The sequence below is a fragment of the Hetaerina americana genome, unplaced genomic scaffold (genome assembly GCF_022747635.1).
Source record: "Hetaerina americana unplaced genomic scaffold, ioHetAmer1.1.p SCAF_2, whole genome shotgun sequence".
NCBI classification, from domain to species: Eukaryota; Metazoa; Arthropoda; class Insecta; order Odonata; family Calopterygidae; genus Hetaerina; species Hetaerina americana.
The window spans coordinates 56,428,265-56,500,353 of record NW_027286763.1 but is presented as its reverse complement, the minus strand read 5'-3'; positions in this window follow the sequence as shown (position 1 = coordinate 56,500,353).

Below are 72,089 nucleotides of genomic sequence, written 5' to 3'. Positions count from 1 at the left end.
ATTTCCTCTATGCTTATCACCATAAGAACGATAATTAGGAACAATATTTGAGGTGGTTTCCCGTTGTCTTCCTCTAAATTGTTTTTAACGTGACACCATCACTCAATAGCCGCCCCACTGGGGTCAGACGCCTTTACAGTCGTCTCACTGAAGAACAGATGCTGCGCGAAATACTTGTCGTCTGGCTCCTAAGCTAACCTCTAGGGAGTAATTATCATAATTCTCTCGCCAGTAAGCTCTAGGGGTCATCGAAACGCACAATCCCTGCCACCACATCAAGGATGTATTCAATCGGAGAGGTTGCAGACGTGCCTCTATCCCCATCGTATCTTGATATGATACACTAAGTTTTACCAAAGTAATTATTGGCTTTCATGATGAATATTTCAACAAAATACAAACAGTGTTTTATCTTAAGCAATAACTTTACAGGCGTTCACAATTTTAATAGACATCAAGCAACCAACAATATCGTTCTCTACCTCCCTCATCCCCTCCTTTCTTTTTGTACCCCTTTTAATGCTTGCTTAAATTGAATGCAGCCTTTAAATTATCTTTTTCATTCACTTTCCGGCCTTATTAGAACTTTCCTCGACTAATTCTTTTTTCCTCTTTGTGTAAACTTTTAACTCCCAGTGCCTCTTCATCCGCTTGAACTTCCTGCTCGTTTATAAACCTTCAATTTAAGCTCACAATATTTTAGCTGAAGTTTTCACCCAAACAACACAACTACGCACATAAAATTCCCGATTTATAGTTTCCTAATACTTTCCCTGGTATACTCGTACGAAAAGTAACGCTGTAAAGCATTAATCCCACGGTTCGATCATAGTTTGCTACGGTTGGCGCAGCTGATATGGTCACGGTTTTGAGGTAGTTCAGGTAATTTTTCACCTAAAAGCTTTAGCAAGAATATGAACTCCATGGTAGTACAACCCCCATCTGTTACCTATCATCAACATTTAGTATTGTATGCGTACATATTTTGCCTACTATGGCAAAAAATGTGGCTGTGGGTCGGCGATCTAAAACGCCACTACCCACCATAATTCTTATCAAAAATAATTTAATTATCAATATCACCTCACTTATAATACATTTTACCAAGATCTAATTTGAGTATCCACTACCACCTAAACATGTTACAGTTTTCAATCTGTATGCCCAGACTTATCCAAAGATTATACGCTGATAGCATGTAAGTTTCCAAATAAACCTAAGTGATCCAAGGATTTACAGATTTAATTTGTATTTTCAAGATATCATTCACCTATCATTATTATAAGATAAAATTTTATGATCATTTTTGAGACCATTGAATAATATAGCCATGAATGATGCCAGTTAGTGCTTAGAATAGTTACATCGTGATTGCATTCTCATGAAGATACCCAAGATATTAATGGCGATCATCACTCGTAATGGCTTAAAACCCATAATAAACATAAAAAAGAAGAATTTAAAGCTCATACTCCTGGGAATTTCGCTAAAAAATCGTTATACTTGCTTCCGACGTGTGCAGGAAAAAACATTAGTACACAAATCTTGTATTTTAAAAACTGGCCTAGAATAAGTGAAACAATATAATGATCGGCATCTGAAAATAAGGTAGAAATATTTCTAGTTCAATCTAAAATTTTCAAAAGGTTTTCAACTTTGCAAAATCTTGAGCAAACATAAGAAGCATCTCACTACGGGAGGGTTTTCTACGAACTAAATTCAAGATTACCCAAGAAACAAGCAGAAGGAAGGAGGATTAGCCGAGAAATCTGGGTACATTCATGAATATAGGGAGGGGATTATGAATACTCTTCTAAGCCATTGCCTAAGGAGTTAAGGAAGAAAAATATTAGGAACTCGGTTGACCCTATGGGGTTCAAATTCAATTACGACATTATCTATGAGGGAGCGAGAGAAGAATTTTTATAGCATCGAAATATTGAGTTAATCTACGAGTCCTAATTCTCGTCACGTAAGAAGAGCAACTTCTGCACTGCAAGATTAAGTGGTCAAATATTCAAATTTTACATTGGCCAAAAGGATCAGGATCCTTTGGAAAGACTTATTTCCACTATTCCTCTCAATAAGAATGATATCAGATAAAAATGTATCAATGATAAATAATAAATACAAATGGAAGAGTTCCTAGAAAATATCTGGAAACTTGCTGAAAACGTCTTCCTCGAAACGGGATGCACTACTTTCGTCATTTTCATCACAAACTTTTCATTTATATGGAGAATTAACATGAAACAAGATACTTTGTTGAGCTTTTCTTTGCGGACTAAAAAACACATTTCGTTGTCGAATTCTGAATTTTCCAATTATTTTTGCATAAAATATTTTAATCAAGTAATTTTAATTGAAATTGGTCCGTAAAAATGTCAAAATCATTTACATAAGACTCTTTATTTCTTGCCAGTAAATATTTATAAAAAAAGTCATGAGGCTCATTTCGAAATGCAACATTGCCAGTACATGACGGTAATGGAGTTTTATTATTATCACAACTACAAATAAAATCGAAAACATGCCGCAAAGGAATTCAATTTTGAATTCATAGTAAGTTGTTTCTCATTTCATCATATTTTTACGCTTTTACCAGAAACCCATGGATCAAATCCCGACATCCCTGGACACTATCGGTTTTATCCGACCAGTGCCATCCTTCCAAGAACTGATTCCTCGAGTAAATCGCTCAAGAAAAAGAGCCTGGACGCTAACCTTGAGGTGTGAAATACGCAAGCCGTAGCAACTTATAACGTGAGCTGTTAGACAAAATTTGGAATTAATCGCTTTTGATGGAGGAGCTATTCAAATATTTTAAGAGACTTGTCTATATATTGGTTGACTGAAAAATGGAATGTGAAATGTGAAAAGGAAGAATTTTGAACTCGGCAAATATTGATTATTCAAATCAGCAAAAAGTGTTTTTGCTACGGGTGTGTTTTCAGCTCATTTGTCAACAAACTGCAGCAATATTCAGCAGCAAGACGACCGACCTAGTGTGGTTTGCTTTTATAAAATACAATAACACCACCATGTACGAGGAAATGTAAAATAATTGCTAATGGGGAGTAGTTCACGTACGCATGCATAGACAAGTTTAAAGCCATAGCTAATAGAAAATTGAGGGACCTTAAAATTTGGGAACAGATACAAACTAATCCTGAAAACTCAATGCCATAATCATTCATTATTCGTAGTTTGACCGAAAGGGATATTTTCATTTCCATGAGATAACGTGTAAAAACATAAATTTTAGTTAAGAGGTAGTGGTATTTCAAATTATTAAATATTGAACAAAATGCCCTTCCTCTTAAGGAAAGATACAATCATTGAGCAATCATCATTTTACCCTTTACTATCTTCAATTCAGCATTTATTTACAATATCATTTTTATCCAGCTATCCCTTGAGTTTCACATTAATTACGTAGCTATATAACCGGAACTAGCTGAGACCATGGGTGAAAATGTCATTCGATTGGCATTTTAAGATGTATGTCGAACCGCTTAACGCAGATCAAATTTCAATCATTTGTAATATAGTTTATTTACCCATTTTACAACGTACTAAGGGAATTAAAGTGATTTTCGGAGGTATGAGGATGAGACGCATACTGATTACATTATTTATCCAATTTACCCAATTATTCAGAAACTCCTTTACCTTGTTAAATCGGGAATTTCAGGTAATATTATCTTTTATTAACATTCCACTAATTATTGCTTTTATTAAAATTCCATTAATTGCTTTGAGTAATGAAAAGTCATTTTTTACTTATTACAGATATTCAAACATCTTGACTAACAATGTGCCTCTCGATACAAAAATCATAGGAACTTGGAATCTGATGTGAATCTCCAATATACCGTCCTCAATCACGATAAGGAGAACATAAAAATGCTTCATACTCTGTCAACACAGATGTGAAGACATCGAAGATTTTATTTGCTCTCACAGTTCGTATCTAAACCCTCCAACTCCATATTTCACCTTGGCCTCCTTACGAGGACAACCTGCGAATCGTAGATTGCGTCCCTTGAGCAAGTGAGGGATCCGACCACTGCCTCCAACCCCGACGGGCCTTGGGAAGCATCGGAGCATTTCGTATCGATTGCATTTTATACGACTCTGAGATAGTGGTCTGGTGGATCGAACCTATTCCTACCGCTCTGCTGGAGCAAGAAAATCAGGAGGGAGAGAAAATATAGCCTTGTGTCCAAAGGCTATTATTTCCTATTGCTTTACTGTCTGCTTTTCCCCTTGTCTGTCCCAATGGAAAAAGATAGGCTTCAGAAAAAATGTGAAAAAAAATTTCCAAAGGAATTATCATTTGAATTTAATCATTGACATCGACTTTCTCTGGCTCACTGAGTTCAATTTTTGTGCTAAAAATGTCAGTTACAGAAGCTTTGATTGAAATTAATACTCACATTACATGTTGAATACTCTCGTTATACGAAAATGTATTTGTTTTCCAAGTTAATGCTTTTTAAAACGAAATTGAGTGAACTTTTTATATGAATTTCAATTTCAACATGTGATCATATAAGTCACCATCAAAAATAAAAATTTGATTCTCCACAAATGTTGAGCCAGAAACCATCAACGAATTGTGTCGAAATTAGTCTAAGGCAACTATATGTAAATTACGTGCATTTTTCTTCTTACCTAGCTCAGAAGCAATCGAAAATAACATTTTCGTTACTTCAAAAGTACTAGACCAGTAGTCAAAATCCAATGGGCTACTCAACTGAAAGTTTCTGTTTTCAAGGGATTGGAAAGGGCTCAGTTTTTTTCGTACTGCGAGCATTCTAAACAGCAATCCGAAGACTTGTCCCCTTTTAAAAAAATCATATCCATCATACTTACTTCATGGTGAGTTTTTAGATATATGCATACAAACAAACACTCACCTTAATAAAAATGCGGTAAAATGGGGTCAAATGTATGACTTAATGACAAAATTCATAAATACCTTTTGCATTTAAAAGATGTTTCTAATACGCGATATTCTGCCATGGTGCAGAAAGCATTCATGATATTCCGCTGTTGTGCATTACTCACCTGAAAAAGTAAAAAAGAAGGATCTAAATTATCAAATTATAATTTAGTTATATAATAAAAAAAGTTTGGGATACCCAATTTGTTTAAGGAAATGCATCATATTTTGCTGCAATTTTTTCCAATAAAGACTTACTAATCAAAAACAATGAAGGCACCAGACACGACATGTTTAATTTTAACTTTCTGGCAGATAGTAATTGTAGCTTTTCGGAGAGGAAACCATTGGTCATTTACTTGAAGTTATTTGCTTCAGTACGGATATGCGGGTAATTCTTTAGGGATAAACATTTCAAGGATTTGGGGAAAGGTGGAGAGAAACCTCGTGTCGACATAAACCTACACTCAACAAAATGCGGCAAGGGGTCCACAATTTAACGTCCCATCCGCCGTTCGGCGTACTCCACTTGAAGAGCGCTCCACATAAAACCTCCAAGTAAGAATCAAGACACCACGGAAAATTCCTGCCGCCTCCGGCTTTCATCCTGGATCCCAGAACCGTACTTGTCAGATACCCTATGCTACACTGAATATTCGTTTCATGAGATTTATCATATTCCCGTGTTTGACGTTGAATGTTATACACTAAATTATATAAGCGATGCTTTGATGACACCGCATCCACTTCACATAACTAGTAAGATAAGCATTATGAAAGAGTTATAGTTAGATTCGTTTATCACTGTAAACAGAGCAATGAAAAATTTCTCTTTTACCTATTTTATTCACATAAATAACCTATATTTTTATCAGATTTAGTCATATTTTCTTTTAAGCAAAAATTACCAGCATAGACAGCAAAAAATATGTAATTGGATAGAATATGCGCGTAGAACGTCTGGCGAATCTCAGTACTAACCTTGCAGGGCCGACTACTAAATTCGCACGAAAGTTTATAAAATTAACAAAAGAAAGCCCCCACACTTCCTCTTACTGAAAACGGCGACGAATCATAATAGGTCAGCGATAACGAGATGTTTCCTCATTAGAAACACTAATGAGGAAGTCATGAGAAAACACCTCAATTAACCTCTGATAAAAGCTTAATGGATTCATTATCAGCACGACGATTCCTAAATACAACGATTCTAGGAACAATTGGTTAGTTTTGGCCATAACGGGGAGAGAAGAAATTAGCGGTAAGGTGACGTATTCTTACATTTTGGAATCGAATGCCGCAAAAGCAGAAAAAAGATTAGATATGGATTAAATCCGGAACAAGTTAAATCCTTGGATGCTCTCGTACATTTACGTGTAAAATTTCGTGAGGCACATAGTTCAAAAGACTTTATTACGAGAAGTGCTATGAAAGAGTAATCAAGAGATGCTAATTCGTATCAGTTTTGTGCCATTTAAAACAAGCGGAAGGTATCTAGGATCCGTTGAAAAAAAAACTTTCATCAAGAAATTCATCAAGAAACTTTCCGAAAAAATTCCGCTAAGCCGGCCAAAATTTGCTGCGAGAAAATACTGAGCGCGTCGAGTACGCCGGATTGGAGTCGCGAAAGTCTAGAAATGAGCTAGCTATATTTAAATAGAGGGGTAAGAGGTCAATCGAGGTCACTAAAATAACCGAGGGAATTTTTTTTAATAGTCCTTCATTACATTACCTGATTAATCACCAGAATAAAATAAATAAGATATATGAACTAGCACTTACAGATAAGGTGCCAGTTCTTCCTTCGCAAGGCAGATGGATCAGAAGAACAAAAAATACGTGAATACTTCTTAATTTTTAAAAAATTTAAAGCTTCAATCGAACACACCCATAACTGTATCTCCATCCGTACAATACACCGCAAGGGCGTGTGGCGGGGGTGTAAGGTCACCACCCGTAAAAGGGAACAAAACCACGTTCAAAACCAACACATACATGCAAACCTATACCCACAGTGGCGTATACATTCATGCAAAAATCCTCTTATTTTACACACATACAAATACACATACTATCAACTAACAAATAATTGTACCTTAGGATGCGGTAAGAAATTTATTCAATAACGTGCAAGCTGGAATTTGGTAAGCAAGAAGATGTATTTCCACTACCACAAGAATACGCAACATACAACGGTCTCCTCCCCTAAGACACAGGTAGTGAACTGTCGGAATTGATATGAAGAGTTAGGCAGATGATTCAGTTTCAAATCAGTCAATGACCGCGGTAATAAAATAAACAAAATCTAAAGGAAAAAAAGGTTTACCAATGGCTAAGACTTACCTCAAATGCCACTACATGAGTAAAGAACCAAACGTAATAATATATCAGGAGATATATAATATAAAAATTATATATTATGAAAATTAACTTGTTATGAAGGTGTCCTTTTGATTATGATAATAAATTCAAATCAGTTAGAGATTCCCGGATAGTATAATTTTATGGTTATAAGTTTTCATTTTGAGTTGAAAAAATGAAAAAAGGGAAAAAACTTATGGAAGTTAACTATGTAAATAAAACATCAAATAAATCAAATAGCAAAATCGTTAACCAAGAAAGGAGTTTGGAAAAGTTATATAAAGTATTGATAACCATTATAAGGACAAAACGGAGCAGTAGAGAAACCAAGAAGAAACAACATTACATATGATGGAATGAAACGAATGGTGATGGACAACGGTATGTTGGTAGGAAGCATAAAAGAGAAAGGAAATGAAAATACTTTCAAGACTTGAGGAAAAATACTATGTAAACAAATTTAAATAATGAACAAAGATGAGGAGCCAACAGAGAAAAGAAACGAAAAAATGGAAAGAGCAATAAGAAGACTTTGGGAAATATCATCGACAAAGGAAAATGTAAGAGCGCTAGGCAAGATTTCAAACACAGTAAAATCGTAAAAACATTTATAACAAAGCACGCGGAAAAAATTATTGGCCGAAAAAATAGTGATTCAAGGAAAACAGAGAAAATAATTTATGGTAAAAACTGTTCGCTGAGTTATTTTCAAAAAACATTCTGTTAGATACAGACGCGCATTGAAACAAAAATTAGAATATTGAATATTAGATTAGTGAGGGAATAACAAGAACGGTTGTAGAAATGATTTAGGATGATGAAATTCAGCTTGCTTTTAGGAGGAGAATGTTTGTGAATAAAATTTGCTCCTTCAAAACATTGTGGTTATCAATTGCACTTCATTCTTGCGAAAACTTGAACGAACCTCCGCTAAAAAGTCACACGATCCGGGTTTCCGTGCATGAGCATTATCATCAGATTATGAAAAGGTAAGAGCAAAGTTCCTTAAGACATAACTAGAAATAAAGGATAAAGAACCTTCAAAAAAACTTATTCGCCTTGTAAGGTTTTTATCAATTGAGTGCAATGAATCCAATACCACCACGCCTACATTATCTCATTAAAATGAACTAAATAGTATTAAATGGACTTTTGGTTGAAAGTAATTGTCCTTAAAATTATATTGCATGCCGGGGAAAGGTTAAAACACATGGAAAGTACTAAATTTAGGAATTTTTTCGACGGAACTGGTTATCCACGCATTTTGGAGCAATGGATGACAAAATGCTGATAAGCTAATAGCATATTTTTTTTCAATCATCGATGAGATTATTACAGAATTCTCAACAAGTGAAAAGGGAACGTTCAAGCCACATAGAGGCATGAAGCCTCTATTGTACATAATAGCACATTAAATGTTTACCTTCTGAATATAAGAACTTTGCAATATTTTAAGTATTAGCATGTACTATTTTAGTTAAAAATTTTTACTAATAACCCGGAGTGTTCATTAAAATATACACTGGTGTATTCTACCCAATTTGTAAAATTAAAGACCGGATTTTAAGGAGATGACTCTCCACCAATTTAAGATGAGACACCACCCGAATCAAAGCGGTGAAAGATGCCAATTATAGTAAATAATATTAAGGCATGGAATAGCAAACGTCATCAACAGTTTTATGAAAATAAAGTAATTTCAAAAATCTCATGAAAAATAAATACCACTTGAGATCAAAGTAAGCTCAAAATATTCTCCGTATTTATTCTTGTCGAGTAAATGAAAGTAATGTGTACAATCTCAAGAATTCTCAAGCAGGAACCAGCACTAGGCACCTTCCCACAGCAGCAATTTCTTTCTATGCCTCTCTTGGCCCACAATCTTCAAATTTGAAAGGCTCTGAGGGGTTTTGAGCATTTTGTTGACTCGCATACTCATTACTTTTTTTTCGAGGGGCCACTATGAGTTCCTTATCCTTTTACCCAAGAAATAAAATTGACTCTTTCCGAGTGCTGTTCACAGGTTGGAGGTACCGCAACAAGAGACCGTCCGAGTGCACTGGCCGCGAAGGGCACACGCATCGAGGCGGAAGAGACGGTCTTCCATCTCTTTCGCCTTTCCCTTCCTCCTCAGAGTGTGTTGATGGGTGAGGACCCAACGGCCTCGGGCACTGAGAACGCTCGCAACTGCCGTCGAAATAAGGATGAACTGCTGGGTAAATGAAGGAAATGGTGAAGCGCTCTCTTAAGGAAAAGTAGAGGCCGGCTGAGACGAAGGTGAGGGGATGGAAGAACATTAAGGGAGAATCAGTTCGTGTGCATAAAAGGAAGATGGGAAATAATGCGAGGGGTCAACAAACGTTGGCTATCATTTTGGAGTCAGAATCCAACGGGTATCATTAATTTAGTGCATGCATGTCGTTACAGAATCATTAATAGTATCGTGTCAATTCTCTGCAAGTATTACGTTTCATAAGCTTGACTTTTTCTCATATTTTACCTTACTTTTTTGCATGGAATAAAAAAAACATGATATTTCCTTTGCGCCCTTTGGCTTGTTGAATCCAACAGATAATCTTTGGTCTAATAAATAATTTGGGAACAAAATGAAAACTACTATCCGGCGTTCGAGAAGATTGGGTCTCAAAAATCATTCAAGTCATCATTCACTTAATTATTTTTCACTTGAGAAAAGTACATAGTTGCCAGAATATAATGAGCCGATAAACGTTAAGTGAATTTAAAAAAATATCCGACGAAGAGTCATTGAACTGGAGATCCTGGGCATTCACAAGAATGAGAGAGTATTCCGAGTCATTATTTTGGCGAAGTAATTCTAACACTGAAACCATAGTATGCTTAAACCTTAAAACCCAGACTGGTAATCGAGAGAAAACTGTGCTCGCCGTAATCAAGGATTGAGGCAATAACACTTCACGTCGATTGAAAGAAATTTCCCCATCTGTCTTCCATTACCGTGGAGCAAATTGGGAAAAGCAGGCTTAAAGCAACCCCAGACATGGTCGGAAACCATCGCCGTTTATTTTAATTCCGGGAGCGACTGGAGGTCCTTTTAACCCTGCCTCCCTTCGACCCTATACGCTAAAGAAACGGGAGATTTTCTGTACCCCAGTTACAGTGGCGCACAAGAGGGAAAAGAGAGAGTTCGGTGGAAAGCAACAAAGGGGGGAGGATGCCACGTGGATGGAGGATATCCGAGGTTGAAGGGGAAAAAAAGACTATCTCTGAAAGCGAAATAAGAGTAGGGCGAGGAGTGCGGCGCGTTGTGGAGTAAAGGCACGAAACGAGGAGCGTTGGCCGTGGCCAGTGGAAGGTCTGGAAGGGGAGGAGGGGGGAAACGAGTGGGGCGTGACGAGAGGGGTCGCGTGCACCGTGAGAGGGAGGAGGCGAGAAAGAGGAGGAGGTGGAATTATAACCCGAAGGGGTCATGGCGGCGAAGGAGAGGGTTGTGGGGGAGGAGGGAGCGATTTAGCGGGGCCGTAAAGGAACCACTGCGACGGAGGGGAGCTCGCACTCGAGTTTTGGATTGCAAGACCAACGGGAGAGGTTAATGTGGCTTTAGGTAAGATCGCGTGAGAAGATTCCGAATTAGAGTAAGGGGCGCGGGAGAGGCCAGGAGTCCCATTCGGACCTTCCGAGGGGGTCCATTTTAGGGACGTTATTTGGGCAGTACTTGGATTTCCGAGGTTGATGTTTCGGCATTACTTTATATCGACCCCACCTCCAGCATTTTCGGCACACACTCCACTCGCCTAGATTTTTGGTATTCACCACAGGAAAAAATAATACTGGCGGCGGTGTCACATCATCGTTCTTATATGGAAAAAAAATTATAGGCTTCAAAGGCGGTTTTTTTATTCAAACGGCATCATTGGATTGAGGAAAAAGCGAGTTAAGTTTGATTGATGCAAAACATTTGATAGGAACTATTTGAATTTGTCCATAAATAATTATGATTTGAAACTGATAACCTTAAAATACCAGAGTGAAGTATTTCAAATTCATGCACTTATTTCATCATCATGGATTTTAAATCCGAGGGCTAGTTCGTGACGGCACTCTTTTAGTTAGCCTGCTACCTGTCAATCTCTTCAATTCTTAATAGTTCCATGTGATGACGGACTTTCTCACCTGCCTCTCCTAAATTATCTCTATCCTTTTCTTGCAATACTTCCCCTCCAAGAGTCCTTCATTGAATATACTTATCACGAAATACTGAAAAACGACCACCCTTTTCATTGACTGATAGAGTCAGTACATTTCTCTAAAGGAGATAAGGGTCAATTTTTCTCCCATTCGATACTCCAAATATTATATTTTCGAAGCGTCAGCGGAAAATCAACGATCCACCGCCTCCATCGTTTCACTCGAACTGGTTGCTCCGCGAGTGAAAAAAAATATTCAAATTTGATACCATGGAACAAATGAGTCGATTTTGTTGCAGGCATGATCACAAAAATAAGCAATTTCGACAAAACAACTCTAATACGCTTGAGTGCCTTGGTTTTTATTATTCCGCGAAATTTACGGAACCTCCGCTGTATATGTATCTCAACGTGGCGTGAAAAAAAAGAAGCAACCGTCCGCCGAAAAAGTCATTCCGATGTACTTGTATTGAACTCTATGCAAATGGCTCCCGTTTCAGACAAAAGGCGGACCGGGTTTGTATATGAGAGCGGAGAGATCTTTGGTTGATTGAGATTTACGCACGCACTCACTCGGAGCTGCTGAAGCGTTCACGCTGACGGCTTTTGTAGCTATCACGAGCCTGTTCGATGCCGTTCGGGAAAATTTGATGCCAAAAGTGGTTATTGAGTCGAAACGATAGGACAAAGAAGTTAAGCATCGCACATGCTCACCTTTTTTATCCCCGAGCGTTCCGTTTCATTTAAATACAGTTTTGTATGGAAAGTTGTGAAAACAGAATGCAAATACGTAGGCGCGGATCTTTGCTATCAAGCATTCATCGTATCGTATATCTCAATTACTGAAACTCCACGTTCAAGTAAAAGTTGAAAGCGAGCAGCAGTTATGAAACGGATTGGAAAATTAAAGCAAATTATAAACGCATATTTGCATATGGGCGAATAAAAAAAATATATATATATATATATACATACATGTATATACAAACGGGCTGAAAACGTTCTAAAAATTGGAACTATAAAACTGAATAAAATGGCTTGGGATATAAATTGGGCAATAACGATTGGTGAGGGCGTCAGTTTTCGTTGCAGTATTGAGGCAGATACGAAGAGGGGAACTGATGACTCCGTGGGTAGATGGATGGCTAAGCTGTAAACCTTTGACCCTTGAAGGACATTAATCTCTCCATCGCTCTCACTTTGACTCCTCTTCGCCAATTACCTCCGAAAAGCTCCCTCTAACTTCGGTGCATTCACCTTCATAAATTCGCTCTCTTCCCAATCTCTCTTCCCGCCATACTCTCCTCCCTAGACCCACCCCGCAACATTCACATCCGATCGTGGCGCCGCGTTACTAAGCGAGATTTCATTCAATAAAGAATGGCGGACGAGGTAAACGAGAGCTTACTTTTCGAAACATTTTCGTTGGGACTCGGTTGTCTCTCCGATCTCACCTTCTCACCCCCACTCAACTCTCCGCAACTTCTTCAATCTATCTTATTTCACAACAAACGACCTTTTACAACTTATGAAACCGTTTAATCGATTACCTGGTGAGATTTGTCACCGTACAAACACAATGAAAGAGAGCAATTGCACAATTTACATTTACTCTCATGGACCACGGTCGGCATGACCTGATGACAGTGATAGAGTGTAACGCAGATGAGGATAGTTAAGGTCCAAGCATACCTGATTGCGACATTGAAAGGACATTAAGTAAACTGAAATCAAAATAGGCCGTGGGGATACATAGAATCCCCGCGGTACTACTAAAGGGTCTTGAAAAACGTGAGGGAAAGAATTTTCTGCGATTGATTCGTATAATTAATGAGAGAGGAATTTTGAGGAAAGATTCCGTCTGATCGATGTTTTATTTCCCTTCCCAATATAAGCAAAGCCAGCCATGTATTAGGGCTAGAGAACATTACGTTTCATTTCGCACGTGGCTTAAATGGTACTTGGATTCATCAATACGGAGATAGAGGGGAAGGCAAATGATTACACAAGGGATGATCAGTTTGATTTCAGTAAGTGGAGAGGCATGCGTTATGCCAAAGCAGTAAAGGCGACTAATATGGAGAAACATACTATAATACAATCAGAGTATGTTTGTTTCATAGATTTCGAGAAGAGATTTGATAGAGTGAATCGGGTGGAATTATTGAATATGTTTCAGAAAATAGTATTAATTCCAAGAATAGGGAATTTATCCTAAACCTTTACATATGCTAGACTGCTTAGGTGTGAGTGGTGGATGGAGAGTCGTGATGAGCAGTATTAGGAAGATGTGTAAAACGGATGACATTATCGCCTCTGCTTTTCAACAAGCGTGGGGACATTTTCGAGGAGGCATGAGGGGAACTGTAGATAGGAATGAAAGCCGGTGTAAAATTCATAAAATTGGTCAGCCTTGTGAATGATCAAGCTTTATTTTGCAAGTCAGCCAAGGGGATGCAAATATCGCCGTGCGCATCGGTAAGTAAATACGATAGGAATGGGATGAGAATAAATGTGAAGAAAACAAAGGTTGCTTGTTTTCAAAGAATGAAGAAGGCTAAATTATTTATTAAAATACCATTTATGCATTTAAATCAATTAAAATAACATACAAAAAACAAAAAGATGTGTAACGGGGGAGAAAGCACTACGTGGAAATGGTAAGAGATGAGAAGGGGCGTTCAAGGGGTGAGAGAAAGGGAAACAAATTCCACTTGAGGTCTCTTAAAAGGGCGTGCATGGTGGCGGATGAAGAAACATTCTTGTTAGCCATGAACGTACAGTAACTACCCCGCATTTTACGTGGAAAGAAGGGGTCCTTGAACCTTGTAGCTCCGATGTCTATTCTTTGAATTCTATACGTATTCATGATTCAAACGACCAAAGTGTTTTGAAATGACAGTAATTGACCAGACCTCCGTACTGAAACAAACGGCTATAAGTGTATTTGTTGTGTCCAATCTAACGTTAAAATCCTTTTCTCTAATGATACCCAACCCAATTCTAAAAGCATTTCTGTGACACTTTTCGTTTTATCAGATTAGTTTTAATAAATTCTTCGTATTCGGCGGTCATCAACTAGAGTAAGTGGAACAGTTTAGCTGTCTCGGAATAGTTTTGGACCAAAATGATAAAAGTGGTAGGGACATAAGGAGAAGAATGGCTTAAGGACGTTGAATAAGAATGTTAACAAAAGGCTCGTTAAAAGTTTGACATGGAGCATGGTCATGCTTAGAAAAATGGTCATTGAAGTACGATGATAGGTATATGATTGGAGGCATCCAATGTGGGTGTGGATTGGAATGCAAAAGTTGAAATATACAAAAAAGAATACATAAAAGGAGGTGCTAGGCATGAGGGGAGAGTAGAAGGGATCAATGGGAAAAATACAAAGGAGACAGGAAAGATTGATACGGAGGGTTTTTACTGGCGATAGGATTTGATGACTCTGCAAAAGGGGAAAACGTTAGGAAAGTGATGAAGGGGTAGGAATAGGATAAGCGTGTTGGACAGAATAAAGGCAAAAAGTATGCGGAATTGAAGAAGAGTTTTTGTGGCGTAGGATGTCTGGTTGTGTTTTCTTAGGAAAGGATAGGAATTACATCGCCTTTCCCATCCTAAACCTACCTTATTCGATGGAATTCCAGTTTAAATTATTATCATTACATAGTTTCAAATATATTATCACAAAAAATTGCATACATATTTTACATCTGAAATAAAATGATTTGGACATATTAATTTACACCTACGCTTACTTATTGGATTGTTATTCTGCGAAGATCATGGAAACTTTCCGAGTTCCCTTACATCTCCTCCCACGCGACGTCAAATATACCCCATTTCCAATTTCAATCTTGTTATCCTCTCTTACATGCCATGAAATGTGTATATTTTCTCCCAAACCTTTTTGCCAAAGCAGCGCGGCAACACATCCGGGAGTGAAAAGAACATGACGAAGGGCGATACACGCAGAGAGTTAGGATAACGTTTCCGGCTTTGTGATCTCCTGATCAGACAGTGACGTGGGTGTTTCTTTTTTTATTGATCCTCCTTTTTCCTCCGCCCACCTCCTTTCCTCTCCCGCCGCACCTCTCCCCCAAGCGTGCGCGTGCTTTTGAGGGAAGGCTAGGGTTCAAGGAGTGATCGTATGACAATATCCCGAATCCCATTCCATACATCTCCCTCTCCTCTTCTCATCGTAGGTCTCTCTTCTCCCGTCTCTTCTCAGCCTTCCACAATCAAACCTCCTTTCATACGAGGTTTGTTCAATAAAGACTGATCAGATTTTTTTATTTACATAATTTAAGTTGGAAGAAATAATATTCGTACTATAAAATAATCTCAATTTGCTAGGCTTATTTAGTACAAGTTTCATCGATTTGAATTCAGAATTGCATCAGGGACAGTCTTTCCTTAATTAATTAAAATTATGCTTTCTATTAAAGCAATCTACAGCCGAGGTCTTCGCAATGCTACAGGAGGCCTACAAAAGTCTGTTGTTCTCCATAGCACAGCTATAGGATAAACTATTGTTTAAAGATGGGAGAAAAGCAATTTCAAAGGAAGTTGAACAGGGATCACTGTCACCCATCTAAAGGAACGAAATACGATTGACATGATAATTTTGAGAGATGTTTGTCAAATGCAGATATCAAAAATTTTATTCTGGGCCAACCTTACGCTGGTAGCAGAAAAATCGCACATGAGACGTACTTGCGCACATTGTGTTCCTAGACTACCACACTCTCCTTGTCCCACGTTTTGATTCAGCCGCACTTTCAACCGACTTCCCGCAAAACCCCCACTGCCCCCACCACTATTGCTATTTCCAATCTCGCCCCCCTCCCGTAATCCTCCTTCCCAATCACACCCAAGCCCTCCCCACTTACCGACAGCTACTCGCCCCCATTCGTCTTTCCAGGCCTCCGTACATTCAACGTTCCAACTCCTCCATCTCCGAGAGTACAGCCCACACGCCCACTCACCCCCATACACCCCTACCCTCTCGCATATGACCCTCGGCTGACCTTGTACTTGCTCCGCCGGGCCATTTAAATTTTAACGGTCTTTTTGATGGGAACTGTTGGATAACACAACAGGTAGAAGGAGTAGCGGCGGAAGTGAGCCGTAGCCGCGGTCAACGTAGCCATCGAGCCGTGATGGACGCAACCGAGGCGCCTCCTCCATAATTTGTAGGTCCTAAATTCTAGTGCTGCATATATGGGCAGCGGAAGGGTTTCAAAAATGGACGACAACGCAATCGTGAAACTGCGTCCCTCAATGCATTTCATAGACTGAATTTCGCCATTCATATTGAGTAAACGAGAATTTCAGATTTCAATGAAACAGGACAATGCCTTTCATTTATTAGCTCCTCTTGATTTTAATCTTTTAGTGCGCCGATTGAATAGCCATTTTTTTACCGAAATGCTATGTATAAATTTAAATTCTTCCATCAAAATTCCGAACATTTTTTACAAGCCAGCTCCAGGCATAAAGCAAATTTGAACGGTTTTGGTATTAGCAATGGTACAAACATTTCAAAGTACTATCCAAAGGTTTCAAAGCTATTCACATCGATTGGTTAATTCATTCAGGAGGTATTCACCCAGTGAGTGACTACAAAACATCGTGGTAATTCGCCATTCTCCCGCTAAATGCCACATAGTGGCAAGGTAGAAAAGAGTGTTGGCATAAATGTGGATTTTTCTTTGTTTTATATACTACTTTATTCATTAATTGTTACGAAACATGCAATTTCATCCAAAATTTTCACAATGGTTCAACTCACGTTATATACATAAAATCCTTAAATGAGGGTATATAAAGTCCAACGGTATTATTTAAGAGGCTGAAATACACAAAACACGGTATTTAATCCAGTAATTACGTGACATATTACGAGGGTCATCCGGAAAGTAGTACCCGTTCGTGCCGCATGAACTGCTGACGACGCGAGTAGCCGCTGGACGAGGTCAGATAGCTTCAGTGGCTTGTCTGCCTTCTCTGAGCCAAGTTGCGTGACGCTAGCATTGCCTGTGTTGTTTCTGTGATTGTTTACAATGTTTAAAAAAATTGAGAACGCCGCCAGTTGTGAAGTGAGGGCAGTGATTAAATTCCTCAATGCAAGAAACGTTCGCCCATGTGATATTCATCGCCAATTAAAGGAGGTGTATGGAGACAATGTAATGGACGAGTCGTCTGTTCGGCGGTGGTGTCGCAACTTCGACATGGGGAGGGGGAACACACACGACGATGAGCGTTCGGAGAGACCGTCTGTCATTACAGACCAACTGGTGAGCTCAGTTGACGAATTCGTGAGGAACGATCGGCGCGTCACAATTGATGACATCTGTGAGCATTTTCCCAATGTTTCTCGAACAATTGTTCATGAAATTGTTAAACACCATCTGCATTATGCAAAAATTTGTGCAAGATGGGTCCCTCGCGTATCTCAATGAGCTGGCGGCGAAGGACTATGCAGCAGGAATACAGAAACTTGTCACACGTTATGACAAATGCCTTAATTTGCTTGGAGATTATGTTGAGAAGTAGTTTAAAGTATCCTCTTTCAAATAAAATTTTTTATGTTTGTTAATATTTACTTTTGTGTCTTTATTTCACGAACGGGTACTACTTTCCGGATGACCCTCGTATATTCCATAGAAGGTTAAAATATTTTCTCACGTGATACCCTATAAGCATTGAGGTTATGACTCGTATACGAGGGGGGGACCCAAAAATAACCGGAGTGTTGTTATAGATTCTTTAGTTCTCAATATATTAACATTAAATTTTGTTCACCTCCAAAGTATTCCTCATTGACCACAATGCACTTCTCCAAAAGATGCTTCCATTATTCGAAACATTTCTGAAATTCATTCATCGGGATGTCCTTTAGGCCTTCCAGCCATTTTTGTTTTACCTCCTACACATTGTAAAAATGCTTTCCTTTCATGTCCCTTTTGAGTCTAGGGAACAAAAAGAAGCCACAGCGAGCTAAATCCGATGTGTAGGGGTGTTGGACAATCGATGTCATGCCGTTTTTTCTCAAAAACTGCATCACGGACAGGGTGGTATGAGCCGGCGCGTTGTCATGATGGAAGAACCAGTCGCCTGTGTGCCAAAGATCTGCTCTTTTGAACTCCACAACTCTCCAGACATCTCACAGAGTTGATCAATGGTTCTGCAACGGTCTTCACGAATAAGGGCATTGATTTTTTCAGTTCTTGATGTTGAAGGACGGCCTGAACGGGGTTAGTCTTCAATTGACATTTCACCATGGCCTCCGTGTTTATTTCCTTTACCATTAGTGTCCAGACAGCTAAACAAATATATATGACACCAGCCTTAATATAAATAAATATATATACACACACACACATACACTCCATAATTAAATCTATTCATTATTAATCAAGGTGAGAAGTAATCAAGCAAAGGTGAGTGTGAGATTAACTACTTTACAAAGAAACGAAATATTATTTTGTGTTTAGGTAAGTTTTAAATCAAAGTTTATACATACATTTGCCATGTCACTGAAGAGTGTTTGGATAAATAAATCAATAAATATGTATGTATATATATATATATATATATTCATTCCTTTGAAATTAGATATAAGGAAGCAACACAGAATATATATATATATATATATATATCTCCTTCTTCCGGCAATACGTGCTACTAAACGCACTTTTCCTATCCATTTTGGGATTGTATGATTGCTTTTCTACCATCCTTTACTCTTGTGTGTCGTCTATTTCTTTTTTGGAGGGTGAAACAGAAACTCCCTAAAGCCATCTCTTGGCCGAAGAATCGGGGCACTTGGTCGCATACACCTCCCTCAGATTTCAGTGTATATTATGTTTCCTTGATAGCTTAAGTGGTTAGAGTTTTGGTTCGGCAATTCGAAAAACCCGTGGTTCAAGTCCCGATGAAGGAAATAATTTTACACTTGTCATCTGCTCGATTCCGCCTTCCCCACCTCTCCTGTGTTCGTCCTTTCCATGTGTTCCCATCCCTGTTCCTTATATATTTAAAATGCCTAGTGAATGTATATTTGTTCGCCATATGGCGGGTTTTCGTGTTTGAATGTGTAATGGCCAATGTGGCTCATCTCTTTCTCCTGGCTATGCGTGCAATAAAACGTACTGTTTCTATCCTTTATGACGCTGTATGATTGCTTACCCACTGTCCTTCCCTCTTGTGTGTTGTCTATTTCTACTTTGTTGGGTGAAACAGCCCCTTGACGCCATCTCTTCGCCAAATAATCGGGGCACTTGATGACATATAAGACCAACAGATCTCAGGGTAAATTACGTTTCCTCGATAGCTTAAGTGGTTAGAGCATCCGCCCAGCAAGTGGAAGGTCCGGTGTTCAAGTCCCAATCAATGAAATATTTTTACGCCCGTGATCTGTTCGATACCGCCTTCCCCACCTCTCCTGTGTTCATTTATGTGTGTTCCTATCCCTTTTCCTTGTATCTATTTCCATGAGAATGAATATTTGTCCACCGTATGGCGGGATTTTGTGTTTGAATATACTCGTATGTTACAATAATCTACGAGAGATGCCGCGACGGTAATTTTTTGCGACAGGAATTTGTACCCGAATCCCTGGATGTCCGGCCGAGTACTTTAGCCTGTTAAACTATCAAGGCGTCCTCATACACTCCTAAATTTTGGGGGCTTTAAAGGAACAAGATGCTGTGACGAAATACCCTACATACAATGTCAAAAGCATTCGTAGTCGTGCGCAGTTGTTGCATTGTAATGCATATTATTGGCGGATGACTCCGTCAAAAAGTTGCTGTAATTTGTCAAAGGTAAAACACCCGTAGTGTTTAAAATTGGCTTTAATCTCGTGGACTGTAGCGCATGGCCCAAGACTACGAATACCTGTAACATCGTATGCACGGTATTTGATCAAAACATCTTGTTCCTTTGAATCCCCAAAATTTCGGAATGTAAGAGGACGCCTCGATGGCTTAACTGGCCAAGCACCCAGCCGGATATCGAGAGATCCGTGTTTAAACCCGGTCAATATCATTCACCTATTAGACCCACGGATCTTAGGGTAAATTGACTATCCTCGATAGCTCAAGTGGTTAAGAGCATCCGCCCGGCAAGTGGAAAGATCCGGTGTTCGAGTCCCGGTTGAGGAAATATTTTTACTCTTGTGATCCGTTCGATTCCGCCTTCCCCACCTCTATTGTGTTCGTCCTTTATATGTGTTCCTATCCCTTTTCCTTATATCTGTTTCTGTATATATGAGTATTTATTCGCCGTTTGGCGGGATTTCGTGTTTGAATGTATATATATATATATGTATATATATATATATATATATATATATATATATATATATATATATATATATATATATATATCAAAAATACGCACACACGCATCATATACATCATGTGTGTTTTCGTATTTAATAAAATATGTATATATTCATGCAAGCATTCAAATAGAAATCAAATGCATGAATACATTTACGAGTAAAATATGGCCGATTCACAAAATGATTCCATTAAAGCTCTCAGTTTTTTCAAAGGTGATGTTATTTGATTTCGTTGTGACAATCCAATAAAAGAACACAAGAGAGGCGACGGTGATACAATCTTGGGGGTCTTTTCTCTCCAAAATGGACGCCATAAATCAATCAAAATTCTCCGCGCCTCGATCTGTTCGTGCTCCAGTCTACCTCCCCTGCTAACGGCCCCCCACTCTCTCAGTCCCCCTTTTCATAGCCTCCCCCCCACCTGCTACACAACCCTCCGCGCCTCTTTATCTATTATCCCCTTGACCTCCCATCCATTTTTCTCCCTCCATTTCGGCCACCCTACAAAAAAAATAAACCCGTCCCCAATCTCTTCCACACTGCCTTACGTCCTCTCAAGAAGAGATACTTTTTTTATTGATCGTCCTTCGCACACCTTGGCGCCATTACGAGAAAAATGTTTCGTATTTTTTTTATTCCTCCCCTCGCTTCACCTCTCTCCTGCCGCCTATCCATCATATCCAATCCACCACTTCTTTCTCCCCCACTCCTCGCCACAATACTCCACCCCTTTCTCCCACACCATCCTCACACGCACACACCCCCTTCACCGGCACTGTCCATCCCAACCCGCAACATGTTCGTGCCCTCCCCTTCTGACCGCCTCCCTGAAGCGGGCCGGTGTTCCCTGGCACACATGCACAAACTCCCATTTACCCTAACACAGTCTTGTATTATCTTGGGTTACTACGACACAGAGAGTGAGTGAAGGAAAGGAAATATATGAAAGGGAAAACAAGGAGTGTGCTCGGAGAAAGAAGGGAGAATGTTAGCTCGCCGAAAGAGGCGGAGATTTCCGTTTCTTTTCTTCCCATTACTGCGAGTCGTCGAGCCGTGAACGCAAGGTGGTAAAAATCGTTTAAAAAATAATAAAGGGAACAAACTGAGGGTGATTGACTGTTTTGGTGTGCTTGCGCGTAAAAATGATCCTGGTAACTCATACTAGTATCATTAAAAATATGTGCAAAACTTATGAAAACTATTTCGCCTTTAGCAAAAGGGGATTGGAATTTTATTCGTAGAGTGTTTCTAAATTCATACTTCTTGCAAAAGGTATGCTACAAAGGGAGTTATATCGAAATATGACACTCAGGTCTGAGCTAGTTTCGCTTTCTTTACAGTTTGAGCATCCTTATTATACTGCTTCTACCAATGAGAAAGAGTGTAATCCAACCAGTGGCTATGAAATTACTATGACCTAAAAGTTTATAAGATATATTACTTATGGCTTCCACTATGAACAGCCCTTGACCGAATTGATTACTAAATTTTTATTATTATAATCCGAAGCTTAAAATTGTATAGTTCCTCATTCATTCAATTTAGGTCAGACACGTGAGAAATGAGAACAAGGAGTAAAGCAATAATCATACGAGCAGTGAGCACTCGTACGATAATCTGAACTATGACGGTAGTACCCTTACCTCTTCCTCAGCGAAAAACTCTTATTTGAAGGGATCAGGAAAAATAACGAAGGTGAGAGAAGCAGCGTAGAATGGTAAGTGGAAAGTAGGAGGAAAAAACTTATCAATGAGCAAGCAAGAGAGATTCACGAGCAATTAGAGGCAAAGTTTCTGGCACTTCAGAAAAACTTACCTCAATGTAACAGTGGCATTACTATTAGGCTCCTAAAAGACCTTTTAGGAAGTAAAGGAATGACAAGAAGTAAATTAAGGGATACAAAATTCCTTGGATCTGAATGAATGGATAAAAAAACAGATTAGTAAGAATGGATTTTTTTTGGTGAAGGAAAAGGAACTTTTGCATTCTCCAATATATGAGATAGTGGACGGTTGAATAATAGAATATAAATTGTTTTCAGGAAATTGCTTCGTGTAGGAATGGATTGAATAAACTACATGAAGGTGAGTAGAACTAGAGAGACACGGAATTAGGTCATGTTTTGTAGGGAGGACGGTTACAAAGCAAAGGGAGAATTTCATGCGATTGGTAGATTTGATTTTGCCTTCTAGGTTTTTGGGCTATTTGCAGGATGTAGAGGGAGATTAGGACGAAAGAGAGGCGGTGATCTCACTTCTTTTTATATCTGAAAAGTTTCTTTAGCTAGGATTTTAGTTTGCATGTTCTTATGTGTTCTAAGTTGTTCATGCAGACGCTGAGGGTATCAGGTATTGTAATTTGGGAAGAGGAGTTCAATTCGTTTAAGGAGGGGGAATTGTCTATTTTGAAGAAGAAAGTTTCAGGGGACCCTTTTTTCTGGTCCGTAGAGTGGAAGTCGTAACCTGTACATTCAGACAAAGTTTTGCACATTTGGTGCCGTAAGTAAACAGGGAGATTAAGGGTTTAAACATTTATTAGTTAGCAGCAGTGTAAATATAGGCATTTCTGGAGCATAGACGTTTTTAAGTGGGGAGATGTTGTGAAATTTATGATCCATCAGTAATATTCGTATTCAATTCTAAGATTAAACTAAGTAAGCTTTTCGATAAATTTTTCCGTCAACTGATTCATGGATGTGAGCAAAAATATTATTACATCAAGTAAAAGAAATGGCTGGATCGGGAGATCTTGTAGGCAATTTAACGAAAAGAGCCAAATTATAATCAGGTAACTGTTAGAGAGAAGAATCTTGACCAGAGGAAACAAGTATACCGGAATAAAGATGACTAAACCTGAAAGATTGCCTAATGGCTTCATAAGAAACTGCAGTAGAAAGTGAGGAGAGTTTGACTTACAATAGCAACTCTCTTTCCTAAGATGCTGACATCCCCTTTGAGAAAGAATATTTAAAGACTTGATCTACAATAAATTCAGCAAGACGGTATCAAAATATAAATGACAAAAAAAGAAGACTCAAAAGAGAAAACTCAAAATGATACTAGCACAAAAGTAAGGAGAGTAATAAAGGATTAATTGAGGTAATAATCATGATGAAGGCTAATTAAGTATACTAAATGCATCCAACCATAAATAGCAAATTATTAGTATTCGATCAAATACACGTCAAACACCTTGAGATTTGCAGCAGTATGATTTTTCCAAATCATTAAAACTAATTTATAAATGTATTTTACATATACTACAACTAAATCTAAACCTAAATACATGGGATATTCTTATTGGGATTAGTAAATGCCTAAGACAATGTTTTCGAACTTTATGAAATTATTGAATAGCATCAAGAAGAAATTTTCGCAATGAAAAATAACCAAAAATCTGGCAGATTTCCTGCGTTCCTTGAAGCACTCTTTGGAAAATCAATGATCAATTATAGGATTGTACTGAAAAAAGGCTTAATGATAGAAAAATTAATCGTTTAAGAGGAAGGATCAAAAGTGAACTGTAATACAAATAAATACACCCCCTACGCCATTACCATTTGAAGTAGGGAAAGCTAAACAATCTCAATTCAATTTTAATTAATTCAGAAAAATCACCACCTTAGCAATCTCAGATGTCCTACTGGAAGTTTAAATGTAATGCATCGTGTACCAACAGGCGTAAATGAACTCAGTGAGAGGAATGAATACCCTGCGTATAAGTTAAACAAAGCGCAAGGATTGTTATAACGTTGAAATTGATGGAAACAGTTTGGTATTGTGTTCAGATGCTGGCGAAAGTGCACATGGAATCAGGGTCCTTGTAAGGAAATATGAGTTCAATGTTACACGAGGCATATTTGAAGAATCAGAGTCTTCTGGTCAGAAAAAATGTATTCGTTAAAAAAGTTGTCATTCATTTAGTGGTTCACAAAACTACTTTACTTTTCTACATAATCGCCGTTAACGTCTAAGCACTTTCCAAAGCGCTGCCCCAGCTTCTTTGATCTCTCAGCATAGAGGTCCGCCGCCTGGGAGCTGGACCAGTTGACAACAACTGACTTGAGTTCCTTGTTTCCTTCAAAACAAAGTCCGACAAGCCGCTGTTGCAGGTGCAAGAAGAGGAGATAGTTGCTAGGCTCAAGGTCAAGAGTAATTTCCGTCTTATCGACAGCGGTCTAAATACGATTGTCCACTCAAAAATTCTTTTCTCTTCTTCTTGGTCGGTAACGATTTTTAGAATCTACCTTGCAAACAATTTTTAATATCCGAGATTTTCCGTATCAATCACGCAAAATGTCGATCAAAAGGAAATTAAATTAGCCGGAGCAGAAGTAATCGTCGATTAGATCATAGTTCTTGGTCCACATGTTGAACGATTTTATCAGTCAGGATAGTAGGCATGACATTCCGCTCTTATTCTTGAACAGTTGTGCATCATCTTGAAGTCTGAACACCATTGGCTAACATTTCCTTCACTCATTACTATTGCTTCATAAACTAGGCACTATAAAGTACTGGCTTCTCACCCAGAGGGCCCGGGTTCAAATCCAGACAGCGGTAGATACTTTTCAGTGGTATTCCGAGCCCTACTTGAGGTGCTTTGTGGATAGCAAGTGAGTACGCCGTCCGTCGGATGGGACGTTTATCTGCAGGACCATTGGCGCCTTTCGTTAAGAGTAGGCTAATGTCGACGCCGGGTTTCTCTCCACCCTTCATCCTTTCTTGTTCATCCTTAATGGCGCAAATGATCTCAGCTGTCGGTCGCCTCCCCTAAATACCACTACTAACTAGGCAAAACTCCCGATGAATTTAGGTAGCTTATGATCCTTTGGCACACAAATTGATTACACACTTCGCAATTAGCCGTAGAAGTGATTTTCGTGGACATTGTTGTCTGCATTCATCGACAGCATGGAAACAATATCTTCAGTGACTTCCGAAACAATTAATACATAGAGCTTCATGGGTAAAAATATGTTCTGACCATCCAATATTTAAATAAAAAAACGGTCCTTGCTCTACTAATGTACCTCGTAGATTGCTCTGGGTTGGCATGAAAGCTGGTTTTCGAAAAGTTGCTTTTGTAGTTTGTGATGCACAATGTGAATGGAGAGACAGGAAGCATTAAACATGAGTTTTGAGAAATACGCTGAATGTCTGAACCTAATATTAAATAATCGAATTTTCAATGGTCACTAATTGTAATGCAAACAACGACGACATTGAATGTATGGTCACAATTAATGGCCATTGACTACCCGAATATTTAAGATTAATGTCAAAAATATTGCAAACATTGCTCAATTTTATTCACATTATATAATTTATCGTGATCCATGTCAGATTCAGAATTGCAAAGCCATGAGGAAAGAATAATTGAGGAAACGACATGAAAGGAAATTTGATTATCAGGAAACGTGAATTTTAGGGTCCTAGTGAAAGGGATTAGCTCTTTTGAAAAATCATGATTTAAAAACAATGAAGTTTTACCCATTCAATTCAGTTAATTGAGAAATATTGTCCAGAACTATGAAGAATTCAGAAGTGGATTAGAGAACTAAAAATATTTAAGCAATGCTGAAACAAAAAGAATAAAATACACATTAAGGAAGCCTAAATTAAAGCGAAGGTACGGAAATAAATGAACCAAGTAGTACCCTCTCTCCACTATTTATATGAATGAATTATAAGAATGAATAGAAGGGGTTGTTAAGAAGCATATGCCATAAGATTTATGGGAAAAATGGAAACGAACTAAATGGAAAAGAAATCATCTGCGTATATCTCACGAAGATGTTGTTGCAGATTCAGAGAATGAAACTAACAGACTGTTGGATTTATCTGAGGCTCTGCGTCATAGAAATTAAGTTAATATTTAAAATTGCAAATACTACGGTTTTAGACATAATTTAAGAGGAGTTAAGATTAGATTTCAAAATAAATTACCTGATGATTGTAAAATTTCTTGTCACATCGATTTTTTGCCAGACGATCAACGATAAATCACACTATCAAAAAACAATTTTCACTGCAGGTGAATCCTTCCTGCAAACCAATGTGTGATTTTAATAAAGTAGGATATAATATGAAATATCTTTGAATATTGGACAAAATAATGGATAATAGAGATACTGGAATGGGCAGTATGTGGCTATGGTGTAAAATGCTGGACAATAAATTGAAAAGTAAGTAAACGAAATCTTAAGATTTTGCAATAATGAATATTCCAAATTATGAATTATAGAGGAAAGGAAAATGTCAAAGGATATGTTAGGAGACATAACCGACCAAGTAACCACTAGACGAAAAAATGCTTGGAATGAAAAGAAATAGCCCAATTAAGGAGAAAATATTTGGATGAGATCTATTGAAAAATGGTAGGGATAGATAACACAAGTTTAAGGGGATGACATAAGACACGATCTACAGGGTTCGTCCGGAAAATAAGTGTACTGAGCTCAGGAAAAAAAATGTATTACACTTTTACATATCTTAAGCTAATATTCCTCAAAATAGGACCCTTTTGAGTCGATACACTTGTTCCAGCGGCGTTCCCATTCCTGGAACGCTCCCGCGAAGGCATCATCGGGAACCTCTCGAAGACTCGTCGTCGACCTCTTCTCTGCCCTCCACGAACATCTTTTGCCACCGAAAGATCATGTTTCTGGACATGGCTGACTCCCCGTAAGCCTGGTTAATCATACCGACAGTTTCGGTAGACGATTTCCCAAGCTTTACCGCAAATTTGATGGACTAACGCTGCTCCAAAAACTTCGGCATCGCGTTCCGTGACGTGGGTCGAGCGTGGAGGTTCGCGTTAACAGAGCTCCTCACTACACCACAGCTCAGAGCCGACTGCCTTTTTCAGCGTCGCTTGCCAACATACCCCCCTCCAATCGCAGCCCGTCAGGGCGGTGCTGGGCGCGCCGCTTCAGGCGCCCAGCCCAGCCCAGGAGTCAGTACCCTTATTTTCCGGACGAACCCTGTATGTATTGTGGTAAGAGTTTTCCTACAGTAATTGAAAGAATGAACGATTGCGAGGGGATCGAGATGGTGCGGGGGCTAACGTACTGGCTTCCCACCCTGAGGGCGCGGGTTCAAATCCCGGCGGTGTTGAATATTTTTCAGAGGTATCTCGATCCCTACTTGAGGTGCTTTGTGGAGGGCACTTTGAGTGAGTACGCCGTCCGTCGGATGGGACGTTAAACTGCGGACCCCTTGGCGCCTTTCGTAAAGAGCAGGCTAATGCCGACGCCGGGTTTCTCTCCACCCTTCATCCTTTCCTGTCCATCCCCTATGGCGCAAATGACCTTAGCTGTCGGTCGCCTCCCCTTAAAACTACTACTACTACGATTGCGAAAAGCGTTATTATTTCATATTGTACTCCAGTATTACCTTGTTTACAAAGTAGTTACTCGTATTTCCTCTGTAATAGGCAAACGACATTCGTGTAATTTTTTCAACTAAAACTACGGTCGTAAACTTTCCGTTTACGTTATACGACTTCGATTTCAGCTATCTTAAAGCAATAATGGCCTCCAATGTCGTAACAAAGCACAAGGTTAGTACTCATACATGAATAGACATTCAGATGCACATTTGATACGACGTTTTCAAGCATGTCTAATTTAATTTCTTTAAGCCTAAAAAAACTGAAGAGTAATAAGAAGGGCTGATCAAAATTAAATGGAATATTTGCTAACATCTTTCAGCAGCATGCTCACGTACTTCAAGCTTAACGTGCCAGCTACCGGATACTAATGTATCCAGAAACTATACAAATATTTTAACGTTTATGTCAACAATTTATGTTTTAAAATGGGAACTAATTATCGAAATATTTAATTTGATTGGCAAACAATTTAGCATAGAAAAGCACAAATATTTCCTTCAATTTATTACACCTGCCTGTAGTAAAATTGTTTTCGGAAGCTCTTTTAGGAGTTAAAAAGGAGAGTTACTTCGTGGGATAATTATTATTTGTATTCTGCCGGTTAATATAGGGCTTGAATGGGCATAGCCAATGAAATGGTACAACAATACATTACCTAGCCCATTTCTACAAAACACAACCTGATATCCGATACTACATTAGGCCCACTATCAATTCCGCCTACGCCCACTCTCCCTCCATTCTATCGAACACACCTATCCTATTTCTACATTTCCCTCAACTGTCTAACGTTTTCCCCTCTATCACAGTTCTCAACATCCTATGTCAATCAACGCGCTCAGCATCTATCTTTCCTTCCTCCAATGGATCACTTCCAACAATCCCTCTCTTCCTACAAAATACCCAGAATTCCCTCATTTGCTTTCCTTTCTGTCCATTTTAACGTCCACCTTAACGGGACTGGAGGCTAATTAATTCCATTGTAGATCAAACAATAATTATATGCTATTTCTGTTTCAAAAACGTATTTTCAACAAAAATTAAATCTCTAAGATTTCAAGCTCGATATTTTTTACCACAGGTGGAGCTTCAGAAGTTCTCTCTATATAATCTTTACATTAAAGTTTTTTCTTTAAATAGTTATGATTATTACCAAGATGACGTTTTTATTGGTTCCATTTTCAATTTATCAAATTTAAATTTGAAATTAATAAATTTGAAAAAAAATTGAATGATTTTTTTTCACGATCGAGATACATAAAATATCTCTCACAGAAACCAATTTCTAAAGAAAACGGAAAGTTTTATTTTAAAAATGCATGGACAGCAAGTGAGCACGTAATATGAGGATGTTTTCCGTATTTTTTTCTCATTTAGTTAGTATCTAAGTTGAAATTTTTAAAATTTAAAAAGTCGCGTTAAGAAACATTATTGCGCATCCATCGTACCAAAGAGGCGCAAGAAAGAAAACCCTCTCCGCGCACCCCGTGGCGAGAATTTCCGGAATAATGCCACCGTTCTCATGGGACTTGGGAAGAAACTTAGTCCTTTTTGCCCTAATCCTGGCAGAACTTCAAAAGAGAGGTCCCCGGGGCAAGATTAAACGGGATGGCCACGAAAGAGAGCTCCAGTCATCGGAGATGGGCGATAAAAGGGATCGGGGTCAGGTTAGATGAAAATATACGGAAGGTGGACTTGAGTGTGGGAATGCCAGGAAGCGTGTAAATATCAAATCACCATGGAGTAACCGGGAGCGGAGGATGATAAATAAGCTTCTGAATGGGCGGTCAAGGGGCCGAAGTTTGATCAAAGAGGCAGGTATCCAATGAAGAGGAAACTTATATCTGACTTACATATTGTTTTACAAAACATTGGTGGCACCCCTAGAATGGCATTGTTAGCAAAAATAATCTTGAGTTCTCTTACTGAAACGCCAAATTTCCAAACCTAAAATTTCACTGCCATAACTGTTCACGAACTCTGCGTATACGAGGGAAATCCCAAAAGTACCCGACCCAACAAAGAAAACAAACATTTTGGAAAAAAATGTATTTATTTGTCAACATAATCTCCTTTCAGCTCTATAATCTTTTCCCAGCGATGTTCAATAAGTTCGATACCATTTTTATAAGAAGAATTGTCTTGACCCTCAAAATAGCCATTAACTGCCGACATCACTTCTTCACGGTTGGAAAGTCTTTGACCACAGAGCCATTTTTCAAGATTGCGAACAGAAAATAATCCGAGGGGGCTATATCTGGCAAATAGGGTGCTTGAGGTAGCAATTCAAATTTTAAGTCATTAATTATGGCCATTGCAATAACGGATTTGTGAGCTGGTGCATTGTCTTGATGAAACAACACTTTCTTCTTAGCCAAATGCGGCCACTTTTGCTTGATTTCCTTGCTTAAACGTTGCAATAAGTTCGCATAATACTCGCCGTTGATAGTTTCTACTTTTTCAAGATAGTCAAAAATATCCCCACGCGCATCCCAAAAAACCGATGCCATGACCTTGCTTGCAGATGAAACAGCCTTTGCCTTCTTTGGAGCGGGGTATCCCTTTTGAATCCATTGTTTTGATTGTTCTTTTCTTTCGGGTGTCAAGTAATGGACCCATGTTTCATCCATGTTTATGAATCCATAGTAGGAAAAATTCTGTTTTGTTGCTGTGAAACTTCGCTAAAAACTCAATTGAAACATCTTTACGACACTGGTTATGCTCGAGTGTGAGCAAACTCGTCACCCATCTTTTAAACAGCTTTATCATGTCCAAATTTGCAGTTACTATTCAATGTACCGCACTTTTTGAAATACCTACTTTGTGTGCTAGCTCGAACACTTTCAGTCGACGATCATTCAGGATCACTTTGTGGATTTTCTTCACCGTTTCTGGAGTCGTCACCTCATTTGATCGACCAATACGATGCTCGTATTGACTGCTCGTGCTCCCTCGTTTAAACTCTGCAATCCAATATTTTACAGTTGTAAACGATTCAGAAGACTCACCCAGAGTAAAATCCAGTTCATCTTTTATATTGGTTGGGCTGAGGCTTTTCAAATAAAATTATTGTATCACATAACGATGATCAAACTTCTCCATTTTCACAAATTCACTTTTCACAAACGTTCACTATTGATGGCTGCCAAACAAATACTAAACAAGGTAGCGTGTTCATACGTATGCTCCACAGATTGCGTACTTTCTAATACAGTGGTATTTTTCAAACAACTACCGCCATCTCTAGGTCGGGCCGGGTACTTCTGGGCCTTCCCATATATTCACGGAAGATTGCCATGTTCTTCCATTACCTTTCATCACCTTAAATTAAATTTGTTCCCTCTGCTTGAGGGCTGAACGTTACCTGGGCTAGGAAGCAATTATAAAAGGATATCCAATGAATCCGATATAACATTTTACTAGCAAAAATGAGAACTGAATACTCATCTCGAGTTATACCTTTACGGAGATAAACTAGGTATATCCTTCAAATTGTGGTCCCGCTCATATCGCCTCTTTCTACTACCAGAGAGCAACAAGCCTAATTCCAATCTTGATCATTTAGTTTGCGTTTTCTAGGGAATAATCTAATGTAGGGAAATTTTTGTTTTGAATATAACCTTAGCCACTATAAAGCTTCAAAAACAAAAAATCGCCTTTATTCAACTTGGAATGCAATGAAAGACAAAGAAAAGTTTTAACGAACGCCATCAGGTTTTCTGTAATTCAACAACCCGCGCAATTGAGTATAAGTGAAGCATTAAGAACTCTCAGAAGTTGGAATATTATCTACATTTCTGCACTTTTCTCTGGTTTTGGTCGTTTATGCATGCCCTCAGTAGAGAATTATAATCACACCTCTAAAAACTTCGATGTTCATTACAAAAATTCCCTGCCTTCCAAAAAAACAAAGAAGACGACTTGAGTGATCAGCACAAGTTTTTCACCTATGTTATATTCTAAAATAAATCTACATTGAAAATTATTTGAACAATAAGCATATTAATATAAATAAATATTCTATCATTTTCTCATTTACAGAGGAAAGTACTAAAATTCAATTTCATATTTCAATATTATTATAAATTATTTAATTTTTAAGTCATTTTATTGTTTTAAAAAAGATATGTTTCAGGCGTAATATGCAGGAATATCATTTTTAATTAAAAATTGGCAATTTTTAATTACTTATTGTTTTAAAAGGCAAAAGGGAAGAGCTACATACCGTGAACTCATTTTTCTTGCTCCCGTTCATATACCGACTTATCTACTGAACCAGTTGATCCTAAATCGACCGCGCTAGATGCGACATCTAAACGGCCCAGTAGCCCTTTCTCACACACTGATTTTATTTGCCAATGAGCCGAATAAGAATAATGGAAGCGGAGACATTAGCTTCACCAGTCAAATTGCAGGGGTACTAAAGTGAAATGGTCAGAATGGTGGCAGTAATAGAGAGGAAGGGGAGGATTCACTGAAGATGTGACGTCTGCCGCACGGGAAATGTGCAAGAAACTGTTAAGGGTCACTAACAGAGGGCCAGGGACAGATGGGATTGAGGAGGTGTGCTCCGCCGGCAATTAAGCTCGCCCCTTAGGACTCTCCCTAAGAGTTTTTCGGGGGAAGACAGCTGTCGGAGGGGACTTGGGAAGTTGGAGGTGCATTAACCGCATCCCCAGTTTTTAGCCATGGAAATCCCTACTTAATCAAACACGTCCTTCTTAGTACGTTGAAAAATACCGACTGGTCGTGAAATAAGGAAGATCTAAGTTTTTTTACGATTTATTAAACCTTTACCTCCGGCCCTAGAAAATATTATGGGCTTCTCAGTCGTAACTAAGAATGATGTTGAAAGTTATGGATATCGTAAAGTTATGATGTTCAAGTGGCTCCAATAAATTGCCTCCATTTTATTGTACATATTTTTACGCGGAAGTATGAGACTTTTGAGCTACAATTAACCGTTAAAACAGCACTTCGGCGTTATCTTCGTTTAATCTGTATTCTTCCTTACGTTTAGGCAGAGCATTTCCAGTTTAAACCAGTTTTTTTTCTTAATGGACATATAGTATAGAGTAACTTCGTACTTCGTGGGTATAACTTTCCATGATTGCATTATGAGAAAATTTATCAAAGATTTAAGTCAAAAAACTCATCAAGCATTGCTCAACCTTTTAGCTCTAAAAGTTTACGCATTATCTTTGCTTAAATTATCATTTTATAATTTATGAAATGCCACATTTCATCAGCTGTACTAAGTTTCGTGAATAAATACCATATGTCACAGTTAAAATAGCTGTAATATTAAATACGCGTCACGCATTTAGTGATTGAGGCCTAATGTGAAAAAAATTACTCAAAACCATAAAGTTTTAAAAGGATTAGTTGGCAACCGATGGGTTTAGAACTTGAATTTTGAAACTGGAGAAAAGAATACTTCCAGAAAGCTTCCTTTCATTCTTCTCCATTTCAATCCTAGCAGAATAGATCCTAAAGCAAAATGATGCTCCAGGTTTTGCTCCTAGCCCCTTGTTTCAACAAGATTGCAATCCCGATTCACGAAATGAAGCGAAGAACATTTTAAGGGATGCAATGAACACTCGTGGATGCCAGCAAACTTTCGAGCAACTTCCCGGGGCAATTTTGCAGCCCGAGGGAAATAGAGGGCGACAGGGACGAAGAATATCAGAGTACGGGAAGCTGATCTTGATGAGGAACCCACGGGGAGACAGTAAGTCTTCCCCATCCCTGCTCTTCCCAAACCCTCCATGGAAGCATTGGAGGACATTGCACGGGGTCTAAGAACGGCAAGGAAGGTGGAAGTGGAAGCGAGGAAGTCTGAAGACGCGTCGCCGGGGATCCGGAATCGTTCGGGGGCGTGTCGCTTAAGGTTTAAGGGTACCGTTTCCGAGGAATACTAATTAAGGTGAGGAGACAAAAGTCGAAAGGGCGTTCGAGGTATCAAAAAGTTAAAAACTGGAGCTGAAGGTAAGATTTAGGTGGCAAGAGGCTAGGGAGAAAATTGAATAGGGTTCGGAAATATCACTTTTTTAGGTTGAGAGAGTATTTGAGAGACTATAGCATCTCAAATAGGAGATATTTCACTCTTCATCTTAATGAAAATTAGTATGAATGAGCTAAATAACCACGGTGTGGACGCACTCTCGACATACCTAGTTAATAAAGCATCGTAGGTAGAATGGGGATGGAAGGGAGTGCATTTTTAATGAACAAATAGTTTTGAAGCTTTGAGTTGGGATGCTGTGAGGTAACGGTACACCCTGGACAAACGTAGGGGAAAAGAATGGCCCTGCAGACACATAATGAAACATGGAAATTCCAAACTTTTTATTTTTACAGGCGGAAAAAACGGATTGCAGAGTAATCAAACCGCTTTCTTCCTCTCATCTAATATCTCTAACAGTAGCGTAAACAAAGATGTTGATAACTCATGTACTTGAATATATTAAAGTGATAAAATATTTCCAGAAAAGGTAACAACTCTTGCATATTTTCGTCGTCACTTTTTCATGCGATTAAAAACGTAACTTGGAGTGCACTAGAACTCCGGAGTGCCAGAAAATGTTTTCACATTCATATATATAGTTTCAGAAACAGCATGAATATTACTTTTTATTATATTTATGCAAGAATTTTCTTTTTTTTTTAAGCATAAAGCTAACCGGTTGGCATAATCTAGAACATCATAGTCATGTCTTGCTAATATAAGGTTAAAGTTTCGAGCTCGCTTTTGAGCATGGCTTTTGAGCATTTCATAGTATTAACTCTATGAATGTCCTCATATTCTTCTTGATTATTATGTAAGCGAGTAGAGTCAAGGCACCAGAGCATATTTAGTAGAAGAGCATCATTTAAAAAAATGTAATTGCATCGCATTTTTTGCAATAACTTTTAACTAATTTTCTAAGATAAGTGTCAATTATGAAGAGTTTAAATGTGAAACGGATATCCTGATTGATAATGCAGAAAATAAATCAATGCACGTTTCCTTAGGATTATGGGTGCTTTCACGGGATATTTTTACACCTAAATCCTGCAAACTGCACAAGTTGAGGTAATACAGGTGCGACGAAATTTTCAGCACCGTTCGTAAACGAACGACATGTGCTCCTCTTCAACCTCGTTTTAGGAATTTTATAGCAAATTTGAAGTGTTCCCCATCCATGGGTGTGTTTTAAGTGATTTTCTACAACGTGATCAGCATGTGAAGCACTTAGAATAACCTCTGAAATTTCCCTCTTTCCCCTACCAGAAACGTTAGACAGAAGAGTCTCACTTCAACAGTAACGCTTTTTCATATTACCTTCACACTACTTTTCGTATATTAACTTTAGCCGAATTTAATTGAAGCTAGCCGAATAAGGCAAAAGAAGGACATTTAGAAATTAAATTATGGATAAAAGAGATGGCAATAGTAGGCAAACAATAACAGAAGCAGAATAATACCACATGATTTAGCATAGGAAAACGGTTAGGATAAAGAAAAGCAAAACGATCAATTAGACAAAAATATATAAAAAATAATGAGAGCTAATTAATACTGCGTGAAGTTCTGTATCAGGACGAGGGTTCATAGGCTTTTAAATAATAAACATTTGGACACAAAATAATAGAACTTTATCAAAGAAAATATCACAAAAGGAGGAGATAAATCAGAATAAGATAAGAATTCAGAAAACGGTCAAGTATTAAATCTACATTTAAAATGAGAAGATGGCATTGTTATTGAAAAATATTCAGCGATGATATACAGATTTTTGAAAGGGCTTTATTACGCGTAATAAAAAAAGCATACCATCTTCAGTCTTCTCGCATTTGGTACATTAAAATATTTTTAATACATCGATTTTTCTTTCTATATAATGTTTAAAAAATGATTCGGACTAACGTTTATACGAATGAGAGAACGTTTGAGATTCAAGTTATCCTTTTTAATAAAGAGGCGATAAATATAGCCAAAGTTGAATAAACAGAATTGAACAATCAGTTTAATCGGCTAAATATACATTGCTGTCACTTTCAAATTATAATTGTTTTATTCCGATTAGAAGATGTTATGAATCAACATGCCAATCAGGCTGCTATTCTCCACTCTGATTACCCATCAATCAATCGTAGGGAACGAAAAAAATTAATAAAAATTCTGAAATTGGATTTCGGCGCCTATTAATTAGTTTTGCAAACCAATAATCTAGTTGCTAACGGCCATAATTTCACACACATGCTGCGAGATGTAATAACATCATCAGACGTGTCACGTGCGTCCACAGCCATCGCCCTGTAATTCCCTTGGAACCCTCAATTTAGCGAGATGCGATTAGCCACAGGGGCTGCAATAAGGTACCATTATGGAACGACTAGCGCAGGAAGGGAGGAAGAGGAATAAATACACTTGGTTGTACAGATAATATTGATGCATGCTATTTTTTATATTCATCGCATTTAACAAACATTTAAGATTATTAACAGATTAAGTCAATAAGCAAATAATTTCTGTAGAATTACGAACTCCCGCATTTACTTCTCAACCATATAATTCACTTTAACTTGAAAGATTGGTTAATAGTCACTGCCATCGGAAAGTGTATGGTTATACTTGTCTCAATGAACGAGAAATCTTTGCTACTATACTAATGTGTTAATTTTTACTCTGTACTTTTGAATAATGTTCTATATTCCCGAGGCTGCTTATTTTCCTCGTATAAATTAAGCATAAGGTTATTGCTCCAATGAGTTAAGTACGTTAAATTATATAATTTCTTTTATTATGGAATATGAATAGAATACATTTTGTTAATTTTACTTTATTTTAAAAATAGATGCGTAATAACATTTCTAAAAACTTCACTGAAAAAAATAATTATTATTCTTGTCTGTATTCACCCCTGCCACACACCTTAGCGGTGGCTTGCAGGGTATATATAAATAAATAAATAAAATATTGCAGGCAAAATTACCAGTTTGGATAGGTAAAAATTGAACAAAATTATTTAAACATATTTAGAATATTTAAACTCATCTTTGTAATGAGTAAATAGAAATGCAGATTTTTTGAAATTATTGCATGAAAATTTATGGAAAAACTTTAAAGAATTCAATGCCGACATTTCCTTGATACTGAGTCTAGAGGTTTGCGTTTTATTTTCTCTCTGGAAAACCAAAAGGAGGAAAGAAAAATAATATAAATATAAATTTTTTATTTAAATATCTAACTTTTCCAATAAAATTTAATTAACAAAAATATGAAGAATAAAGTGGTTTTTAACACAAAAGTGACGCTCCATCCTTGAACTAAAATATATGTTACATTCGTGCAGCCTATTTGGCTTTCGGATATTAGTCCATTAAAATCTTTTTTACTGGATGTTTCAAAATGAAGGTCGGGATTTTACAACTTTGTAGTCTTCGTTACATTTAATTTACAGTTATAAATTACACATACAATAAAAGAGAAATTTAAACATTTTTTTGAAGAACATTTCAACGTGACACTATTTGTCACAGGGCACACATTGAGTCGATACACGAATTCTTCCCGAATCAGTGTGTCAGGAGTAATTGTTGCAATTCGATCCTGTTTCTTAAGTTGGGTAGGTCGGCTGTTTGCGTAGGTGCATACACATGTCCCTTAATTAACCCCGAATGGTAAAAATCACATGGCGTAAGATCGGGTGTATGTAGAGGCCATGCGAAATAAGATGTGTCATCTGGCCCCTCGCGGCCAATCCAGCGGGCGGGTACAGCGTCGTTTAACCAATCGCGTACTGAGGCATGCCTGTAATGCGGCGCACCATCTTGCTGCGAAATGAATTTCTTTCGTTCAGCTTCTTTCAATTGAGGAAAGAGCCATAGTGCTAGCAAATCAAGATTAGAAACACCAGTTACAGTTGCTTCATCGAAAAAAAAACCGATTTTCAGTACAAAGCACCCTATATTTCACATTATAACGCCATATATCTATATGTTCTCTTCAAACAATTGTGTGCTTGTATATGTCTCCATATACACCCAAACAAGCTCTGTATAAAAAGTATTGGTGACAATTTTTTTCCCTTACGAAGTGCTGAATTCAGACCATCGGTTAAGTGAGCGAATGATCGCAGATTTTATTCGCATTGATAAGATGGCAGTGCACACTATTATTACCAAAAATTTGGTGACACGGAAGATATTCGCTTAACTTGTCCCAAAGGTCTTGACGGACGACCAAGAGTAGAGTCGAGTGTCAGCGTGCAAAGGCCTTCTGCAACGTCATCGCGACGATTCTCCAACTCCCTTAAGTCCCGAATTAGCAGCCTATTTCCTATTTTCAAGAGTGAAATCCTCCGTTAAAGGACACCACCAAGTGCCCAAGGATCCTAAGTGCCATCAAAGAAGCTTGCACACGTACCCTTAGAGGCCTTCCGGAATCCCCCTTCGAGTTCGGGAAAAGCAGCTTGCAAAAGTATGCCGACGCTCAAGGATGTACTTTGAAGAATTTGGAGGTATTGTAGCAATATCTGAAATAAATCTGTTTCCTAAAATTTTCCCGATATTTTTTATGCACTCACACACATATACAAATAAAAATAAATATATTACATATATATGTGTGTGTGTGTGTGTGTGTGTGTGTGTGTGTAGGTCGCGGTAGTCCAGGGGGTAGAGCGTTGGACTACTGACCGGAGGGTCCCGGGTTCGAGTCCCGGGCAAGGCACTCTGGGCACCTGCAGCTCCACCCTAGCTATGTGATTTTTCAGGTACCAGATCTTTCTCTTTGCCATAATCGGCACAGGGAAAGGAACTGGCCCCCCTACCCTAATGTGTGAATTTCACACGCCGTCGGGCTTAGTACTGAGCGAACTCTACCAACACCCACCAAACCGACCTTCGGGTTGATTAGTGTTTAAGCACCAAATCAAATTTTATAGTTCTATCTGTAAAATTCTCTCATGCACTTAGGAGTTCTAAGAAATTAAATTGCCTTCTGAATTTGTATAAGAAGGCCGTACTAACGATAAAAATACATAATTTCATATTTACGCTTCGATTAAACTATTGTGTCTACCTATTTCGACACTTCTACCACCTCGTTATTTTTGCATTGTGCTCCGGACACTGCGGCAGCAGCAGCCTTACTCTGCTGCGGCGATAGGAGATAGTTAAAAGTGGACCCTGTACCCATCAGCTGCTTCAGCTACAGCAATTATAAATTTTCTCTAGCCGAAGCCTCGCCGTACGTGGTTTGTCGCCTGCCAGTCTGCAGAACCCCGCCACTTCACCGTAAAGGCCTCGGCGATCGGCCGGCCTCTCCCCGACAGCCCCGACGCCGAGCCCCGGGAACGGTCTCATCCTGCTGCTACTTGTGATCATTTCATGTGATATGAGTGTCAATTCCGGCCCCTCCAGCTCTTCCTTGAGTATGTATTACCAAAATGTCCGGAGCATAAATAACAAAATATCAACGTGCTACTCCCACGACCATGAGCTCTCCAAATTTCATATTATAGCTCTCTCTGACAAATGGCTGACTATCCTTTTGTGACACTGAATTGTCCTTCTCTCACTCCCAATCGATAAATAGACGGGATCGCCTCTCTACAGGAGGCGGAGTGTTACTCCATATCTAATCTGTTTTTTCGAAACGAAGAAAAGACCTGGAGACTGTGAAATTGTGTGGAGCGAAATATCATTACCCCATGTAAAAGCCTCGAAGGCTACGAAACTATTCGTTGACTTTTTATAACGTCCTCTCGCAAGTGACTTGTGTGGGCTGGAAAGTTGTCTCGACTCAGTGTTTTGGGCCATAAATCTGGGACTCGTGATTCTTGTGGGTGATTCTAATTTATCCGTTAGCTTGGAATCTCCCACGGATAGTCACTCACTCAATTCTCGCTCGTCACTCCCACTTGTTACCTCCACAAGGCCGTCTCAAATGTGGAAACGCACCGATCCTGAAAACTATGCGTAGACTGTCTCCTCTTACATTTTATCTAACTCCGAAAAATTCTGGCCCTTTATCAATCGGCGCCGTAATCGTCCTCAAATTCCCGAAGCAGTCTCCTACGGTATCGAAAATGCCGCGGGATCAGAGAAACCCAACTTCTTTCTAAAATTCTTTTCCGATTGCCTGCTGCCTGCTTCTAACCACAGTATTACCCCTGTCCATTCCCTCTTTCCTAATGCAAATTATTCCCTATCCCACATTCAGACAAAGTCTCGGGAGGATTTTCAATACCTCTGCAAAATACCCCTCCACCGCTCCCCTAACCCTGATGGTCTTAACCCTAAATGTATTCACATTTGCGTTTCATCCCTCACACAACCTTCAGCCCTCTTGTTCAATCACTGGTTTTCCATAGGAACCTTCCCTCCAAAATGGAAATGCTTCAACGTCATTCCGATACGTAAAATAGGTTCCAAGAATTATGTTTCAAACTATCGCCCTATCTCGTTGCTTCTAATCCTGTCTTCCGTCAGCACCACACCGTCATGGCAACAGACAAATCAAGTTAACTTTATACCATTTACCGTAACTTCTCCTAAGCATTCGACCCCCTTCACCCTCAACTCCTCCTTCATAAACTCAGCCAACAGTTCGGCATTCATGGTATGTTCCTCAGGCTTCTTTCTAGCTTTCTCACCAACAGAACCCAGCGTGTGATACTCTCGAGTGCTTCCTCCTCTTGGTCCCCTGAGACGCCTGGAGTTCGCCAGGGCAATGTCCTTGGGCCATATCCTATCAATTAGTTCTTTAATGATGTTCCTGCCCTGCTCCTTTCCTCTCAAGTTCACACCCTTCTATATGCTGATGATTGCAAAATTTACAAACAAATTAATAATACTTCAGACCGTATTCTTCCTTCAACTTTCCTTAAATCTAATTTCCCCATGGAAGCTTAAGTTAAACCCTGGAAAATGAAGCATTTTGGCTCTTGCTCTGAAAAAAAACCCTGAAATTCAACTACACCATTAACTCAACCATCTTAAACAGAGTAACAACTATGAAGGACCAAGGCATTTTAGCGACCAAAATCTAAATTTATCCGGCCATATTCAGACTGTAAAAAAAGCAATGTCCCTATAAGGCCTTCTTTACCGCTTCACCGAAAATAAAGATCCAATAGCACTCCATTCGTACTTCTCAACAATTGTCCCTCCCATAGTATCATATTGCTCCCCAGTTTGGTCCACCTCATCCCCAACTAATCTAAAATCCCTCGATTTCATCTCTCCCTTCTTTGCCAAAATAGTCAAACACCGAGTCCCATTATTCCGCAATATGTTCTCAAATGCTGCTTCTTTACCCATTTCTAACCCCTAAAATCGAAGAATTAAAGCTGATTTAAAACTCCACAACACCCTAAACTCGACTATTGATTGCCCTGAACTGCTCTCTCCCTCTTCAACTTCAGGATAACAACTCGATCCACTGAAACCCACTCCCTACTCCATCTGCCTACTCATCTACATCTACTTAATACCCCGCAAGCCGCCGTCAGGACGTTTGGTGGAGGGTGATAGAACACCATTCGTAATTAAGAAAAAACCGCATGTAAAAGCCACAAATTTATACAATCCACACACAAAATATGGTATGCATTTTTGCAAAAACCCTTACAACCCACATAGATGGAAACACACAAAATGCCAACTAACATATACATGCACCTACAAGTATACCTGATGTATATTAAAAGTTTAATTTTGTCCTGACTTGTAAATTAAATGATTTTAATATTTCTAAAGAGACCTCAGTTTCTTACGTTTATTATTCCTCATTTTTCAGGGGAAAGAACAAGTATTTGTATCTATCTGGGCTGGAATATATCTCCTTTATTTTATCTTGTTGGTCTGATCTACCTAAGTACGGCGGGAACCTAATTAGTTTGGGTGCTCCTAGGATATCTCTCACTAAGCGCTCACCTTTATTTCGCCTCTCCTCCCCTCTAAATTCACTCCCTCACACTGTCGATCCTTTTTATTTATCATGTAACAATTTCACCACCCAAGCTTTATCCCACCTGTCAACAAATTAAATATTTCCCCTGTCCATGCTCGGTTCTCGTTGTTTATTGTTATACTGTTATTTTTTCCTCTTTTGTGTTTTTTATATTTTTCACGGTAAATTGGCGCTACTACTGTATGTGAATAATGTTTTAAAGAAATAAATAAGCATTTAGGTTATTTTCTTCGATTTTTCATGATATAAAAAAGATGTTGTAAAGATATATTTTCTTTTACTTTTTTATTCCTCAGAGATTCCGTTGATTCATGCCATTTTATTGTATTTTTCAGCTACCAGATGTAGAACAATACGATGCCCAAATTGCTGACTTATTGCGTATTCCAGAAGTTAGGTTTGATCTTATACAAATCGCATGGCGAGACGAGCACAATCGTTATATATCTAATGCATTAGCCTTTCCTTTTCCCTAAACTTAATAGAAAAATAGAAAAAAAGGAAAACAGAGAAAACATTGCTTAAACTTGGTGGGGTTGGATTTGACTTTGGGAGCAATGTATTTTAAAATTCGAGGCAGCATGTATAAAAATAAATAAAAGAGTCGAAAAGCACCCTTTCTGCCACTTCTCTGAAATGTAACTTTTTCTTAATAGTAGTGATGGAAATACATACTGATTTGTGTACGATCTTAGCATAGTCAATTATCATAAGAAATGCCATGTCTTGCAACACTTGTATTGCCGCCTTTCATTTTCAAGATCGGCCAATAGATTTTAGGCTAGAAGTTTACTTACTCCATAATGACCCCGATTCCCTCATGACCATTGTAATTCTCTCTTTAGAAGCTATGGAGTATCTTTTGTTTTGATGGTCTCGAAAGTTCCCTAAGTTAGAATTCCCAAAAACTGCAGAGTACGCACCTTTCGCCATCAATCTCACTCTACCCTTGAACGCCTGGCATTAAGATTTCCCCGGGGAAAATCCCTGGGTAAACGGAAAACGTTCGCCTTTAATCTCTCTGGCAATGTATTCAAGATAGAAGCTTTCTCTTAAAAGTGAACTAGATTTTTGTTCTTTCTCTCGGTATTTAGTTAGGACTCAATCAGTTTACAGAATTAGATATTGAATTTGCCTGTATTAGAAAAAAAACCACGAAGTAAAATTACCTGGAAAATTTCAAGCATAACTATTACATGATATTCTTCTTATGAAACACCATTTTAAAAACGACATTTTTGGATCTTAGAAAAGTACCAGAGGAGAACAAATTGCAAAAAATATGGTGGAAGTAAAGAACAGATGTAGTGCGTGAAATAGGGAAAGTAGCAAATACTACTAGCAGACATTTGAGATATCGATTCATTAAAACTTAAATGTAGTCTCTCCTTCTCTTATCGTCTTCTTCTTCAAGTGAGTGATGCAGTGAAAGCAGTGAAAATAAAATTGTAGGTGATAAAAATTTGGTGCCTCAGACGAATGATGAAAATAAAATGGATTGACAGAATGAAAAATAAACAGAATCTACAAGATTGGATGAAGAGAGAAGCGTATGGAGAATGCTTTCAAGAAGATGTAAAAACTTGATTGGACATATCCTGACATGCAACAGTTTATCAAGATTGTAACTGAAGAAAATATTAAGAGGAAGAATCGATAAACCTCGGATAAACTAGGAGGGCATTGTATTGAAAAATGCCCGTGCAAAGAGCTATGAGAGAATGAAGAGATTGATAATCCTTAATTATGAAAATTAATTCTCCAAAACGTAAAAGAGAAAAAATATGAACAAGTGAAAAGCAGGATTAAGTTTATCATAGAAGTTAAAAGGACTTAATATAGCATCAATATATTTTTTTAAATATCTACTAGCAAAGAAAAAACCATTTTCCTCTAGTATTACGAGTACTATTAATTAATTGCCCTTTAAAGTCCTGATTGGAAATAGTGCGTAAAGCAATTGAATTACCGAGTGTCATTACATGAAACATTAGAGCTTTGGATTAAAATGAGAGTACCGTCACTTTTAATAATATTAATATCGAATTTCATAGGCTAGCTAAATTATCGGTTCCTTTTACGGTGGGGCCTCCGTAAGCGAACATAAATGGATACTATTTCAAAATTGTCGATGAAACAAAAATATGCTTAACGGAATCTAATTACTTTTTGATTAATATCTAAATATTTTCAAGGATGGGTTATTTAGCCAAATTCTTTCTTATTTTCCACCGATGCGATTTCCCTGCCTAGATCGCAGACAGCGAATAAGAGGTGCGCTATTAATGTTTATGAATTTGTAAGCCATATACTATCGACATTTTGATGAGCATTTATGAATAAATGTCACTTGATATATGATGGCAAATTTTTAAAGACAAATCTCCGATTATAAAACCAACTGCCATGTATTGTGGGTGCTAGTGTTGTCGCAGATGCCTTCTTCAAGCCCACTCATACACATGCCAGGAGTGATTTTCTCCCTCTCCAGTAACCAAAAATGAAATAGAAATTCTTCTCTCATCTATTCTTATTGTTTTATCGGATTTTTTGTATTTCATGGCTTCAGTTCAACCCTTGATAATTTGTTCTACAATATTCCATATTTGAAATTGCTAATAAGTAGCTATTCCAGTAGACAACAAATTGTTTCCTGCATAATAGTTCCTTACTATTAGGCCGAAATACGTAAGCAGATTTAATGAAATACCTCTTTATTAATATCACAAAATAGTCAAACGCCAATTTCAAACAAGTTTGACTGTTTCAAAGCATCTTAATGTATGTGTGGACATGGGCTTTAAAAACTCCTTTTAAAAATATTTTGAACTATCGGTAAATTGATTTTTGTTCAGAAGAGTACTCCTGATTCTAAAAAACCTTCATCTGAAGTACAACAAATTTTATCAAGTGAATTTTGATGAATCGTGGTCAAGTAACTTTCCAATACTGTAGTGCATCTGATCCATATCACAATGGTTGTCTTCCTTGCATGTTCGCATAAGGGGGCATGGATGCTTTGAAAATAGTCTTGGGTTCAATCAAATATAAAATAAATAATTACTATCTGTTCGAACAAGCATCAATTGCCGGCTGTCAATTCCTCCAAGCAAAAAATTATCTTGAGTAAAATTTGCTGTATCAGGTGTAACTTTATGGAATTCGCATAACATATTGGAAGGATATGAAATAATTTATTTTCATTTTTTTATTTTCAATTTTAATTTCAATTATCTTAAGTAACGTGCGTTTTCGTTTATAAACCAATGCGATTAGTTTTCAATTGGATACAATTAGAACTCACTTTTTGGGAAAAATGATATTAACGTCATGAAGTTGATCGCAGAGAGCAATACGTTGTGGAAATCTATTATGCAAAATTTCTAAATAAAACCTGTGCTTCCAAATGAAGGGCAGAATTTATTCGACCTGTTTTGCTATATGGTAGGATCATCATAGACCTTCCGCAGTTAACCCCATCGTCAACCAGATAGAAACCTTTCCGTCCCACCCGACGATTTCCTCTCCCCTAAAAATTCCTTCGCCCCTTCCCCGGACTTCCATCCATCGTGACTGAGGTCTCTTTCTTCCCATTTCCCCACCCAATGCACCTAAAACCCTACGCCCCTTATATTTCCTTTCTTTTCGTTCCCCCACAACCCTACGTGGAATGACTATATAATGAAGAGGGCCTTTTTGTACATTACCCAATTTTGCTACATTGTACTGAAACTAATCGAAGTAATTACGTGCCCCCTGTAAAACTAAAGGTTTGATACATTTATACTTCTTTATAACACCATTTTTATGTTATTTTGGTATTATATGTAATTGCTACCAGTGCTTAAAAGGTTTTGATCAGTTATTTATCCATATGCTATGGTAAAATTCTTCGAATTCTAAAATATTGCATTAAAAATATGTTGCTTTAAACCCTGTGGAAAATATTTCATGTTTTGGCTGCCATCTGTTTTGAATATGGCGTATTATAAGTACACTTCATAATTCTGGAGTAATTAATCTTATTACTCTAGCTAACCTACTCACATCTATGACTTCTCTCTTCACAAATGTTTCGTTGAGGCGTTAGAGTAAGATTTTTATACACCTTGTTTACGCTGCGTCATTACTACGTAAAACAGTCCATCAAAAGACGGAAAAGTAATGCGATACATATTTAAACAACCATGTAATATGAAATGCAATAAGTGAATACGACTGTAAAATTTGATAATGATTCTATCATATGAAGCGCAAAAGAAACCTGGCACCAATTCGTCAGAAAAATGTCCCACTCATCTATTTTTCTATGTTTTCATATGAATGCTAAATAAATGTTTAGCTGCCAAGAACGGATACGCACTTTAAAAAAATATTTCTGCAGAATGTATCTCTTTCCCGGAGTGTGGCATTCCTGGACTACTTTCCCAGCCAGCATTCGTTTCCGAGCTGTGGGAGGCAGCGATCCCATTCGTTATCTGAGGACATTAGTGTTGCGACTATGACTCCAAGGTACGCACACTGAATGAGAAAATGAAGCCATGGATGGAGGGCATTCGGAGATAGTGATTCTGCGGTTGAAAGCGAAAAGCAAAAAAGCGCCTGACTTTACCCCTCAAAGGGATAGAAATAAAGGGCTTTTTGAAAATGGAGGGCCAAAATGGACGGCTGACGTGCGCGTGGGCGAGAAAAGAGGATATGGAAAAGGGAGTGGCCAAGGCCAGAGAAATGCCTAGAGAGAAAGAGAGCGGAATGGGGGTTGGGGTGTAGAGAGAGAGAGAGAGAGAGATATGACCGTGGAATTCGCGGTGAGTGGATAAAATTCGAAAAAAACGAGGGAAGATTTTCGCAAATAGAGCGGAAAATTCCGCTAAATTATAATGCGCTGCCCAACCTTAAAACACTGCTTTTGCATTTCGACCCTGCCTCAAGTGAGGTGGCGACCGGAACAGGTAAATTTATACTCTTTGCGGGGCGGGGAGGAGAGTTAGAGGGAGGAAAGCCATTACTGGTGTCATTTGTTAGAAGAAAACTAAATTTTCAGGTGATACTACTGATATTTTTTAAACAAACTCTGGAGATATATGGATGGAAGGTACATAAAAATAACTATCAATTTACTTCGCTTTTAATGATCATTTTTTAAGATGCTTATTTTTTCGAAAATTTTATCTTTTTTTCAAAAACCCATTTGAGATTGTTTGTGCATAGGATATAATTTTTTTATTCATGGAGCTTATGATGCTCGTGAATCAATTACACATGCTATTAAATATGTTTTAAAAAGAATTCATATACAACTAGGTACCTCAAGGTAGTAAATCATTCAACCCATGTCCACGTCTTAACCACAGCATAATGATCGCAATGCTGCATAAACATAAATTCTGCATGCTACGAAAGAGACTAGCAGCAAATTAAATGATATTTAAGGAGTATAAATTCAAATACTTCCTTAACGAAATTAAATATTATTACATTAAAAATAATAATATTATTATTAATATTAAATATTATTATATTAAAATATTATTAAATTATTATTAAAAAATAAGGCAAAGTCCTCTGACATATCTTCTATTCTTACTCTTTCAGCGTATATATGAGGATCAAAGACAAGATCTCATAGGTTTTGCGGTACCGTAGAACCTTCATGACATTTCTACCATTCCAACCTAAACTTCGAGAATCAGGCCTTCTCCTGAAGGAGATGGATGTGATAATATTCAGACGTTATTCTCTAAACATTACGACAAACGTCAGTAAAAATCAAAATGTTGTCCTACATACAGGTCGGTTATATACATCCTCATAAGTGAAGGGAAAGAGGATATCTGGTTCGGTTGAAATTGGTGAGGGTGGTGGAGGGGAACGGGGAGGTGGGGAGAGTGCGAGTGGGGGAAGAGGTGAGATTTTAGAAGAGTGTCGGCGGGGGGGTGGAGAATGGAGGTGGCGAGGAAGGTACACGTTCGGGAGCTACAAAGCATGCCCTTGAATTACAGGGAGGTTTCCACAGCAGTGATCGGAATATATTTTAAATACAATATCACTTAGAATATTAGTAGTACCAAATAAAAATTTGTGGAAAGATAAATTGTGTTTTTTACTTCATCGATAATGGATTTCCACAAAGTTAAGCCCGAAAACATCGAGAGTGCGAGAAACTCGAATAAAATAATAATTTACCATAGTGATTTTTCCAAACAGAATTCTACTGAGAGATCCTTAAGACCGATTAACTGTGTGTTGATGAGGGGAAGGAGCGAAAGGGTTTTATTTTCCGTTTATGAGTAAAATTATCTCTATACGCAGCAGTATTCATGCTTGTAGGACGTCATGTTTACGCAGCCTTCGTCGTATTGGGTACATAACGTGATAGACATGACCATTCTTCCGCGCTTTCTGCCTCCACTACTGGGGCAAGAGAAAATCACTTAAGTATAATGATTTGTCGTTGCGAGAATACCTCAATTTTCCCGAATGGATTCCAGTTTCACATGGTCATCACTGACTTATCGTATTCATCATGTTATTCGTAAAACTCATCGGCCTTCTTCTCTTCCGAATAATCCTTAAGGAACAGCCTGCCTTACGTCGTCATGTTTATTTCAATGAAATGATATTAAGACAGAGTAGAATAGACAGGGCTAAAGTAGGAAAAATGATGAGTCGACCAGTTCCCAAAGATTATTTCGTGGTGCAGGCATGAATCATAAAGCAACAACTTCCACTTAATAATAATTTGGTTTCATCCTGAAACAACATAATTTCTTTTGTTTAAGTCGGAAAATGACATTGAATTCAATGTGTAGGTTAAAAATTACAGCGTTGAGTTTATACTTCATTTCGGACAAGACATATCACGCTCAGGCACTGCGCACTAGCAATGAGGTAAAGGAAAAACGCCGGATAACCGTAGATGAAGACACTAGAAAAGCCAGAGGAAAATTGAAAAATTTTTAATTGGTAAATAAGCTCATATAAAAATCGGCACTGAATCAGAACAAAAGTAATTAAAGCGTAAGTAAAAGATGTTGCTACTCTTGAATAATTCACTGTAAACTCTTGCATACTGTACTTTCATCCAACAAAAGAATCTACTGTTAGCAAAAACACTCAAAAGTTTGTCGCCATCCAATCCAAAAAAAGGGAATGAGCAAAACTTCAAAGTGACTTTTTCTCATGCCATTTGCCTCAAACATCTTTCCATTCTTTTTCTATCTCTCTCTCTCCTTTCTCTTACGCCCTTCTCTAATGGCCACCAGCTGTTCAAAACTTCGAATTTCTTGAACTAAAAAAAAGCCAAAATTTCGTCTAAAGATGCGCTTTCCTTAAGACCCCTTTGCCTTCCTAATGAATGCAAATATCCTAACCCAATATCTAAGATATTATTTCCAAAGTTTTCCACAATATGCTAGGCAATCCTTGCTCGCCTCCAATGAGGGAGACGAAATATTTGCCCGTCAAATAAAAGTTGACGTAGTAGTGTTCAGAAAATGGATAAGGTTTCCTCATCCATTTTATGAATACTACTGCGTTGGTGCTTCGGAAGCATTTGCGTCAGTTATATTGTCACTGTTAATCCGAAAAATTACTTTTTGCGGAAAAATCTGCTGATTTTTGGTACTTGGATTGAAAAATCTGCTGATTGAAGGTACATAATAGTTTTTGAACAAAAGTAGGGATGCTTTAACAGGTTATGAGCGCATGAAATATTGAACTTTATTGTAAAAAGGGAAAGAAAATAGTAACATACAATGTTTTAAAGCAATCGTAAATGTGTATCTGTTTGTGCTGCTCTTCAGCCAGCCTAAGGCTGAATTTTATTTATTGAGTTTTGCATAAGATGCATTACACCAGGATGAATTCTACCCCTAGTTTCTTTTTAAATGCAAAGGAATTACAATAATTTCAAAGATTACTAGGACATAATTATGACCTACCATTTGATTATCTGTACATTTTAACCTTTATTTTTTTAATATTTCCATCACTGTTGGTGCTCCATCTGTCACAATTATAAGAGATAACCTTATTTTAATACTTTTCTTATATTTTTCCTGAATATTATACTTCATGACAAATTTTCTAACACGCTCCACACTACGCAACGGAAACAAGTCTTTGGGCAAATGCCAAATAGTATGAATCGCCTAAATCATCGTATCCAATCCAAATGTGGGCTATTATTCTCCTGCGCAAACTTTTTACTTCCAGACAAACTCGGCCTCCTAGAGCGGGAAGGTAAAAATTGGTCGTTTTTAAGTGCACTCTGATTTTCAGGCCTTATTTCACAGTTGAAGCAGTTACGGAATGTGACTTTTGGGTCTCTTCATTTATGCAAATTACGCAATATAATTGGCTATTTAACAACCCCACTCTTCTGGCACCCCATCAACGGCTTCCAGTCGAGGCAACTTCCGCGTAGCGACTCCGGACGAAGGACAATGGCGTAGATTTACCTCCCCCTGACCACCCGCAGCCTCCGGGTACATGTGCACTCCATTTAAAATAACAATTATTTTATTGTCAAGGTCTAGAATCGATAGAATACCTTCCCTTCATCAATCGCCCCCTCTCTCGACATTATATGATTTCCTGCAGTTGGCTGTATGCTCATTAAATTATAATAGAGAGGACGCTTTCGGTAAAATGAACACGAAAATCGCTAGTCTACGAAAACTCCCTCGCGTACGCTTTGGTGAAATGTACACAAACTGTGTATTATTTAAACAGCGAAAAATTGAGAAGTGTCTTTGCCGACCATACCTCTGACTCTGAATCGGTTGTGTTATTAACTCAAACAAACAAGAAAGTTTTTTTGTTACTGTCAACTGATTGGTCTGCTATTTTGGACAATTCTAAAGTGGTGAATGAGTATATTTCCACCGGCGTTAAGAGTTCACTCTCTGAGCAGAAGCCTGAAGAGGGAATACGAGGAAAAGAGCTAAAGGAAAACTTATTTTACACACATCGAAAATGATATTACCGAAGGAAAAATAGAGGGAGTAATAACGGAGGACGTCGAAATATGAATCAAGGGATAATGTCACTGGATTCAAAAGTGACGGATGTATAAATAAATGAATAGATTATCAAATAAAAAGATGGCTAATACAAATGGTAAACAAAAATCTTCATGTGATAGACTTGTGTTAAGTTTTCAGATTTTTTTCAAATAAAAGACCTTTTTTAGATTTCAAAATTCTTAACGAAATATTTTATTACTTCTTCCTATACTGAATGAAGTGTTATCAAAATTTTAAAAGCTAAACCGAAAACCTATATCAGCAAGAGTGATTACCAATTAATCAATGTATATTTTTGCATTTAGGGCTATTAAAATGTATATGAAACGTATGGACCCAGGACATGAACTAAAGAGATGTTGCATTTCCAGGAGACCAAATTGAGAAATAGGACAAAATAATGATTATTTTTTTCTTAACAATATTCAAAGTTATTTTTCCCTATTATTCAAGGTTATTTTTCATGCAGCCATTAAGTATGAAGAAATGTGTTCTCCGATCAATATTACTGAATGCCGATAACCTCCTGTAGCTAACTTCCGCGAGGACAGACTCCGTGAGTGTCATAATGCAGGGAAGTGTTCTTCTTGCTCGCTCGGCCCCGGCAGACCCTTTATGTGCGAAAGGGGTCCGCGTCCATATCTCCAAATCCCCTCCCGCTCCCAACTTAGCTTCCGTCGCACATCCCAGCGGTGACTCCTCCATTCCACTCCAATGTCCTCCACTCCTTCCGAAGACTTCCTTTCAGTTGAGCGCCTTGAGGTCTATTTTTTCAAAAAACACACAACATCAATCTTCGCCGTCCAGGGATCGGGGAGGAGCCATCCCACTTTTTGACACCCTACATCATCTTCTCGCTGAAGATGGAAGCGTAAGAATTAATGCAGGCTTCAGGTGCCCTGAAATGACGCACTGATTCAAGAATCGCAGCGAATGCCATTTCTGTGACTAATGCCTCCAGAGTCAAATTTTTGTCCTCTTTTTTTACTCCGAGGATAATGTTCTCTTCCGTTGCAAAACTCACATTCACACACTTGAGAATTTATAATTTTTCCTGTGTAAAATATGGAATGCGTAGGAAACTGGAGCAACATTTTTGGAGAAAATTAATAGCATTTTCTTACACATTGCTCAAGTTTTATCTGTCACTTTCCTTAATTTTGTAAAGTTCATTAGTTAGGTATCTAATCAAGACGAACAAAACTAAACCTTGCATTGACTTAGTTATCAATACTAATACAGAAATACTGTTGGCCATGGCGGCTGGACCAGCTTTAAATTACACCATCTTGTAAATGTTCTACCGTGTTGATGAAATGACCGACAGGGGCCGTTTAAATGAATTAGACATTTTAATGACCATATCGAATATCAGTTAAAAACAAACTACGTGAGAATTTGTTCTCAAATATCATTCATATTTAATTTTTGAAGTGAATTCAACTATTTTAAATCATATTAATGAACACTAAAATTCAAGCCCTTTGGCAATTACCACACCAAAATCATTTTATCATGTGGTTTGAATGAAACTGGTGAGTGGTATATATAAGTTGGGGTAGTTTAATATAGTACTGAAAATCGTTCATTTTACGTTTGTTGAAATACCCGCGTTTTACGAAACTTGGATATACATCAACAAGATTACTGCCTAACGCAATTAAACCGCAATCTCATGTCCCAAAAATGCAAACTTTAAAAGCTTGTAAATTTTGTAAAACTTTGACCCCGCGTCTAGATGATGGTTGAAAAAACATATTACCACAAACATATTCGTAAATTACAAAAATTGTGATATTAAGTTGAGCGGTAACATTCGGAAAATGAATCAACACAACAATATTCCAAATTGGTTTCTGCGAACTATATCTTGGTAAGAACACTCACCAATTAAGTGCCAACATTATCAAAACAAACGATGTTAAAAACGCATAGTGCTAAATGGTAGAGGGCCTCAAATTTCCGCATATTTTCTAATACCACTGGAATCTCCCATATATCACTTATGTCCCCGACACAACTTAAACGACGTACATAATGTTTTCGAGGACGAAGGCGAACTCCTGAGGTGAGTCATGAAAACAAGTTCGCCAGTTTAATTTGAGACAAAGCCTTCTAATATGTAGCAATATGGATACTATGTTTCCATTTGTTATAATATATGATATTTTACTAAGCAATCTATTCTGTAGGCCTATTTTTAACAATTTCGCTATGAAATGATGGCTAGGTAAGGCAAATGAGGTCACCAAGACAGAATACTGACTGATATTGCAAAGAGACATATGAGTACGTTTTTAAACTTTCCCGACCACTTTTATAATTTTCAAAACTATTGCCCTACTGTTTAAAACGTGATATACATGTATATGTAAACCATAAATACTGTAATTAACCCGAAAGTCGGTTTGGTGGATGATAGTAGAGTTCACCCAGTATTAAGCCCCATCCCCCGATGCGTGAAATTCAGTTCCAGAAATGCTAGTACCTTTCTCCGTGCCGTTTATGGTTGCCCAGGAAGATCTGGTACCTGAAAACGGTCATAGCTTGGGTGGACCTGCAGGTACTCAGAGAGGCTTGCACGTGAATCGATCCCGGGCCTTCCAATCGTCAGTCTCCACTCCTGAACTACCGCCACCCACACATGTATATGTATGAAATATTTTACCTAAATATATATGCATATATCTTAAATTGAAACGTGCAACATGGCTCATGACAGTTGGCCTCAGAATAAATATAGTTTATATCATTACGGATAGGGTGAAAATAGTAAATATATCCTGGAAGTGCGATTCTTGGTTCAGTAGATTAATGGCAATCATAAAAAAACTGCCGGAGATAAAAATCTAAGAAGATAATCAAGAAAACTACCATATTTACATAGCTAAAGAGTCGAGGTTGCATGACTCTACTCTTCGATCTCGACTGCAAGAGAAAAATAATCAAAACTTAAATCCATATCACATATAGAAGAAGTTTTTGAAGGCTTTTCTTGAAATAGGAATTCTCATCATTGTCTCTTCCCATCGAAAATCAGAAATTTTCACCACATTTTCTTTCCAGTGAGTATATTCAGACTGATAATCCCTTTCTATCTACGTTTTCCACTGAAAATAAAATGCCTTAAAAGATGGGGATGAATAGAGGAGAAGGGACTAAATCAAAGAAGACAGTTCAACTCCTTGCCCGAGTTCCATCGCCAATGTGGAGTATAGCGGGTCCTTTAGAGGAAGGTTCAGAGTCCTGGGGAACAGATTGTCAAGGAAAGATCTTTCTTCCTCAAATGGTAGCAAAAGTGCCCTGCACACGTTATCTACCTGGTGGACAAGGCAAAGCCGTGCACATGAAATGGCCTTTCCAACTGAAGCCGAATTTGATGTCCCCATTTTTACAATTATTCGAAAAATTATTTTAAAGTAATGGTTTTTGTTTTTTTCATCAGTTTCATAATTGAAGAATCAGCTTTTGTAAAATTCACATACACACAGTCTAAATAGTCTACGTGTTTCTGATACCTAATTCCCACATTATTGCGTTATTTACTAAATCAAAGTGTACTTTATTGAAATTTCCAATTACCACCTATCGAAATACCGTTTCGAAACTACCACCTATCCAAAAATGTAAAAATGTACTTCAGAGTTTCTTAGGTTTATACTTTTCAAAATTATGATCACGCAACAAGAGTAAACAACCAGCAAGTAGACAACCATGTAATTTTACCGTGCGGGCGATGTGACGTCGATATGTATGATGGAATAAAATGAGTGACCATTTACCACAAAATAATTATTTGTAACTAAAAAAAAAGGTGATAGTGTTGGAGACTGATACATTTTCGAACGTAATTGAGAGATTGGTTTCATAGTTTAGAGCAAGTATATCTCAAAGTTCATTCATTAAATTAATCGATGATTTGTTTATTTAATCTTCGTCGGATTATCCCTGCGATACGGGGCTCAATGAGTTCATCAGGGAAAATCCATCGTGTGGTGCTACGTAACAAGTGATGTATGACGATGAAGTAAAACATTCGGATGATTTAAAATGAAATGACATTAGATATAGGTTTCTCTTTACAAAAACTTTTCATTTCTTAGACTCTAAAATATATCTATACTGCGGTCACAAATTTAATCAGTAATGTGACAAGCTTGTCTTAAAGTACAGTTTTTTCCACGAATTAAATAGAATTTCCGTCTCCTCCCAACATTTTCTTCTCCCCCGAAGTACCAACCAACAGTGGCCACCCGTTTTCAAAATCCGTCACGGATTTCACAGGTGAACATAAAGCCGTTTTCCATTACGTTCTCTCCACGTGAATGCGTACACCAGCGGATATTGCGCATCTGGGTATTTTCAATTTCGCCAAAAATAGCACTATGCGGTTAAGTTACAAAAACATTTGCAGGTGCACTGTTTAGAACGAGTTTTTCCTCTAAGGGAATAGAAAGTGCCTTCTCAGTCCCATCATCAAAATAAATTGCCAAAGTGGGCAAGAAAAATAATATTAAACTTCTCTTATATGACTAAACTGGCCGTAAGAATGATTGTAAACTTTGTCGAGTTATATTTTTTTTACATTTTGATTAATAATATAACTCAGGTCTAGTTAATCTTTCTTGAAATGACTTCAATACAATGATGTTTACATTTGGACCACCAGGCGTCATATTAAAAATGACGGTGCATGTTTGAGATGCAGGTGCGTTGAAAATCAATATTAAATAGTAATATAAATGCCAAGTTTAATTCCAGATAAATGTTAAATTAGCTCAAAACACCTAAAATATAATGGTGATGGATATTGTGGATCACAAGCACTCGAGCAATTTGTGGTCATATGATACTTTCTCAAAGGAATTATATCGGCAAGTTTGGAAATTATTCATATCCTTTGGGTATTTGCTAATTAACGCCTTACCATACGCATATCTGATTAGATGGGTTGTTAACATTTATATAACACCAGCCTCAAGCCCTCCAATCATCTCTTCAACCAGTTCCACCGCAAATATGCATGTTGGAAAGAGCAGGTGATAATGTGCATTCAACAGTAAACCTAAAATTGATCCTAGGTATTGACGCCTTCCATTCATAGCCAAATAAATTGACGAGAGAAATTAAATTGTCACTTCTATTTTATAAGGCATGGAAAAAACCCAAAAACCTTCGATTTGAAAGCTACCAGGTGATTAAATCTATGTTTGGTCTGGATTTTAACTGTTTGTAAAATGGTTGCTTTTTAAATTATCCATTCTTATATTCCTTGTACACACTTACTCCTATCTTACGTGTCTTAATTATGGCATAATTCAATTCAAATAGCATAATGAAACAGTTTGTGGGCGCAAAAAGTATTCGCCTTGCCTAGGATTCGAACCCGGATCCATGCTTGATTTTTACAATTTAAAATTATTGCACTTTTATACATATTAATAGATGACTTCGTAAAAGTTTCTGTTGGGACATCTCCCGCAGTTCTTTCAACTCCTAAAAATAATGTTATAATTTTCATGTTTATTAATGTAAAAAAATGTATGTATTTCTTGGGGCTTGTGAACCACTTGGCATAGTCTATCTGCACAGGTAAGTTTTAATAATAATAATAACTTAAAAATTACGATATTTAGGCACACATTTAATCCGAATTCAGCATTGAAATAACTGGAATTAATGCATCCATAACTCTTCAGTAGTCCATACTTAAAATCTCGGTATGCAGGCATTATCTTTATACTAGCTGAAACTATTATTTTTAGAAAAGCTAAGGTTTAAGATTTGATTAGGGGAAACAATAAAATCTGACACATTTCATTGCCTCTCCCAAGAAAAAATAAACTGGCACCCATCACATCACACCAAACACATCTTGAATTACGTATACTTCCTTCCTCCTTTCATTCCGTCCAACGTGTCAATCCTTTTCATCACCCCTCCATCGCCTGCCAAACGTTTTTCCCTTTATCACTACCTTCATTACGTCATCGCCAATCTTAATTCTCCACATACCTCTCATGCCTCCTTTGAATTTCTCTCAAAAATCCTCTCTAGCATTATATCATTTGCTTTTATTTCTTTCATTTCACCTTTTTCATTCTTCTCCATACCTCTATGTCAAAAGCCTCCAATATTGCTATCAAATTGCTTCAAAACCATAATCCCGTACCTTACGAAACAACTTTAACAAGGAAAATTGAAGCAACAAATAATATTTAAGTTTTCAGCCATTTTTTCTCACCCTGCTTACTCACATTCCTGTCATTAATTCCCACCATTTTTAAAAGGCTTGCCCAATCTGCTTCAGGTTTTACCAACCTATTTTAGCATTTAAATTAACTGGTGCTTTTCTCGAAATCTGCATAACCTCTGTTGTGTTCAAATCCATTTTCATCCCACACTCTGACCCTCATTTTCTAATGCACTCAGAAACTTTTTGCATGGAAACCCATTGGTTGACTGGGTGCATAATGCATGGTCATCCGCAAGCCTATCTGATTTCATGAATAGTTCACCGACTGACATTACTATCTCCAGTTCTTCCACCACCTTTCCAGCCATTACCTCCACATATACGTTGAGCAGAACCCGTGATAATGGAAACCCCTGTCTAACCCTTCACCTGTGAAAGCCCTCTTCACAACACTGCCAATCCCGACTTTTAATAAATCACATTCACCCCTGAGTAGTTCGGGATATGTGAGGTTTAGGGTAATCCGCGGATCCCTCCAATTTACCCCTATTTTATGCAATAAATTCATTAATTCTACCCATTTTAATCCATCGAACTCCGAAAAGACGAATCAGATAAATATATCCAGGTTGCATGTTATGTTCTTCTCTAATAGCGACCTCATTACTGCTGTGGCATCTTTTGAACCTCTCCCTTTCCTGAACCCGCCCAATCTGATCTTCCGCTAAGTCATCATTTTCCCTCCCATCCATCCTGTTATTGACGATTCTGAATATTATCTTAGCTCCGTGTGATACCGAACTTGTTGTTCTATAGTCTCCATAGCCGCTCCCTTATTGGAATAGGAACTGACAGGTGATCTGAAGAAATCTTTCACCAAATTATTCCCAAATTAGGTGGGGCGAAAATTTGGATTGAAAATAACGTTATGATGTTATAAAGACGATAGTTTCTAAGAAATAAAATACGATAAAGTAATAATTGGCAGAGAAAATGGAATAAGACCCTTATTTATTTTACTTGGTGGCCAATTATAATAAAAATATTGCAGAGCATTAGTAAGCAGAATCAAACTAAGAATATGTGCTTTTGTTTCAGTGAAAAATTCCCGGCAGCTCAAAGAATGAATGTAAAACTGTACAAAAGATAGTAAATAGTAAAAAGGTGGCACACTTCTACTTGAAAGCAAAATATGATTGCCTTTTCTAGTTTTGTGACCAAGCCCCAAGCTTTCGCTAATGGAAGGAACCTAATAATTTAATTTCATTCTCTTCAGTATTTGCTGGGTTTGCTGTATTTAGGAAATACTGAGAAACGGTATAATTGATTGCAAGTTATTTTTAAATGCATTTGAAAACTCTATCACATTGCCTATTAATATTTTTGCGTTTATTTATCATCTACATCTACATCAATACCCCGCGAGCCACCAAAAAGGTGTGTGGCAGGGGGGATACATCATTTTGGGATGCATTTAACGGAACAACAGAATCACCGGACATTAATCATCATGGGGTATGTAAACAAGGAAATCATGATTTTGTCAGATTGAAAGTGATATTCAGTATATCATTTACATTCATCAATACATATAATAGAAATCAAAGTGAGTATTTCGACAAATTCGAAGAAAATATAGAAATCTTTAACTGATTGTTGTAAGCACTAATTGGTCTACGTTAAACATTTTAAAACAATAAAAATTACTAACAATAAAAAAATAAAGAAAAAAGTGACACTGTGGAATTTTTTTAAAAAAATTCCATATAGTGTCAACGCCAATGCATCATCATCAGTGCAAATGATGATGTTGCATTGGCAATGAAATTAGGAGTAAACATAAAATCTGTGCAGAAAAGTGCAATTTTGAATACTTAAGTTATCAAATAGGAATATGGCACAAATATTTCAACGTAAATTATAATGAAAATATTATGGAAAATTCTCTCAATCATAAGGTAAATTTTGCTACTTGTTTCGTTCTCACTGCGTGGGATACCTACGCAATATGCCATTCCAGATTTTACCCCACCATAATCAATGTTATGTTTGCAGTAGATCACGCATACAGGTTAAGTATCATGCAAGCTGGTATAAGGATATCTCATACTCAGCGCCAATCACAAATCTGTTCTAATGAAGAGTATATAGGTGATCAATGAATTTATTTACTAATAAAGCATTAGAAGACGATAATTAAGTAAATCTATTTTCTCTGGCAGCCTTGCTTGGACTTTTAATTATAATGCACGCTACTACTATTGTAAAGGGGCGACAGGTATCATCCATGTGTTACGGACCTCGGTCATAGTAGACTTAAAAGAGGATAATAATTTAAATTTAACTAAAAAGAATAAACAAAGCATTAATTTTAATATCTAAGGAATGGCTATAGAATATGCTATGCCGTTCTTTTGAAGGTGATAATATTACACTAAAAAGGGCCACAAATGTGTCTCCCGCCTAGCTCCTGATATCTGCAGCTCCATAAACTTAACCTTTTTGCCTTTACTGAACCATCAATCGATTTACTATTGCAATATGAAATGCTATAATCGAAAATTTAAATCATTTATCGTTTATAGAAAACGAGATGGAGTGTACCAGCAATGAGGAAAGCAAAGGTCTCTGATAAACCTTCCAACGGCAGTACACCTAAGGACAGAACAAGTCCACCGTGCTAATGGAAATTCCCCTGCCACATAACGGCCTTCCGCTCTAACGGAATTTTTCAATTAGGTGGCGATTTCGCGTGGCTCGATGAACTCGACGTCATGACACGACTTCGCTCAACGGTTAATTGGCGGCTGATGGCTATTTATTTCGATCGATATGCTCATTCGAGATTTAGTGAATTGTCACTTGAAGCATGACGAGCTAACGTATGCAGATAGCATTGGATTACACCCGAAATGCGTGGGGTAAGATAGGAGTTAAAAAAACCCATGTCCATTAGAGTCCATGAGATGTTTTTAACGAAAATTTCCCATTTAGAAAGTTTCCCCATTTTGCCATTCGCATGTGTATATCATCGAATAACTATCATGTTCAATTTGAACTCGTAAGTGAATCACGGTTTACGATGGATTCATACAAAAATCCTGTAGAGGGCTTTTATCAAGGTAGGAAGCAGAGTTTCAAAACTAGTAGTAGTAGTAGTTTTATGGGAGGCGACCGACAGCTAAGGCCATTTCTAACATTGGGGATGGATGGGAAAGGAAGGGTGGAGAGAAACCCGGCGTCGGTATTAGCCTACTATTGTCAAAAGGCGCCAAGGGTTTCGCAGTTTAACGTCCAATCCGACGGACGTCGTACTTACTCAAAGTGCTCTCAACAAAGCACCTCAAGTAGGAATCAGGATACCACTGAAAAAAATATTTGTTGTGTCCAAGATTTGAACCCGGGCCCTTCGTTGGGAAGCTGGAACGTTAAGCACCGCTACCATCCTAATCCTAGTTTCAAAAAATCCCAGCACTAAATAGGTATCGTCCCAATTACTCCTATTTCATCAAGCGATGTATCATTGAAAAAGAAAAGGTGCCTCTTTCAGTTGAACTAGGGAAATTTTGATACGACCGTCGTTCTCTTTCAACATTGTTGCAGCAAAAACACGTTTATCCTCACCTGAACACAGATACATTTCCGCTAGACAAGACCCAAATAGTCGATAGAACCGAGCTGTTTATTTCCAGATTGAATTACGCACAAAATATTTCCTCTCGGCTCCCCCTTTGCCGCTCGTACTTCGCGAGTGCGAGAGTGTTGGGGAGGCGACGGAAAAAATATGTAACGAAGTGATGAAGAGAGGGGGAGAAGGGGGTGTAGAGACCGGGGAAGTGGTCGGAAGGGCGGCTCCCCTCGGGCGGAAAGGGGAGCGCCTTGGGGATGGGAGGGGATGTGCCCTCGCCGGGAGTGGACAGAAGGGTCGCGGGCCGCACACACGGGGGAGTCGGTCCTCCTGATTAATTGGAGCCGAGACGAAACTACCTGATCCCCTTTCCTGCCCCCGCGTGTACGCCCTCCGACCCCGGATTCCACAATTTCGCGGAATGGCTGCGCTCGGGAGATATGGCGTGGAATCACATCAGTGGGGAGTGAGCAGCGAGGGGGCGGAGGGGGTCGCGGAATGGGTAACGGGGATCGGGAATGGACTGGGATGGGTGGCACGGGGGAAGCGAGGGTGTGTGGGGTGGGGTGACCTCTTAAAGTAGAGGATGGGGAAGGGAGAGGAGGAGTGGGAGTAAAGGAACAGTCAGCTAATTAAGTTTGACGGTAGATGAGAAATAAAAACGGGACGAGGATGCAATTACCTCACGTGCGGATGTTTTGTTTTTCCCCCCCCCTCGCTCTCCCTTCCCCGCCAGTGAAAGTGGACCGGCGTGCTTTTAAAGGGGAGCTTGCTCTTGGCTCGCGAGGGTACGTTCTTTCGCGTTGCACCTGCGTGCACACGCGTAAGGCTTCCCTCCTCCCGCTTCCTACTTGCCCCGCCCTCTGTGCCGTACTTGCCATCCATCACCCTCCCCGGCGCATCCGACCACTCTCTTCTATTTAACCCCGGTTTTTCTATTTAACCCGCCGCTTTGGAGGAATGAGTATTTCGCCGCACGAGAAAGAGAGCGGTAATTTAAATGGGAGAAATGGTTGTGGGTTGAATGGTTGGGCGTGCAATCTCCAAGCGACTAGCTCCGCAATATCTTCTGCTCGGGCGCAGGCGGGGAAGTTTCGATCGTGACTGATTATTCAGCTTAATGCGCAGAACAGGTAAGAACGGGTGCATATCCATGGCTCCTCTACTCCGGATATGAATTGATTTCCTCATTAGTTGGGAGTTGTTAAACGGGATGGCTTCATACGTCTCATTACATACTTCGCTAATAGATTTAAATTAGTCGCGACACTATGCGGTCGTTGCTTAATTATTCAAAAAATCTTCGTTTCAGTACTCCAGTTCCGGCAAAAGCCAAGAAGTATTGAACTTGAAACTATCGATTGCTACCATGAACTGTGTCACCGGATTTTTGTAAGTAATTGAAATAGGATTAGTTCAGGTAACAATACAATGCTGAAAGAAATTTCAGTGAAATACTTAATATCATAATGAATAAAGGATTTTAAATTATAAAAAAAATATTGATCGACAAGAATTCCTAAGTTTCCCTCCTCATTGTTCTATATTTTATTTGTATTTATAGAGTGTGTACATATTTGCACATAATTTACGAAATAAACCTCGGGCAATAGCATAAATTCAAGTAGAGTGGACATTAAACACAGTAAACCAATCTTTGGAAAATCTATTACACTCTAAGCAGTAAAAGCAGAATGTCTCGAGTCCGAACCCGGTGGCATTACAATCGAATGCCTTAAGTCCTACTCTATATGTGTCAGCATCAATGATAGGATTTCTAATATAAAACTCACGACCCAATGAGAAAGAGGTTGTATTGATATGAATTTTACGCAATTTTGCATAGAAATATTACCACATTTGTGGGCTTTAGAAATACATTCTCCAACAAATAAAATTATGATGCTGGAACAAAACAGGGTGCAGTATAGGCAAGCAGTTATATTATGTAGCTTACACGAGCCCATGCATATAATGACTCGTTACCAATCATATATTCGTGTAATATTAGAATAAAATAATAGGTAGGTTGAACGCTTGGCAATTGTCCAAAGGGCACAGGTTTGTTTTCCCGGGAAGCCTCTGGGAACCCTCAGTTCGCCCAATCTATCAAGTAATTTTTCGGATGACAGCTAAATATATAAAACCATAGGAGATACAGGGAAAGGAATTGACTATGTATGAATTTCACTCGCGGCGACACTTAATATTAGGTAAGCCATACTATCGCCAATAAAACTGATCATTGGGTTGATAACTGTGGTTTGAACAACATAAATTCTTCATGACTTGAAAGACTTCAGGATTTGAATAAAAACTGAGTTGAATATCAAACAGCTTTCACACCGTTCTCTTTCGGGTTGGGGAAAATCATAGAAGCATGATTATAGGTTACACCAGGAAACGTACTTCCTTTTATTTATTATTCCCCAATAATAGGTCTTTGCATGCCTTTTTCACCTCGGTCATATTCATGCTGCCTCATAGTTGCTCTTCTGCTACAGATATTTCTAATATTACTTGTTTCGAGTCTTTTCACTCAAGTAATTTCATTAGTTAGGATTCAAATTGTCCATCCTCATAGAAATAATGGAAAACTGATTAAAACTAGGTCTGCAACTTGAAGAGAATTTGACCTTCTACACCTTTGAGCGAAAAAAGAAATTACAGTTTTCACGTCCCTTAAGTCGATTTCCGTCGATAGTTATTGAGTCTTAAAATTTTAGAAAATTCATCACATGGCATTAAGTAGTCTTTCGCCAATATATTCTCATTAAGGTAGACAATTTTATTTTAGAAATTATATAAGATACAACATTAACCAACAGTTGTCAAAATTGATTATTTCCAAAGCACGAGCATGTTACCTCTTCAGTTCGCGTTACATAAGAAATTCATCGCCGCAGAACAAGCCTTTCACTCACGAGGGACGTATTTCATATTTTGGACCCGTCGGGTGTTCGGAACATTTATAAGGCTCCCAACGAAATAAATAACCTTCTTGATCACATGACTCCGTCATAACTTTACTCGACATATCGGCTAATTCTAACATCCTTCTTCTTTCCATCAAACTCCCGCTCACGTATTCGTGAGGGACGTAGAGAGAGAAATGGAGGAGCTTTTGCATGCAGGGACTCTGAAGTGGAAGTGAACAAGAGGACTAGAAAGAAGCAAGGGAGAACCAGGTTTGAAAAATATGGAAGACGAGAACTGACGCTCTTCCATACATACATACTAGGTGAAACAATACCGATTCCGAGCGGAAAGTGTTTTTCCCAAAAGAAATTAACCCACGGGCCTTCAGTACTTCAGCTAGATGTTCCCACATCATACAGGTATGCCCTCCCAGCTAAGTCTATTAAAATCCCTAGAGTTGTGGCCGTTGAGCGTTCACGTGCATGATTACACACGTGCGGACATGGATACATGAGATAATAAGTGAGGACACGTATAGATAGAGAAATAGGGTCACTGAGAGCACTGACATAACGTGAGGGAATGCAGAAACGCGAGTAAGAAAACTTCCGTGCGTGAACACTAAAGCATGGCTACTGCGTAGACCACATTTCTCTCTACGTCCTCTTTTATCCCCCTACCATAACCCCTGCACATCTCCTTTCTGTCATTCCTCTTCGAACCATCTTCTCCACTTTCCTTTCTCCTTCCCTGTTCGTTCCTTTCTTCTTCCCCGTCCCAAAATCTCGCCGCTCACATAAATCCGAAATCTAATTCGCTGGGAGCGGGTTTCCCCCTCGATCCCCCATGAAACCCCTTTGCATTTTGGGCAAAGGTTTTGGCAGCTCGCGCGAGCGAAAACCTCCCCGGGCTCTTCCATCGCCCAGCCGCCGCTCTTGCGGCGCTGCACGTGGAATGCTGAGCAGGGAGGGTGTCGGACACCGCGGGGATTGGTTGCCCGGGGCGGGGGTGGGAGGGGATCTGGATGCGCGCGTGTGTATTTTCTACGTTAGTTCGTCTGGAGCGAGGACGATGGGGGCGATAAATGTCGACGGTACACCTCTGCCACCGTTATGTTCTGGACGAATCTCGTGGGAGTCCGGGAGGAGGACGGCAAAGGGATGCAATGATTCATACGTGTCAGTCTGCCTCGCCTCGAAAATGCCAATGTATTCCGAGTGTCAATCGGTTAAATGAATGTGGAATTTGCACGATGCATTTGGAATTTGGAATCCACTTTTGAATCAATTAAAGGTTTTAGGTGCGTTTCCGGTTAATTTACCCCATTATGGTCCATGCCTTAACATATTCCAAAAATGTATTTTGCAACTCAATACAAATTCATCACATCAACTCTAGGAACAACATTTTTGAAAAAAAAAACACAATAATCATAGTAATGATAGATAAGTTTTTTGGAGATATTAGATAATTCTACACACCCACACGTATATTATATATTATATATAAACCATAAACACAGTAATCAACCCGAAGGTCGGTTTAGTAGGTGATGGTTAGAGTTCACCCAGTACTAAGCCCTACACGTGAAATTCACACATCAGGGTAGAGGGGCCAGTTCCTTTCCCTGTGCCAGTTATGGTTTCCCAGGAAGACCTGGTACCCGAAAAATAACTTTAGCTTGGGTGGAGCTGCAGGTGCCCAGAGTGCCTTGCCCGGGAATCGAACCCAGGACCCTCCGGTCAGCAGTCCAACGCTCTACCCACTGGACTACCGCGACCCACGTATTATATCTATATATATATATATATATATAATTATTATTATATATATATATATATATATATATATATATATATATTCATATTAAATGGAGCACACTGATATCCCTTGTTACCAAAATTGCTACTACACATTGTGATTACTTGACTGGCAGAGAAATTAATAGATTCTATTTTTTCATCGATTTTTTTTAACTATATCAATTCTTTGACTACTTTGAGATTGGCTACTATGACATATTTAGTTACAAAAAACTATAACTTCCAACATTTATACTCGTTTAATAAAATGTCAACACACATTCAGAGAACTTCGGGATATTCCGCGACAATAGCTTTGGCAGAGTAATCCGCTAATGTACATTAAAATGCAACAATTCCAAAGATTGAAAATCATTCATAGGTTTCAAAATCATCCTGGTCAAGGCAAATAATTTTTGCACATCGAAATTGTGGCATTTTTACTGAAATATATTTGGTTCTGTGATTTCTATACTTTAATTTTAAACATTACACTTGATCATATATTTTCGAAGAGAAATAAACCCCTTTCGAGCAAGTTAATAGATGTTTTATTAATTGCTGCTTGGAAAATATGATCCCCCAATGTTATTATACTTTTGAATAATATTATGCTTTGAATATCACTAGCATGAATTATCATTCATATACTATAAGTGTGTTTTCAGGGCGCCTATATGAGTATACCCGGCTCAAAAAAACATATGGGCAATATTTAAACCTTTTCTACCATGGGTTCTTCGTCAGTTTGAATTTTAGGGTGCATGTCTTAAGAACAAATGTGATTGGCATATCGTTAGGTTTATTTTTTCTCTCACTTCCATTTGCAAGAATCAGAGTTTTTCAAGATGTGATGGACTAGGTTTAGGTAATTTTCGTAATCTAATTCCTCCTCTACTAAGGTCACGGTTGGTGACTGCAAAAAAAGAGACTGTACTCGTGTACCGTAGAAAACTCTGAAAGTTTTGAGGGTAAATATTCATGTTATTTCGTTTATTTAATAAATCATGTTATTTCGTTTCGATTAAAGAATTTACCCTAAGAGTAATCTAGTATACTCTACAAATAGAGAAGGAAAATATTTTAATCACTATTCAGCAAGGCTAAGAATATGATATTGCGTTCTAATGTTAAAAAGTATTTATCTGCTCCAGAAGTTACAACAATATTTAACAAATACAAAGTAGGTAATAACAAATACTTTGATCGAATTCTTTTTCAGCCTTTCAAACGCCTACTTTTTCATCGCTTTAATTGTAAAACACGTTTATAAAATATTTGACTTAGTGATTTGAATAAGTGACTTAGCGCTAAATGAACTTTTAATAATAAAGAACTAATGACCATCATTCTTCATTTGAAATGGAGTTTCCTTTTTCAAATTAGTTTATCCCATATGTAAAATGCCACATTAAGTTTTTCAGAAACGTTTAACTTTTTCTTGTTTCTTCTGATTCAGGATTTCTATTCTCTGAACACTACAACAGATGACATATTTTGATGGTAGGCCTGTTTTTACTAAAGTTTCTGATAATGCAATAATAAAGGCGGACTTTAATTAACTTGTCGTGCGCGTACTCACGTGATTAATATATCTTTAACACTAATTCATTTCAAAGTTTATCATGGCATGATTTTAAATACAAAATAGCATTTAATATTAACTCATCTAGACAGGTTATGCATTTATCACCTTCAAAATCCATCACTATTATATTAATTTAGTCATAAAGAACTCCATGCCTAATTAAGTGAGAACAGCGATTTATAAGCATATGGGACGGTAGGTTAATATTCCTCCTTCTGGGGTTACGAATGACATCACGTTGTTTTGACGGGAGATTGATTGACATGTCGTAGAAATCTCTTTATTCGGAGACGCCTCCATTATCATGAGAACAAGTGGCTAAAACGATTTCCCAGCAAGTACGGTTTACCGCGATTAATTTGAGTTTCCCCCGCCTCACTAATAACCAGGGAAGCAAAACAGAATACTTTTCCTTTCCGAGGGCAACACACGCCACCCATTGCACGAGAAAGTCTTCAAATTCATAATTCCCGGTCCCAAACTAGGCTGACCCTTTGAAGAATAAAGAGAACACCCTTAAAACTTTCGCATTTAATTGGATGGTAATTCAATATGAGCTTGGGCTCTTTCGCCCTTGGAATAACTCCATTCCCTGGATCCTCTCCAGCAATCCTCGCAGCCAAAACTCCCCCTAAAATATCCTCTATACCCCTCAGCCATACCTCCGACCACTCTCCAAACCCCCGTACTGTCCTTCCCTTTCCGTTATCCTCGACCCCGCAATTACCTTTCTCCCTGCTTCAAAACCCACGTCCCCCTTCTCCCGCACCCTCATTGAAAACTCACGGCCCTTAGAAAATCCCCCCCCCCCCCGTCAACTCCTTCTCCGGTTTTCCTTGGAAACCACTTTCACCCTCGCGCGAAAAAAATCTTTCTTTGCAGAGATTTTGTTGAAGAAAAATTTGAAAGATATGACCCTTCCCAGTGCCCGCTCCGGCTCATTACTGGAGGCTGCGACCTCCCGCTCTGCACTGCCTCTCGGTCTCCCCCACAATCGTTTTGACCATCGCATCACTCTCATTCTTCCCCTTCCCAGGCCTCCAATCCCCAATTTGCGCCCCAAACTCATTCTCCCATGGCTCTCGCCCTTTCTCCCTGTGCACCATCAATCTCCTTCCGCCCGCGCACCGTTTTCTTCCGAATACATTTTCCAACTTTAACATAAATCTCTCCTCACCTTCACTTCATAGAATATGGCAAGGAAGGTACATAAAATCAAGCTAAGAAATAATAAGAGAGATTGACACTAATTGGACATCAAGGATTGATTCATGCAACAACACATTATATACAATTTATACATAAGTAATTATACGGATAATAAAAATCAAATTTGGAGATCCAGCAACCAATAATTTCTTGGATGAAGGGGAGACGTGAAGAAATTATGAAACACCCAACTTATAAGACCAGCTGAAATAACATTGGCCGCATATTGAGACCACGATAGGGATTTAATAAAGGCCCTTAAGAAAAGATTAATGGATTTGTTTATAGTTGCACAAGGAGGATCAACGACGACTCATGATGTGAGAGTAAGGTTATGGAAGATATAGTTTTAAGCAGTTTTGATGAATGGAGAGTTTATAGAGAGCCGGTTTGTTGAGGTTTGCTTTAAACCAAGTTCAATATTTCTAACCCATCATTCTGATGTACAAGGAAGAAAGAATGATAGGGTAAAATAAGTTTAGCATGCAAGGTTCTCTAATCGTATTAAATGTTTCTTTAAAAGACACATTTCCTATTGTTTTATAATATATATGTCTGATTAATTATATATCGAGAAGAGAAAAACAAGGAGTTACTGTTAACTTTTTTTAATTGGCAAATTGGTGACAATTTAATCGCATTACTCGTTGACATTTTTCTCTCCTTAGGCCTATTGTACGATTGATACGGTTTCCAAATTCTACTTTTGCGTATGCCTGCATTGAAAACCAGATAAGTTTTAAGATTAAATATTCGTTGATATGTGGGGATCGAGATGGTGCGGGGGCTAATGTACTGGCTTCCCACCCAGAGGGCGCGGGTTCAAATTCCGGCGGTGTTGAATATTTTTCAGAGGTATCTCCATACCTACTTGATGTGCTTTGTGGAGGGCACTTTGAGTGAGTACGCCGTCCTTCGGATGGGACGTTTAGCTGCGGACCCCTTGGCGGTTTTCGTTAAGAGTGGGCTAATGCCGACGCTGGGTTTCTCTCCACCCTGCATCCTTTCCTGTCCATCCCCTATGGCGCAAATGACCTCAGCAGTCGGTCGCCTCCCCTAAAAACTACTACTACTCGTTGATATGTCTTATAATGAAATGGGTAAGAGCTACGTAAATGGTTGGATTTTCGCCAGCATTGAAATATTTCAAAGTTAAATTGTATGCGCCATAGAGGGCTAATAACGATAGTTCTCGTGATTACCTGAAAAGCTTTGTCTCGGACTAGGTTTAAAATTTCAAAACTCTCAGTAAAAATTTACCCTGATATACTACTCCTTAGAGTGAAAGAATGTTCTGGCCCAGAAATAATGCTAAAATATAAAATACTTGTGAACATGGAGCTCTCTGTTTTAATTGTTGGGACTTAGGTGATAAAAAAATACTATATTTTGTCATATAATATCAAAGGTGCTAAATAAGGCAAGGAAATTGGGCCACGTTTACTAAATTTAAGCATCTTTAAATTTATGAACACAAGGAGAGAAACGCGTATCGTTAATCCTGAATATCGAACCGAGGACACATTAGAGCCTTAAATGAATTCAAAAAATCCTCTTCGCATTGAATTCTATCCCTTTCTTTGACTACTCTCCATTTTTCACCTGAATTGCCACATAAGAACAGACGCTATCATTGCACTATTTTCACCTCCACACCTCAGCTCCGAATGAGAATTACCCAAATAATATGGTTGCCTAAAATGAAGCTCAGATCTAGCGTTTTCCACAAGTCCCTATCTCGTGGATGATTTCCTTGTCTTTGTCATCCTTGTCTAGTATGTTCCTTTCCTACCGAAGTTACCACACTTTTGATTTCCTTTAATATTCAGAAAATTATTTCAAAACCTCGATAAAAATAGCTTGTAATTTATTAAAACATGACACATCATAGTTGGTCATAGATATCCCCATTCTCTCCAATCAATTATCCAGCTCCTAAGATTCTTTCTCATGGTATACACGCCAAGGAACTTACGGCAGCCACAAATTTGGAGCCATTGCTAACCAGAGTCTTTTCAACAACTCTCTACTTTGCATTTTTTGACTTCCTCCTCCTTGCTCAACATTTCCTTTCCATATATTTCTTCTCGCACAGATTCCATTATCATTCTTTGGCGCTCTCGCCACTCATCCTTCCCGTCCATACCTCCTTTCCGTCATAACCTCCTTCTCGTCCAAACCGAAATCTGAAAATTTAATTCGTCCCACCATTTCCCTTCTCCTTAACCCTCACTCCCTTCCTTTCAATTTCAACTCCGACTTCTCTTCTCCTCATTCCTTTTTTAGATTCATTTTCATCAATTGTTCCAACTCCAACCTTCAAATTCCAAAATTAAAACGTCTCCTCGAATATTTTTCTGACTTTTGGCCATTTCCAACTATGCAATCAACCGTTCCACTCTCACTTCTGACCAAATCTTTTGAACTTTGCTAACTTTCGTTGCCCACATTTCGTTTTTTTTGCGCACATGTTTTCGAAAATTAGCTTAATTAAGGGCGGCGTCCCATCCAAAAGAAAAGAATAGAAGCAGGTATTTGCCTTTTCTCACACATTTATTTCTGGTGATAATGAATTAAATGCCACATTTTAAAGATAATAATGAATTATGGTGTTGAATATGCATGAAATAATTTAAAAGCGGCAAGACAAAATGGCATTTCAACTTGGACTGGAAAATTCAACCACATTAAATCAACTTGTGGAATCCATGGACAAAAAAAGGAGATATTAGACCCCGATAGCATCAGGAAGAAATGGAAAAGATAATCATAACTAAGTAATTAACACACACTAGTCCCTCGGTCAAGTACCGCAAATCTCTATGGGACCATTTTTCCTTTTTCACAATCATATCGGAAGTCTAATTCGAAATAATTGTGGAAAAATTAATGAAGATTAAATGTTAATATCATAGGAGGAGTCAGGTTGGTGGAAGAGAGTTTGCATGCATTCGGAGTAATAAAGTGATTCCAATGAGGTCTTATGAAGGTTGATGATTCATGATTTGCATATTCCCTTTCAAAGGTCGTTTTACAAAGTGTTCCATCCAATCATCGATGAAGTATACACACTTCAGCCCAAACTAGGAGAATCATTTGACTTTAAAATGCATGCACAATTCCAAAACAGCTTGGTAAAGAACCGTCGAAGATTGATGAAATTATGCACGACCAAAACACTAGAAATTGTAGGGCAGATTAAATGGTTTCCTTCATATAAAAAATTGTAGAATGTTGTTTTCGTGAAATACTCAAATTATGAATAATCGCGGCAATATATTATTTGATCACCCTGAGATGATGATGATGTCTTCTAGTGGTTCTGTGTGAACTTTAAGGTATGTACGAGGGCGGTTCAATAAGTGCCCGTGTTAGAAATGAAGAAACCATTTTTTCAAAAACATTTTTTTTATTTTTCAACATAGTTCCCATTTATAAAGATACACTTCTCCCTACGTTCCAGCCATTTTTTTAATCCCTCGAAAAAATAGGATTTTTCGAACTCCAAAATGAGCCCCTCATTCGGCGATAAC